This window comes from Lactuca serriola, chromosome 1, assembly GCF_051521515.1.
Source record: "Lactuca serriola cultivar US96UC23 chromosome 1, Lser_US96UC23_V15, whole genome shotgun sequence".
Taxonomy (NCBI): Eukaryota; Viridiplantae; Streptophyta; class Magnoliopsida; order Asterales; family Asteraceae; genus Lactuca; species Lactuca serriola.
In genome coordinates this window covers 154,767,457-154,839,545 of record NC_136408.1, presented here as the reverse complement: position 1 = coordinate 154,839,545, position 72,089 = coordinate 154,767,457, and the positions used below count along the sequence as shown (strand labels likewise).

Genomic DNA, 72,089 nt, shown 5'->3' with positions numbered 1-72,089 from the left:
TTCACACTGCAAGGAGGATAAATCTAACAATCAGAAATCAAAACGCAGCATAATTGGATTTTTTTGAATGACCATTTATCCTTGTACCAAAACTAAAACAAGCACTATACTACAGGGACCAAATTTATTGATATATATTTAAGGAATGAGCATGCCAAGATCTAGTGATCAGATATGCAACTTCTGTCAACATTGCCATCATCTCCAAACATCATTCAGTAAGAATGGAACAAGATGTCAGATTTAGACCTTACTTAAGCGTTACTTGATATAGCATAAATTGGAAAGTTGAGAATTAAAAATTTATTGGCATCAAAACAAATACATAAGAAAACGTTTTATAAACTTACCTTTGAAAGGAGAACAGCAATACATGTGAAGCCTTTTTGTTACAATCAATGAAAACCTGCAGAAATAAAATAAATGGTAATCTACTGATTAATCTGTAGCAGCCGTGTAAAAGAATAATAAAAACACTACTTTATAGTTTATAGTTTATACTCACATGAAACATTCACATGAAAGATATCAAAAGCTTATGAACATTTTGTTATCATCAGAAACATCTTTGCCAAGGAACACAATCCACTTGACATCAGAAAGGGTAAGGTACAGTGGCCTGGAGAAACCCACAAAACCAACCCTTGAAATGCTATGAACACCTAACTGGTACCGATCAGATTCAACTAGACTGACAACAGATCAAGAAAGTGTGAGTCACAGGAGAACAGCATATATAAACTTCGAAACTACAAAAAAAAAGGACAAAACAGCTTCAAAACACATGATTCAGAATGATAACTTACATGGTTTTTCTTACAAAATATTGCGGATCTTTGCTAGTTTTTTGATCTGTGTGCATGATAGAGAATTTTTTTTTTGAAATCAACAAATAAAAGTCTTGGTGATTTGCATGACCCAAAAGACACAGATCGATAACTTTATCAAACCAATGCATGATTTTCAGATATGCATTATCCTCCTAAGCTCTTAATTATTTGTGAATAGTTTGATGTTTGGATCCTGGATGTAGATTCAGTTGATTATGACAGCGGCTGTGGATCCTCAACATCTAATATATATAGTAAGAAAAGTGTGGGCGTCAACCCTAATCCTGATCTCTAGCGATGGTGATTTGCATCAACCTCCGCTAAAATTGTACATATCGTCACATACAGCCCAACCATTAAGAAAAATGACGCTTTTTATTTGTAGTTTTTTTAACAGATCTTAAATATTTGTAAATGGTCATAATACACCTTTGTATACATAACTATTTTTTTAACGGTTCTTATTTGTAAATGGCCACACTATCTTTATTTGTATTTTTTTTCAAAAACATTTGATACATTTTTCTTGCTTGTTTAAGTGAGAATATCTTCAATCATTTGACATTATGATTATTCGAGGTTGACTATACCTTATTCATTGTTTAGCCTTTCAACATGACAGGCTGTCATTAGCACAAACTTATTATAATGTTTGGCTACAAAATTAAAGTTTTCACAAAAAGTTGAAATTATGATTGTGTTAAATGAAATCATAATAATCTTGTATAATGATAATTATATTTATTTATAAATTTAATTTCATGAAGAAACTGATTGTAATAATGTAAATAAGGTAAAATTGTACATATATTTATCGTTTTGCACCCCCTCGAGTTAAACTCTCGATGTCTAAGAAAGCTCAACGAGAAAGATTCAATTTTATGAAAGGTCTGTCCGCAAGTTCACTTGGATGATTTTTCGATTACTCACACCCGATGTTTTGATATGTACACATTGTGCTATATTCATTGCGACATTGCATTTAAAGTATATTTGGATTTCTTTTTTTGTTTCAATGCAGTATGAGTTATAGAACATGTCAACGACAGTTAGAATGAATTTTGATAAGCATGCAAGAAACATAACACATGCACAAACCTCCACTGGACGATTGATTCTCGAGGATCAAGTTTGTGGGTAAATATCCATTGATGGTCGATCATTAATTTCCAGAATGACATAGTGTAGAATATTTATCAAAATATATTTCTAAAATTGGTCTAGGTTTTAACACTAATGTTCGATTTAATAAGCTTACCAAAATTAACTATAGGTAATCTGATAACTGTCTCAAGCAACTCTTACACGGGATTGCTCCAAAGAAACCCTAGACTCCTTGTTTGATACTATATACTCCAACGCTAACGTTCAAGATTCCTCAATAAACAACAAAAGGGAAACAAAACAAGTGGTATTTAGGGTAAAATGACCATTTTTACCATCTTACTTTACTACAATGCTATATTGCTATTTTACACAATTACTTATACTCACATTATGTGCAAAAAAAAAGCAATGCATTTTTCTGCTATCTCATAAACATGGTAATTATGGGTGATTCAGAAAAATAAATAGGACTTCTTAGGGCAGGGTTATTTTAGGTAACTAGATTGTTTTAGTTTCTTATGCACGGTAAATGAATTAGACAAGTAGAAAGACTAAAAGAATATAATGTTGTTATTACTTAGCAATTTCTTATATACTTTAACAACAATGTACATTGAAATATTTGGACATTTATCTAATTATATTTAATTGCACTTTTTTTCCTTTAATTTTAACAATAATGTTTATGTAACACCTCAAATCTTAGACCAATTTTTTTTTTCATTTTAAATTTACCGAAAACAAGTTTCACAAATAAAGTTATCAAACACATAGTTATCCAAAACAACCATTTTCACAAAATATCAGAGTTTTTCAAACTGTCCCAAACCTCTATCCATCCTCCCAACGAGTGTGCACAATCAAACATTCGCCTCCCGCACTTCTCAAAACTACCTGAAACACATAAATCAACAACTGTAACCACGAAGCTTAGTGAGTTCTCCAAGATATGACACACAACACCACATAAATAAATAGCTATGAGTTATCAGCAACCTTGGGGACTATCAACAATACCGGTGGGCAACAACACACCTTATGAGTTATCAGCAACTTTAGGGACTGTCCTCAGTCTCAGTCACATGTAACAACGTAACACAAAATAACAGCAGACCCAACTGATCATCATAAATACAACTATTCAACCAGACAGGTAAGGATAACTGAGGAGACTCACCTTATACTAACGACAATTAAATGTCATAGCCGAACTGCTTGAATTAGACTTCTCATAGTGAACGAAATAATTAACCCTAATTAATATTTAACATCCAAATCTAAGTCAAAAGTCAACGAAATTCGACTACCCAATGCGTATGCTTGGCGTACACTTCATTACACGGGGCGTACAACGCGAACAGTGACCAGACGACAAAGGAACAGGCTGATGGGTTTTATACAAAAGAACATCCTATGTGCTCATGCAAACCCTAAAGCTTGGATCTAGGTTTCTCTATTGTACATGCAATTCATCCGTGGCTACCAAAAATTGGCATCCAAGTGATCTTAGAAGAGTCCATTTTCTCAGTTCCTAACTATGTGTAAGAATCCGACAAATATTTTTAAATTTTTCATAATGCATTCCTAATTTTCCCAGTTGGGCCCAAGTATATCCATTAGGCCTTATCCTAAAGCTCAAACCAAATATTATAGTCCATATGCTTGTTTTTGGATGGCCCATCAGTAGCCCAATCACCAAAGCCCAATAGAAAGGCCAAACTCAAGGCCAAAGCAAAATTAGGGTTTCTCACATGAAATGATGATTATGGTTAAGTAATCTAACTTAACCCATTAGACACTTAATCCATTAAAGTCCATCACTCTATTAGGCCATTCATACAATTTAGTTGGACATAAATCAAAATTCCAATATAATAGTCCAAACGCGTGTCCCGACAATTCCCAAAGTAACATTCCCAGAGTTAGGGTTTTATAAACCCTAATTAGGGTTTCCAATCCAATCACAATCCTACTGAGTCCAAGATTAAGCAACTAGGCCAATTAGGGTTCCACTAGGCCAGACACCACCCACTGCCACCTCGGCGGTGGTGGTTGGCAACAGCCACCATTTGCAATGGTGGTGGTGGTGGTGGTTCCTGCCCAAAAATTGCATATACCACTTCACACATAATACACACACACACACACGTAGCCACTAGAGATGGTGGTTAGTGGTGGAAAAACGATGGCAGCCACCACTTGATGGTGGTGGTGACGGACCTTCATTGATTTTCCGGCCAAAAATGGCTCATACAGCAACAATAACACCGACAACAACATATATTCTAGACATACATCCATCCAGCCACCTTCCATGCGGCTGATGTTGTCGGAAAGTTACGAAAATAGTTGGCAAAGGCCACCGACGGCAGCGGTGAAGCATCTGATGTCGAACACGCACAAAAAGACGGAGGAGAGGAGGGAGACAAGTGGCAGATGGTCTTACCTGAAGCCTCTCGGTAGTTCGCGCCCTTGCTGCAGCGAACACGTCCTTTTGTCGACCATCAGCGGTTTTCCAGGTTGTTTACGATGTCTCCGGCAGCGACGTTGTGGCATTTAGATGGCGATGGATCGGCGGCAGCGGCGTTGTGGCGTGTAGGTGGAGTTTCATTTTATCTGGAAGCATCTAAGTAGTTTACTGAACCGTACCTTTTTTTAAATTAACTAATACAAGAAACTGTTAGTTTGGTTATTACAATCTTTTAGTTTGATGCATAACTCTTGATGTTGTTCCCATTCATATTTTCATTGAGATAAAAAGTGTGCAAGTATAAAACTAATTTTGCTTCATACTTTTTCTTATAATGATGAGTTTAAAGGTGATTATGAAATAAAAAATGATTGTGATATCATCGAGCCATTGAAGGTTTATTATCACCTTTAAAGTTATTTATTATTAATTTTTTTACATAAAAAGTTTTTTTAGTCTACTTTAGGTATGGTTATAGAAGACTAAGTTTATTTTACTTGGAACAATCTAAGAAATTAGAAAGGTCTATGCTTGGTTTTATGATGCTTGTATTAGACGTGGAAAGAGGGTTATAGAGGTGTATAGTATTGATTATACATCTGATTCCCAAACAGGCATATCATATATGCAACGGATTTCCGACGGCTACGACAAATTTTAGCAACGAATTTTTATATTAGATAAAAATCGGAAGGTTCTTTCTTGACCTAACTACAAAAATGCAGATTTTTGGAAAGATACAAAATAGAACTTCTAAAGCAAAATAGAATAGAAATGACTAGTCTTAGAATATAGTTGAACCAAAACACCTATTTTTTTTTTCGAGTCGGTTATTAGTAACCGATCAATGACGAATATACTTTTTTGTAAAAATTATCAAAAGAATAACTCACTAATGGACTATCGATGAAATTTAAGAAAAAATCACTAATAGATCACGTATAGATTTTATGTGATAGGCTAGCGGCGACTTTTGTATATAAAAAAAATATAAATTCATGAAAACATTAACAATAATTACATATTTAACAAAGGAAAAATCTTGAAACATACATCAAATCTATATTTTAAAAACATCAAATATATATCCACCAATTGGGTATTCATTATTCATTCGTTCATTGTTTACTTTACTTCTCAATGCAAAGACAAAAACAAAAACAATCTTGAAAAGTAATTCCACCTTGAGGACCCACCACCTCCATTTCTAACAAAGATGTTCCTTAGAATGTCACAATTCATTAGAAACATCTTTCCCAAGGAAAACAATCCATTTCACATCGGAATATGTGATTCCGATTCCGATCCCTCCGAAATGAGAAGACACCTTCAGATCAACAATCTCATATTAAATCGAGTGAAAACGACGGAAATTTTAGCAAATTTAGATTCAAATTAACACACCTTCAGATACATCTTCTTGTGTTTCCTCAAACACGGTATATGATATTCCCTTCCACACTGCAAGGAGTATAAATCTAACAATCAGAAATGAAAAAGCAGAATAATTGGATTTTTTTGAATGACCATTTTAACCTTGTGCCAAAACTAAAACAAGCACTATACTACAGGGACCAAATTTATTGATATATATTTAAGGAATGAGCATGTCAAGATCTAGTGATCAGATCTGCAGCTTTTGTCAACATTGCCATGATCCCCAAACATCATTCAGTAAGAATGGAACAAGATGTCAGATTTAGATCTTACTTAAGCGTTACTTGATATAGCATAAATTGGAAAGTAGAGAATTAAAAATTTATTGGCATCAAAACAATTACATAAGAAAACGTTTTATAAACTTACCTTTGAAAGGGTAAGCTAATGTACAGTGGCCCCTGGACAAACCCACGAAACCGACTTTTGAAATGCTATGAACACCTAACTGGTACCGATCTGATTCAACTAGACTGACAACAGATCAAGAAAGTGTGAGTCACAGGAGAACAACAGATATAGACTCCGAAACAACAAAAAAAAGGACACAACAGCTTCAAAACACATGATTCAGAATGATAACTTACATGTTTTTTCTTACAAAATATTGCGGGTCTTTGCTAGTTTTTTGATCTGTGTGCATGATAGAGAATTTTTTTTTTTTGAAATCAACACATAAAAGTCTTGGTGATTTGCATGACCCAAAAGACACAGATCGATAACTTTATCAAACCAATGCATGATTTTCAGATATGCATTATCCTCCTAAGCTCTTAATTATTTGTGAATAGTTTGATGTTTGGATCCTGGATGTAGATTCAGTTGATTATGACAGCGGCTGTGGATCCTCAACATCTAATATATATAGTAAGAAAAGTGTGGGCGTCAACCCTAATCCTGATCTCTAGCGATGGTGATTTGCATCAACCTCCCCTAAAATTGTACATATCGTCACATACAGCCCAACCATTAAGAAAAATGACGCTTTTTATTTGTAGTTTTTTTAACAGATCTTAAATATTTGTAAATGGTCATAATACTCCTTTGTATACATAACTATTTTTTTAACGGTTCTTATTTGTAAATGGCCACACTATCTTTATTTGTATTTTTTTTTCAAAAACATTTGATACATTTTTCTTGCTTGTTTAAGTGAGAATATCTTCTATCATTTGACATTGTGATTATTCGAGGTTGACTATACCTTATTCATTGTTTAGCCTTTCAACATGACAGGGTGTCATTAGCACAAACTTATTATAATGTTTGGCTACAAAATTAAAGTTTTCACAAAAAGTTGAAATTATGATTGTGTTAAATGAAATCATAATAATCTTGTATACTGATAATTATATTTATTTAAAAATTTAATTTCATGAAAAACTGATCTTAATAATGTAAATCAGGTAAAATTGTACATATATTTATCGTTTTGCACCTCCTCGAGTTAAACTCTCGATGTCTAAGAAAGCTCAACGAGAAAGATTCAATTTTATGAAAGGTCTGTCCGCAAGTTCACTTGGATGATTTTTCGATTACTCACACCCGATGTTTTGATATGTACACATTGTGCTATATTCATTGCGACATTGCATTTAAAGTATATTTGGATTTCTTTTTTGTTTCAATGCAGTATGAGTTATAGAACATGTCAACGACAGTTAGAATGAATTTTGATAAGCATGCAAGAAACATAACACATGCACAAACCTCCACTGGATGATTGATTCTCGAGGATCAAGTTTGTGGGTAAATATCCATTGATGGTCGATCATTAATTTCCAGAATGACATAGTGTAGAATATTTATCAAAATATATTTCTAAAATTGGTCTAGGTTTTAACACTAATGTTCGATTTAATGAGCTTACCAAAATTAACTATAGGTAATCTGATAACTGTCTCAAGCAACTCTTACACGGGATTGCTCCAAAGAAACCCTAGACTCCTTGTTTGATACTATATACTCCACCGCTAACGTTCAATATTGCTTAATAAACAACAAAAGGGAAACAAAACAAGTGGTATTTAGGGTAAAATGACCATTTTTACCATCTTACTTTACTACAATGCTATATTGCTGTTTTACACAATTACTTATACTCACATTATGTGCAAAAAAAAAAGCAATGCATTTTTCTGCTATCTCATAAACATGGTAATTATGGGTGATTCAGAAAAATAAATAGGACTTCTTAGGGCAGGGGTATTTTAGGTAACTAGATTGTTTTAGTTTCTTATGCACGGTAAATGAATTAGACAAGTAGAAAGACTAAAAGAATACAATGTTGTTATTACTTAGCAATTTCTTATATACTTTAACAACAATGTACATTGAAATATTTGGACATTTATCTAATTATATTTAATTGCACTTTTTTTCCTTTAATTTTAACAATAATGTTTATGTAACACCTAAAATCTTAGACCAATTTTTTTTTTCATTTTAAATTTACCGAAAACAAGTTTCACAAATAAAGTTATCAAACACATAGTTATCCAAAACAACCATTTTCACAAAATATCAGAGTTTTTCAAACTGTCCCAAACCTCTATCCATCCTCCCAACGAGTGTGCACAATCAAACATTCGCCTTCCCGCACTTCTCAAAACTACCTGAAACACATAAATCAACAACTGTAACCACGAAGCTTAGTGAGTTCTCCAAGATATCACACATAACACCACATAAATAAATAGCTATGAGTTATCAGCAACCTTGGGGACTATCAACAATACCGGTGGGCAAGAACACACCTTATGAGTTATCAGCAACTCTAGGGACTGTCCTCAGTCTCAGTCACACGTAACAACGTAACACAAAATAACAGCAGACCCAACTGATCATCATAAATACAACTATTCAACCAGACAGGTAAGGATAACTGAGGAGACTCACCTTATACTAACGACAATTAAATGTCATAGCCGAACTGCTAGAATTAGACTTCTCCTAGTGAACGAAATAATTAACCCTAATTACTATTTAACATCCAAATCTAAGTCAAAAGTCAACGAAATTCGACTACCCAATGCGTATGCTTGGCGTACACTTCGTTACACGGGGCGTACAACGCGAATAGTGACCAGACGACGAAGGAACTGGCTGATGGGTTTTATACAAAAGAACATCCTATGTGCTCATGCAAACCCTAAAGCTTGGATCTAGGTTTCTCTATTGTACATGCAATTCATCCGTGGCTACCAAAAATTGGCATCCAAGTGATCTTAGAAGAGTCCATTTTCTCAGCTCCTAACTATGTGTAAGAATCCGACAAATATTTTCTAAATTTTTCATAATGCATTCCTAATTTTCCCAGTTGGGCCCAAGTATATCCATTAGGCCTTATCCTAAAGCTCAAACCAAATATTATAGTCCATATGCTTGTTTTTGGATGGCCCATCAGTAGCCCAATCACCAAAGCCCAATAGAAAGGCCAAACTCAAGGCCAAAGCAAAATTAGGGTTTCTCACATGAAATGATGATTATGGTTAAGTAATCTAACTTAACCCATTAGACACTTAATCCATTAAAGTCCATCACTCTATTAGGCCATTCATACAATTTAGTTGGACATAATTCAAAATTCCAATATAATAGTCCAAACGCGTGTCCCGACAATTCCCAAAGTAACATTCCCAGAGTTAGGGTTTTATAAACCCTAATTAGGGTTTCCAATCCAATCACAATCCTACTGAGTCCAAGATTAAGCAACTAGGCCAATTAGGGTTCCACTAGGCCAGACACCACCCACTGCCACCTCGGCGGTGGTGGTTGGCAGCAGCCACCATTTGCAATGGTGGTGGTGGTGGTGGTTCCTGCCCAAAAATTGCATATACCACTTCACACATAATACACACACACACACACGTAGCCACTAGAGATGGTGGTTAGTGGTGGAAAAACGGTGGCAGCCACCACCTGATGGTGGTGGTGACGGACCTTCATTGATTTTCCGGCCAAAAATGGCTCATACAGCAACAATAACACCGACAACAACATATATTCTAGACATACATCCATCCAGCCACCTTCCATGCGGCTGATGTTGCCGGAAAGTTACGAAAATAGTTGCCAAAGGCCATCGACGGCAGCGGTGAAGCATCTGATGTCGAACACGCACAAAGGGACGGAGGAGAGGAGGGAGACAAGTGGCAGATGGTCTTACCTGAAGCCTCTCGGTAGTTCGCGCCCTTGCTGCAGCGAACACGTCCTTTTGTCGACCATCAGCGGTTTTCCGGGTTGTTTACGACGTCTCCGGCAGCGACGTTGTGGCATTTAGATGGCGATGGATCGGCGGCAGCGGCGTTGTGGCGTGTAGGTGGAGTTTCATTTTATCTGGACGCATCTAAGTAGTTTACTGAACCATACCTTTTTTTAAATTAACGAATACAAGAAACTGTTAGTTTGGTTATTACAATCTTTTAGTTTGATGCATAACTCTTGATGTTGTTCCCATTCTAATTTTCATTGAGATAAAAAGTGTGCAAGTATAAAACTAATTTTGCTTCATACTTTTTCTTATAATGATGAGTTTAAAGGTGATTATGAAATAAAAAATGATTGTGATATCATCGAGCCTTTGAAGGTTTATTATCACCTTTAAAGTTATTTATTATTAATTTTTTTACATAAAAAGTTTTTTTAATCTACTTTAGGTATGGTTATAGAAGACTAAGTTTATTTTACTTGGAACAATCTAAGAAATTAGAAAGGTCTATGCTTGGTTTTATGATGCTTGTATTAGACGTGGAAAGAAGGTTATAGAGGTGTATAGTATTGATTATACATCTGATTCCCAAATAGGCATATCATATATGCAACGGATTTCCGACGGCTACGACAAATTTTAGCAACGAATTTTTACGTCGGTTATTAGTAACCGATCAATGACGAATATACTTTTTTGTAAAAATTATCAAAAGAATAACTCACTAATGGACTATCGATGAAATTTAAGAAAAAATCACTAATAGATCACATATTGTAACAGCCAGGAATTCCAGGTATTGTTATATTTACGATTTTGGGTGTTTTAAGAGGGGACTCGGCGAGTTGGAGCCTAGACTCGCCGAGTAGGATCGCGGAACTGGTCGCGGGTTCGCGACTGGACTTGACGAGTCCGGATATGGACTCGGCGAGTCTGCGCTGTTTAGCGAAAACCCTAACCGTTCAGGTTTGGGACGTATATAAGGGACCTTATGGCCGTCATTGTTCACCCTAGTCCTCTGAGAGAAACCCTAATTCGATTGTTAGCATCAGGAGCAAGGTTGAAGACCATTGTTGATTTTGGAAGTGTTGCTTTGCAAGGAAGAGGAGCTTGGTTAAGGGAACAACAAGGGAAGCCACGTTCTGAGGATTGGGGACACAGAGAGCACGTTATTCAGGTAATATTTCGAGTTGCATCCTTCTATGTTGATGTGTATATGGATTTAGGGTTTATGGAACCCTTTTGTGGCTAGATTGAGTGTTACCTTAGTCCCCCAAACGATTGGAACCCTGTATTGGGATCTTTAGAAGTCCAGAATGTCCCATGCCTGAGCATTTCGGGAATCAATGGAGGTTTTGGATTGGAATCCTTATGCCTTAAGACAAAATGTAAATTATGAGTCATGGGGTGTATTATGAGCACCGAAATGAGGACCTTACGTGATGAATCAGTCTAGGAAGGCCAGACCTATGAATGGTCGGAGCAGTTCTGACCTTAGAAAGCAGTTTGAGCGGTTGCATGGCATGGACTCGCCGAGTCCGATGAACAGACTCGGCGAGTAGCTTGAAGATTAACTGGGAGTCGTCGAGTTGTTCTTCAGACCCGGCGAGTTGAGTCGGGGTGGCCCGCGATTCGTCCAGGAGGAACTCGTCGAGCCGAGGGGGATACTCGACGTGAGAAAGGGAATCTTAGAGAATCGGTGAGTCAAGGGCGAGTGGACTCAGAGTTATCGAACTCGGCGAGTCTTGGGGTGACTCGGCGAGTTAGATCGCGGGTTGAGTGAAGTTCTGAGTATGAGGACTCGGCAAGTCATAGGGTTGACTCGGCGAGTAGGGTCAGTCAGGGGTTGACTTTGACCTTGTCTTTGACCAGGGATTGACCAGTGGTTCCAAGGGTATTTTGGTAATTGTTATTTATTGTTTGAGTTCAGTGCATTGGTGGCTGTCCAGAGGTGGAGATCGTATCAGTGATCGGAGCAGCTTGAGCTATCTGTTCAGTCGGCAGTTTCGAGGTGAGTTATCCTCACTATATCGCTAGGGTTCATGGCACCAAGGCCGACCCTTTTATCGGATGGAAATCCGGGTAGTTGTCATTACATGATATGGGCCGGAAGGCATTGCTATGTGGACCGGAAGGTCAAGGCCTGGAAAGGCGTATGTATGCATTTAGTATGTTGACTGAGTCGTAGGGTAATGTTATGCTAGTGACCGGCTAGACCGGTATCTTATTTAGAGTAATGCTATGATATGTGATCTGTTGATCGATTGTTGTCTGTGAACTGCTATATGATTATGTGTTATGATTGCTAGATCTGGGGTGTGACCCGATATGTAGGGTCGATCTATGATTTGTTATGTTATGTATGCATTTTATGCTATGGGCCGGAAGGCAATATGTATGGGCCGGAAGGCAATATGTTATGGGTCGGAAGGCAATATGTCATGGGCCGGAAGGCAATATGTTGTGTTGTGGACCGGAAGGTCGGCGTGGGTAGGACCGGAAGGTTTACCCAGCAGGGACGGAAGTCCCCTGAGACACATGGACCGGAAGGTCGTGGCCTGGAAGGGCGTATATGTGGTTGGTATTTTGGGGGTATCTCACTAAGCTTTCGGGCTTACAGTTGTGGTTTTATGTTTCAGGTTCTCAAGAGTCTGTGGCAAGGCAAAGGCGTGATCGTACCGTTCCTCGCGTTGATGTGAACCTGGGAGAATACTCTGTTAAATAATGTATTGAAAACCTTTTTGTAACAACTTTATTAAAATGAGTGGTTTTTGAAAAGTTTTAATTGTTTTGAAATTTTGGACGTTACACATATAGATTTTATGTGATAGGCTAGCGGCGACTTTTGTATATAAAAAAAATATAAATTCATGAAAAAATTAACAATAATTACATATTTAACAAAGGAAAAATCTTGAAACATACATCAAATCTATATTTTAAAAACATCAAATATATATCCACCAATTGGGTATTCATTATTCATTCATTCATTGTTTACTTTACTTCTCAATGCAAAGACAAAAACAAAAACAATCTTGAAAAGTAATTCCACCTTGAGGACCCACCACCTCCATTTCTAACAAAGATGTTCCTTAGAATGTCACCATTCATTAGAAACATCTTTCCCAAGGAAAACAATCCATTTCACATCGGAATATGTGATTCCGATTCCGATCCCTCCGAAATGAGAAGACACCTTCAGATCAACAATCTCATATTAAATCGAGTGAAAACGACGGAAATTTTAGCAAATTTAGATTCAAATTAACACACCTTCAGATACATCTTCTTGTGTTTCCTCAAACACGGTATATGATATTCCCTTCCACACTGCAAGGAGTATAAATCTAACAATCAGAAATGAAAAAGCAGAATAATTGGATTTTTTTGAATGACCATTTTAACCTTGTGCCAAAACTAAAACAAGCACTATACTACAGGGACCAAATTTATTGATATATATTTAAGGAATGAGCATGTCAAGATCTAGTGATCAGATCTGCAACTTTTGTCAACATTGCCATGATCCCCAAACATCATTCAGTAAGAATGGAACAAGATGTCAGATTTAGATCTTACTTAAGCGTTACTTGATATAGCATAAATTGGAAAGTAGAGAATTAAAAATTTATTGGCATCAAAACAATTACATAAGAAAACGTTTTATAAACTTACCTTTGAAAGGGTAAGCTAATGTACAGTGGCCCCTGGACAAACCCACGAAACCGACTTTTGAAATGCTATGAACACCTAACTGGTACCGATCTGATTCAACTAGACTGACAACAGATCAAGAAAGTGTGAGTCACAGGAGAACAACAGATATAGACTCCGAAACAACAAAAAAAAAGGACACAACAGCTTCAAAACACATGATTCAGAATGATAACTTACATGTTTTTTCTTACAAAATATTGCGGGTCTTTGCTAGTTTTTTGATCTGTGTGCATGATAGAGAATTTTTTTTTTTTGAAATCAACACATAAAAGTCTTGGTGATTTGCATGACCCAAAAGACACAGATCGATAACTTTATCAAACCAATGCATGATTTTCAGATATGCATTATCCTCCTAAGCTCTTAATTATTTGTGAATAGTTTGATGTTTGGATCCTGGATCTAGATTCAGTTGATTATGACAGCGGCTGTGGATCCTCAACATCTAATATATATAGTAAGAAAAGTGTGGGCGTCAACCCTAATCCTGATCTCTAGCGATGGTGATTTGCATCAACCTCCCCTAAAATTGTACATATCGTCACATACAGCCCAACCATTAAGAAAAATGACGCTTTTTATTTGTAGTTTTTTTAACAGATCTTAAATATTTGTAAATGGTCATAATACTCCTTTGTATACATAACTATTTTTTTAATGGTTCTTATTTGTAAATGGCCACACTATCTTTATTTGTATTTTTTTTTCAAAAACATTTGATACATTTTTCTTGCTTGTTTAAGTGAGAATATCTTCTATCATTTGACATTGTGATTATTCGAGGTTGACTATACCTTATTCATTGTTTAGCCTTTCAACATGATAGGGTGTCATTAGCACAAACTTATTATAATGTTTGGCTACAAAATTAAAGTTTTCACAAAAAGTTGAAATTATGATTGTGTTAAATGAAATCATAATAATCTTGTATACTGATAATTATATTTATTTAAAAATTTAATTTCATGAAAAACTGATCTTAATAATGTAAATCAGGTAAAATTGTACATATATTTATCGTTATGCACCTCCTCGAGTTAAACTCTCGATGTCTAAAAAAGCTCAACGAGAAAGATTCAATTTTATGAAAGGTCTGTCCGCAAGTTCACTTGGATGATTTTTCGATTACTCACACCCGATGTTTTGATATGTACACATTCTGCTATATTCATTGCGACATTGCATTTAAAGTATATTTGGATTTCTTTTTTGTTTCAATGCAGAATGAGTTATAGAACATGTCAACGACAGTTAGAATGAATTTTGATAAGCATGCAAGAAACATAACACATGCACAAACCTCCACTGGACGATTGATTCTCGAGGATCAAGTTTGTGGGTAAATATCCATTGATGGTCGATCATTAATTTCCAGAATGACATAGTGTAGAATATTTATCAAAATATATTTGTAAAATTGGTCTAGGTTTTAACACTAATGTTCGATTTAATGAGCTTACCAAAATTAACTATAGGTAATGTGATAACTGTCTCAAGCAACTCTTACACGGGATTGCTCCAAAGAAACCCTAGACTCCTTGTTTGATACTATATACTCCACCGCTAACGTTCAAGATTCCTCAATAAACAACAAAAGGGAAACAAAACAAGTGGTATTTAGGGGTAAAATGACCATTTTTACCATCTTACTTTACTACAATGCTATATTGCTATTTTACACAATTACTTATACTCACATTATGTGCAAAAAAAAAAAGCAATGCATTTTTCTGCTATCTCATAAACATGGTAATTATGGGTGATTCAGAAAAATAAATAGGACTTCTTAGGGTAGGGGTATTTTAGGTAACTATATTGTCTTAGTTTCTTATGCACGGTAAATGAATTAGACAAGTAGAAAGACTAAAAGAAAACTATGTTGTTATTACTTAGCAATTTCTTATATACTTTAACAACAATGTACATTGAAATATTTGGACATTTATCTAATTATATTTAATTGCACTTTTTTACCTTTAATTTTAACAATAATGTTTATGTAACACCTCAAATCTTAGACCAATTTTTTTTTCATTTTAAATTTACCGAAAACAAGTTTCACAAATAAAGTTATCAAACACATAGTTATCCAAAACAACCGTTTTCACAAAATATCAGAGTTTTTGAAACTGTCCCAAACCTCTATCCATCCTCCCAGCGAGTGTGCACAATCAGACATTCGCCCTCCCGCACTTCTCAAAACTACCTGAAACACATAAATCAACAACTGTAACCACGAAGCTTAGTGAATTCTCCAAGATATCACACACAACACCACATAAATAAATAGCTATGGGTTATCAGCAACCTTGGGGACTATCAACAATACCAGTGGGCAACAACATACCTTATGAGTTATCAGCAACTCTAGGGATTGTCCTCAGTCTCAGTCACACGTAACAACGTAACACAAAATAACAGCAGACCCAACTGATCATCATAAATACAACTATTCTACCAGACAGGTAAGGATAACTGAGGAGACTCGCCTTATACTATCGACAAGTAAAAATGATTGTGATATCATCGATCCATTGAAGGTTTATTATCACCTTTAAAGTTATTTATTATTAATTTTTTTACATAAAAAGTTTTTTTAATCTACTTTAGGTATGGTTATAGAAGACTAAGTTTATTTTACTTGGAACAATCTAAGAACTTAGAAAGGTCTATGCTTGGTTTTATAATGCTTGTATTAGACGTGGAAAGAAGGTTATAGAGGTGTATAGTATTGATTATACATCTGATTCCCAAAAAGCCATATCATATATGCAACGGATTTCCGACGGCTATGGCAAATTTTAGCAACGAATTTCTAGGTCGGTTATTAGTACCGATCAATGACGAATATACTTTTTTGTAAAAATTACCAAAATAATAACTCACTAACGGACTATCGATGAAATTTAAGAAAAACTCACTAATAGATCACATATAGATTTTATGTGATAGGCTAGCGGCGACTTTTGTATATAAAAAAAAAATGTAAATTCATGAAAAAATTAACAATAATTACATATTTAACAAAGGAAAAATCTTGAAACATACATCAAATCTGTATTTTAAAACCATCAAATATAAATCCACCAATTGGGTATTCATTATTCATTCATTCTTTGTTTACTTTACTTCTCCATGCAAAGACAAAAACTAAAACAATTTTGAAAATTAATTCCACCTTGAGGACCCACCACCTCCATTTCTAACAAAGATGTTCCTTAGAATGTCAACATTCATTAGAAATATCTTTCCCAAGGAAAACAATCCACTTCTCATCGGAATATGTGATTCCGATTCCGATCCCTCCGAAATGAGAAGACACCTTCAGATCAACAATCTCATATTAAATCGAGTGAAAACGATGGAAATTTTAGCAAATTTAGATTCAAATTAACACACCTTCAGATACATCTTCTTGTGTTCCCTCAAACACCGTATATGATATTCCCTTTCACACTGCAAGGAGGATAAATCTAACAATCAGAAATCAAAACGCAGCATAATTGGATTTTTTTGAATGACCATTTATCCTTGTACCAAAACTAAAACAAGCACTATACTACAGGGACCAAATTTATTGATATATATTTATGGAATGAGCATGCCAAGATCTAGTGATCAGATATGCAACTTCTGTCAACATTGCCATCATCTCCAAACATCATTCAGTAAGAATGGAACAAGATGTCAGATTTAGACCTTACTTAAGCGTTACTTGATATAGCATAAATTGGAAAGTTGAGAATTAAAAATTTATTGGCATCAAAACAAATACATAAGAAAACGTTTTATAAACTTACCTTTGAAAGGAGAACAGCAATACATGTGAAGCCTTTTTGTTACAATCAATGAAAACCTGCAGAAATAAAATAAATGGTAATCTACTGATTAATCTGTAGCAGCCGTGTAAAAGAATAATAAAAACACTACTTTATAGTTTATAGTTTATACTCACATGAAACATTCACATGAAAGATATCAAAAGCTTATGAACATTTTGTTATCATCAGAAACATCTTTGCCAAGGAACACAATCCACTTGACATCAGAAAGGGTAAGGTACAGTGGCCTGGAGAAACCCACAAAACCAACCCTTGAAATGCTATGAACACCTAACTGGTACCGATCAGATTCAACTAGACTGACAACAGATCAAGAAAGTGTGAGTCACAGGAGAACAGCATATATAAACTTCGAAACTACAAAAAAAAAGGACAAAACAGCTTCAAAACACATGATTCAGAATGATAACTTACATGGTTTTTCTTACAAAATATTGCGGATCTTTGCTAGTTTTTTGATCTGTGTGCATGATAGAGAATTTTTTTTTTGAAATCAACAAATAAAAGTCTTGGTGATTTGCATGACCCAAAAGACACAGATCGATAACTTTATCAAACCAATGCATGATTTTCAGATATGCATTATCCTCCTAAGCTCTTAATTATTTGTGAATAGTTTGATGTTTGGATCCTGGATCTAGATTCAGTTGATTATGACAGCGGCTGTGGATCCTCAACATCTAATATATATAGTAAGAAAAGTGTGGGCGTCAACCCTAATCCTGATCTCTAGCGATGGTGATTTGCATCAACCTCCCCTAAAATTGTACATATCGTCACATACAGCCCAACCATTAAGAAAAATGACGCTTTTTATTTGTAGTTTTTTTAACAGATCTTAAATATTTGTAAATGGTCATAATACACCTTTGTATACATAACTATTTTTTTAACGGTTCTTATTTGTAAATGGCCACACTATCTTTATTTGTATTTTTTTTCAAAAACATTTGATACATTTTTCTTGCTTGTTTAAGTGAGAATATCTTCAATCATTTGACATTATGATTATTCGAGGTTGACTATACCTTATTCATTGTTTAGCCTTTCAACATGACAGGCTGTCATTAGCACAAACTTATTATAATGTTTGGCTACAAAATTAAAGTTTTCACAAAAAGTTGAAATTATGATTGTGTTAAATGAAATCATAATAATCTTGTATAATGATAATTATATTTATTTATAAATTTAATTTCATGAAGAAACTGATTGTAATAATGTAAATAAGGTAAAATTGTACATATATTTATCGTTTTGCACCCCCTCGAGTTAAACTCTCGATGTCTAAGAAAGCTCAACGAGAAAGATTCAATTTTATGAAAGGTCTGTCCGCAAGTTCACTTGGATGATTTTTCGATTACTCACACCCGATGTTTTGATATGTACACATTGTGCTATATTCATTGCGACATTGCATTTAAAGTATATTTGGATTTCTTTTTTTGTTTCAATGCAGTATGAGTTATAGAACATGTCAACGACAGTTAGAATGAATTTTGATAAGCATGCAAGAAACATAACACATGCACAAACCTCCACTGGACGATTGATTCTCGAGGATCAAGTTTGTGGGTAAATATCCATTGATGGTCGATCATTAATTTCCAGAATGACATAGTGTAGAATATTTATCAAAATATATTTCTAAAATTGGTCTAGGTTTTAACACTAATGTTCGATTTAATGAGCTTACCAAAATTAACTATAGGTAATCTGATAACTGTCTCAAGCAACTCTTACACGGGATTGCTCCAAAGAAACCCTAGACTCCTTGTTTGATACTATATACTCCAACGCTAACGTTCAAGATTCCTCAATAAACAACAAAAGGGAAACAAAACAAGTGGTATTTAGGGTAAAATGACCATTTTTACCATCTTACTTTACTACAATGCTATATTGCTATTTTACACAATTACTTATACTCACATTATGTGCAAAAAAAAAAGCAATGCATTTTTCTGCTATCTCATAAACATGGTAATTATGGGTGATTCAAAAAAATAAATAGGACTTCTTAGGGCAGGGTTATTTTAGGTAACTAGATTGTTTTAGTTTCTTATGCACGGTAAATGAATTAGACAAGTAGAAAGACTAAAAGAATATAATGTTGTTATTACTTAGCAATTTCTTATATACTTTAACAACAATGTACATTGAAATATTTGGACATTTATCTAATTATATTTAATTGCACTTTTTTTCCTTTAATTTTAACAATAATGTTTATGTAACACCTCAAATCTTAGACCAATTTTTTTTTTTCATTTTAAATTTACCGAAAACAAGTTTCACAAATAAAGTTATCAAACACATAGTTATCCAAAACAACCATTTTCACAAAATATCAGAGTTTTTCAAACTGTCCCAAACCTCTATCCATCCTCCCAACGAGTGTGCACAATCAAACATTCGCCTCCCGCACTTCTCAAAACTACCTGAAACACATAAATCAACAACTGTAACCACGAAGCTTAGTGAGTTCTCCAAGATATGACACACAACACCACATAAATAAATAGCTATGAGTTATCAGCAACCTTGGGGACTATCAACAATACCGGTGGGCAACAACACACCTTATGAGTTATCAGCAACTTTAGGGACTGTCCTCAGTCTCAGTCACATGTAACAACGTAACACAAAATAACAGCAGACCCAACTGATCATCATAAATACAACTATTCAACCAGACAGGTAAGGATAACTGAGGAGACTCGCCTTATACTAACGACAATTAAATGTCATAGCCGAACTGCTTGAATTAGACTTCTCATAGTGAACGAAATAATTAACCCTAATTAATATTTAACATCCAAATCTAAGTCAAAAGTCAACGAAATTCGACTACCCAATGCGTATGCTTGGCGTACACTTCATTACACGGGGCGTACAACGCGAACAGTGACCAGACGACAAAGGAACAGGCTGATGGGTTTTATACAAAAGAACATCCTATGTGCTCATGCAAACCCTAAAGCTTGGATCTAGGTTTCTCTATTGTACATGCAATTCATCCGTGGCTACCAAAAATTGGCATCCAAGTGATCTTAGAAGAGTCCATTTTCTCAGTTCCTAACTATGTGTAAGAATCCGACAAATATTTTTAAATTTTTCATAATGCATTCCTAATTTTCCCAGTTGGGCCCAAGTATATCCATTAGGCCTTATCCTAAAGCTCAAACCAAATATTATAGTCCATATGCTTGTTTTTGGATGGCCCATCAGTAGCCCAATCACCAAAGCCCAATAGAAAGGCCAAACTCAAGGCCAAAGCAAAATTAGGGTTTCTCACATGAAATGATGATTATGGTTAAGTAATCTAACTTAACCCATTAGACACTTAATCCATTAAAGTCCATCACTCTATTAGGCCATTCATACAATTTAGTTGGACATAAATCAAAATTCCAATATAATAGTCCAAACGCGTGTCCCGACAATTCCCAAAGTAACATTCCCAGAGTTAGGGTTTTATAAACCCTAATTAGGGTTTCCAATCCAATCACAATCCTACTGAGTCCAAGATTAAGCAACTAGGCCAATTAGGGTTCCACTAGGCCAGACACCACCCACTGCCACCTCGGCGGTGGTGGTTGGCAACAGCCACCATTTGCAATGGTGGTGGTGGTGGTGGTTCCTGCCCAAAAATTGCATATACCACTTCACACATAATACACACACACACACGTAGCCACTAGAGATGGTGGTTAGTGGTGGAAAAACGATGGCAGCCACCACTTGATGGTGGTGGTGACGGACCTTCATTGATTTTCCGGCCAAAAATGGCTCATACAGCAACAATAACACCGACAACAACATATATTCTAGACATACATCCATCCAGCCACCTTCCATGCGGCTGATGTTGTCGGAAAGTTAAGAAAATAGTTGGCAAAGGCCACCGACGGCAGCGGTGAAGCATCTGATGTCGAACACGCACAAAGGGACGGAGGAGAGGAGGGAGACAAGTGGCAGATGGTCTTACCTGAAGCCTCTCGGTAGTTCGCGCCCTTGCTGCAGCGAACACGTCCTTTTGTCGACCATCAGCGGTTTTCCAGGTTGTTTACGATGTCTCCGGCAGCGACGTTGTGGCATTTAGATGGCGATGGATCGGCGGCAGCGGCGTTGTGGCGTGTAGGTGGAGTTTCATTTTATCTGGAAGCATCTAAGTAGTTTACTGAACCGTACCTTTTTTTAAATTAACTAATACAAGAAACTGTTAGTTTGGTTATTACAATCTTTTAGTTTGATGCATAACTCTTGATGTTGTTCCCATTCATATTTTCATTGAGATAAAAAGTGTGCAAGTATAAAACTAATTTTGCTTCATACTTTTTCTTATAATGATGAGTTTAAAGGTGATTATGAAATAAAAAATGATTGTGATATCATCGAGCCATTGAAGGTTTATTATCACCTTTAAAGTTATTTATTATTAATTTTTTTACATAAAAAGTTTTTTTAGTCTACTTTAGGTATGGTTATAGAAGACTAAGTTTATTTTACTTGGAACAATCTAAGAAATTAGAAAGGTCTATGCTTGGTTTTATGATGCTTGTATTAGACGTGGAAAGAGGGTTATAGAGGTGTATAGTATTGATTATACATCTGATTCCCAAACAGGCATATCATATATGCAACGGATTTCCGACGGCTACGACAAATTTTAGCAACGAATTTTTATATTAGATAAAAATCGGAAGGTTCTTTCTTGACCTAACTACAAAAATGCAGATTTTTGGAAAGATACAAAATAGAACTTCTAAAGCAAAATAGAATAGAAATGACTAGTCTTAGAATATAGTTGAACCAAAACACCTATTTTTTTTTTCGAGTCGGTTATTAGTAACCGATCAATGACGAATATACTTTTTTGTAAAAATTATCAAAAGAATAACTCACTAATGGACTATCGATGAAATTTAAGAAAAAATCACTAATAGATCACGTATAGATTTTATGTGATAGGCTAGCGGCGACTTTTGTATATAAAAAAAATATAAATTCATGAAAACATTAACAATAATTACATATTTAACAAAGGAAAAATCTTGAAACATACATCAAATCTATATTTTAAAAACATCAAATATATATCCACCAATTGGGTATTCATTATTCATTCGTTCATTGTTTACTTTACTTCTCAATGCAAAGACAAAAACAAAAACAATCTTGAAAAGTAATTCCACCTTGAGGACCCACCACCTCCATTTCTAACAAAGATGTTCCTTAGAATGTCACAATTCATTAGAAACATCTTTCCCAAGGAAAACAATCCATTTCACATCGGAATATGTGATTCCGATTCCGATCCCTCCGAAATGAGAAGACACCTTCAGATCAACAATCTCATATTAAATCGAGTGAAAACGACGGAAATTTTAGCAAATTTAGATTCAAATTAACACACCTTCAGATACATCTTCTTGTGTTTCCTCAAACACGGTATATGATATTCCCTTCCACACTGCAAGGAGTATAAATCTAACAATCAGAAATGAAAAAGCAGAATAATTGGATTTTTTTGAATGACCATTTTAACCTTGTGCCAAAACTAAAACAAGCACTATACTACAGGGACCAAATTTATTGATATATATTTAAGGAATGAGCATGTCAAGATCTAGTGATCAGATCTGCAGCTTTTGTCAACATTGCCATGATCCCCAAACATCATTCAGTAAGAATGGAACAAGATGTCAGATTTAGATCTTACTTAAGCGTTACTTGATATAGCATAAATTGGAAAGTAGAGAATTAAAAATTTATTGGCATCAAAACAATTACATAAGAAAACGTTTTATAAACTTACCTTTGAAAGGGTAAGCTAATGTACAGTGGCCCCTGGACAAACCCACGAAACCGACTTTTGAAATGCTATGAACACCTAACTGGTACCGATCTGATTCAACTAGACTGACAACAGATCAAGAAAGTGTGAGTCACAGGAGAACAACAGATATAGACTCCGAAACAACAAAAAAAAGGACACAACAGCTTCAAAACACATGATTCAGAATGATAACTTACATGTTTTTTCTTACAAAATATTGCGGGTCTTTGCTAGTTTTTTGATCTGTGTGCATGATAGAGAATTTTTTTTTTTTGAAATCAACACATAAAAGTCTTGGTGATTTGCATGACCCAAAAGACACAGATCGATAACTTTATCAAACCAATGCATGATTTTCAGATATGCATTATCCTCCTAAGCTCTTAATTATTTGTGAATAGTTTGATGTTTGGATCCTGGATGTAGATTCAGTTGATTATGACAGCGGCTGTGGATCCTCAACATCTAATATATATAGTAAGAAAAGTGTGGGCGTCAACCCTAATCCTGATCTCTAGCGATGGTGATTTGCATCAACCTCCCCTAAAATTGTACATATCGTCACATACAGCCCAACCATTAAGAAAAATGACGCTTTTTATTTGTAGTTTTTTTAACAGATCTTAAATATTTGTAAATGGTCATAATACTCCTTTGTATACATAACTATTTTTTTAACGGTTCTTATTTGTAAATGGCCACACTATCTTTATTTGTATTTTTTTTTCAAAAACATTTGATACATTTTTCTTGCTTGTTTAAGTGAGAATATCTTCTATCATTTGACATTGTGATTATTCGAGGTTGACTATACCTTATTCATTGTTTAGCCTTTCAACATGACAGGGTGTCATTAGCACAAACTTATTATAATGTTTGGCTACAAAATTAAAGTTTTCACAAAAAGTTGAAATTATGATTGTGTTAAATGAAATCATAATAATCTTGTATACTGATAATTATATTTATTTAAAAATTTAATTTCATGAAAAACTGATCTTAATAATGTAAATCAGGTAAAATTGTACATATATTTATCGTTTTGCACCTCCTCGAGTTAAACTCTCGATGTCTAAGAAAGCTCAACGAGAAAGATTCAATTTTATGAAAGGTCTGTCCGCAAGTTCACTTGGATGATTTTTCGATTACTCACACCCGATGTTTTGATATGTACACATTGTGCTATATTCATTGCGACATTGCATTTAAAGTATATTTGGATTTCTTTTTTGTTTCAATGCAGTATGAGTTATAGAACATGTCAACGACAGTTAGAATGAATTTTGATAAGCATGCAAGAAACATAACACATGCACAAACCTCCACTGGATGATTGATTCTCGAGGATCAAGTTTGTGGGTAAATATCCATTGATGGTCGATCATTAATTTCCAGAATGACATAGTGTAGAATATTTATCAAAATATATTTCTAAAATTGGTCTAGGTTTTAACACTAATGTTCGATTTAATGAGCTTACCAAAATTAACTATAGGTAATCTGATAACTGTCTCAAGCAACTCTTACACGGGATTGCTCCAAAGAAACCCTAGACTCCTTGTTTGATACTATATACTCCACCGCTAACGTTCAATATTGCTTAATAAACAACAAAAGGGAAACAAAACAAGTGGTATTTAGGGTAAAATGACCATTTTTACCATCTTACTTTACTACAATGCTATATTGCTGTTTTACACAATTACTTATACTCACATTATGTGCAAAAAAAAAAGCAATGCATTTTTCTGCTATCTCATAAACATGGTAATTATGGGTGATTCAGAAAAATAAATAGGACTTCTTAGGGCAGGGGTATTTTAGGTAACTAGATTGTTTTAGTTTGTTATGCACGGTAAATGAATTAGACAAGTAGAAAGACTAAAAGAATACAATGTTGTTATTACTTAGCAATTTCTTATATACTTTAACAACAATGTACATTGAAATATTTGGACATTTATCTAATTATATTTAATTGCACTTTTTTTCCTTTAATTTTAACAATAATGTTTATGTAACACCTAAAATCTTAGACCAATTTTTTTTTTTCATTTTAAATTTACCGAAAACAAGTTTCACAAATAAAGTTATCAAACACATAGTTATCCAAAACAACCATTTTCACAAAATATCAGAGTTTTTCAAACTGTCCCAAACCTCTATCCATCCTCCCAACGAGTGTGCACAATCAAACATTCGCCTTCCCGCACTTCTCAAAACTACCTGAAACACATAAATCAACAACTGTAACCACGAAGCTTAGTGAGTTCTCCAAGATATCACACATAACACCACATAAATAAATAGCTATGAGTTATCAGCAACCTTGGGGACTATCAACAATACCGGTGGGCAAGAACACACCTTATGAGTTATCAGCAACTCTAGGGACTGTCCTCAGTCTCAGTCACACGTAACAACGTAACACAAAATAACAGCAGACCCAACTGATCATCATAAATACAACTATTCAACCAGACAGGTAAGGATAACTGAGGAGACTCACCTTATACTAACGACAATTAAATGTCATAGCCGAACTGCTAGAATTAGACTTCTCCTAGTGAACGAAATAATTAACCCTAATTAATATTTAACATCCAAATCTAAGTCAAAAGTCAACGAAATTCGACTACCCAATGCGTATGCTTGGCGTACACTTCGTTACACGGGGCGTACAACGCGAATAGTGACCAGACGACGAAGGAACTGGCTGATGGGTTTTATACAAAAGAACATCCTATGTGCTCATGCAAACCCTAAAGCTTGGATCTAGGTTTCTCTATTGTACATGCAATTCATCCGTGGCTACCAAAAATTGGCATCCAAGTGATCTTAGAAGAGTCCATTTTCTCAGCTCCTAACTATGTGTAAGAATCCGACAAATATTTTCTAAATTTTTCATAATGCATTCCTAATTTTCCCAGTTGGGCCCAAGTATATCCATTAGGCCTTATCCTAAAGCTCAAACCAAATATTATAGTCCATATGCTTGTTTTTGGATGGCCCATCAGTAGCCCAATCACCAAAGCCCAATAGAAAGGCCAAACTCAAGGCCAAAGCAAAATTAGGGTTTCTCACATGAAATGATGATTATGGTTAAGTAATCTAACTTAACCCATTAGACACTTAATCCATTAAAGTCCATCACTCTATTAGGCCATTCATACAATTTAGTTGGACATAATTCAAAATTCCAATATAATAGTCCAAACGCGTGTCCCGACAATTCCCAAAGTAACATTCCCAGAGTTAGGGTTTTATAAACCCTAATTAGGGTTTCCAATCCAATCACAATCCTACTGAGTCCAAGATTAAGCAACTAGGCCAATTAGGGTTCCACTAGGCCAGACACCACCCACTGCCACCTCGGCGGTGGTGGTTGGCAGCAGCCACCATTTGCAATGGTGGTGGTGGTGGTGGTTCCTGCCTAAAAATTGCATATACCACTTCACACATAATACACACACACACACACGTAGCCACTAGAGATGGTGGTTAGTGGTGGAAAAACGGTGGCAGCCACCACCTGATGGTGGTGGTGACGGACCTTCATTGATTTTCCGGCCAAAAATGGCTCATACAGCAACAATAACACCGACAACAACATATATTCTAGACATACATCCATCCAGCCACCTTCCATGCGGCTGATGTTGCCGGAAAGTTACGAAAATAGTTGCCAAAGGCCATCGACGGCAGCGGTGAAGCATCTGATGTCGAACACGCACAAAGGGACGGAGGAGAGGAGGGAGACAAGTGGCAGATGGTCTTACCTGAAGCCTCTCGGTAGTTCGCGCCCTTGCTGCAGCGAACACGTCCTTTTGTCGACCATCAGCGGTTTTCCGGGTTGTTTACGACGTCTCCGGCAGCGACGTTGTGGCATTTAGATGGCGATGGATCGGCGGCAGCGGCGTTGTGGCGTGTAGGTGGAGTTTCATTTTATCTGGACGCATCTAAGTAGTTTACTGAACCATACCTTTTTTTAAATTAATGAATACAAGAAACTGTTAGTTTGGTTATTACAATCTTTTAGTTTGATGCATAACTCTTGATGTTGTTCCCATTCTAATTTTCATTGAGATAAAAAGTGTGCAAGTATAAAACTAATTTTGCTTCATACTTTTTCTTATAATGATGAGTTTAAAGGTGATTATGAAATAAAAAATGATTGTGATATCATCGAGCCTTTGAAGGTTTATTATCACCTTTAAAGTTATTTATTATTAATTTTTTTACATAAAAAGTTTTTTTAATCTACTTTAGGTATGGTTATAGAAGACTAAGTTTATTTTACTTGGAACAATCTAAGAAATTAGAAAGGTCTATGCTTGGTTTTATGATGCTTGTATTAGACGTGGAAAGAAGGTTATAGAGGTGTATAGTATTGATTATACATCTGATTCCCAAATAGGCATATCATATATGCAACGGATTTCCGACGGCTACGACAAATTTTAGCAACGAATTTTTACGTCGGTTATTAGTAACCGATCAATGACGAATATACTTTTTTGTAAAAATTATCAAAAGAATAACTCACTAATGGACTATCGATGAAATTTAAGAAAAAATCACTAATAGATCACATATTGTAACAGCCAGGAATTCCAGGTATTGTTATATTTACGATTTTGGGTGTTTTAAGAGGGGACTCGGCGAGTTGGAGCCTAGACTCGCCGAGTAGGATCGCGGAACTGGTCGCGGGTTCGCGACTGGACTTGACGAGTCCGGATATGGACTCGGCGAGTCTGCGCTGTTTAGCGAAAACCCTAACCGTTCAGGTTTGGGACGTATATAAGGGACCTTATGGCCGTCATTGTTCACCCTAGTCCTCTGAGAGAAACCCTAATTCGATTGTTAGCATCAGGAGCAAGGTTGAAGACCATTGTTGATTTTGGAAGTGTTGCTTTGCAAGGAAGAGGAGCTTGGTTAAGGGAACAACAAGGGAAGCCACGTTCTGAGGATTGGGGACACAGAGAGCACGTTATTCAGGTAATATTTCGAGTTGCATCCTTCTATGTTGATGTGTATATGGATTTAGGGTTTATGGAACCCTTTTGTGGCTAGATTGAGTGTTACCTTAGTCCCCCAAATGATTGGAACCCTGTATTGGGATCTTTAGAAGTCCAGAATGTCCCATGCCTGAGCATTTCGGGAATCAATGGAGGTTTTGGATTGGAATCCTTATGCCTTAAGACAAAATGTAAATTATGAGTCATGGGGTGTATTATGAGCACCGAAATGAGGACCTTACGTGATGAATCAGTCTAGGAAGGCCAGACCTATGAATGGTCGGAGCAGTTCTGACCTTAGAAAGCAGTTTGAGCGGTTGCATGGCATGGACTCGCCGAGTCCGATGAACAGACTCGGCGAGTAGCTTGAAGATTAACTGGGAGTCGTCGAGTTGTTCTTCAGACCCGGCGAGTTGAGTCGGGGTGGCCCGCGATTCGTCCAGGAGGAACTCGTCGAGCCGAGGGGGATACTCGACGTGAGAAAGGGAATCTTAGAGAATCGGTGAGTCAAGGGCGAGTGGACTCAGAGTTATCGAACTCGGCGAGTCTTGGGGTGACTCGGCGAGTTAGATCGCGGGTTGAGTGAAGTTCTGAGTATGAGGACTCGGCAAGTCATAGGGTTGACTCGGCGAGTAGGGTCAGTCAGGGGTTGACTTTGACCTTGTCTTTGACCAGGGATTGACCAGTGGTTCCAAGGGTATTTTGGTAATTGTTATTTATTGTTTGAGTTCAGTGCATTGGTGGCTGTCCAGAGGTGGAGATCGTATCAGTGATCGGAGCAGCTTGAGCTATCTGTTCAGTCGGCAGTTTCGAGGTGAGTTATCCTCACTATATCGCTAGGGTTCATGGCACCAAGGCCGACCCTTTTATCGGATGGAAATCCGGGTAGTTGTCATTACATGATATGGGCCGGAAGGCATTGCTATGTGGACCGGAAGGTCAAGGCCTGGAAAGGCGTATGTATGCATTTAGTATGTTGACTGAGTCGTAGGGTAATGTTATGCTAGTGACCGGCTAGACCGGTATCTTATTTAGAGTAATGCTATGATATGTGATCTGTTGATCGATTGTTGTCTGTGAACTGCTATATGATTATGTGTTATGATTGCTAGATCTGGGGTGTGACCCGATATGTAGGGTCGATCTATGATTTGTTATGTTATGTATGCATTTTATGCTATGGGCCGGAAGGCAATATGTATGGGCCGGAAGGCAATATGTTATGGGTCGGAAGGCAATATGTCATGGGCCGGAAGGCAATATGTTGTGTTGTGGACCGGAAGGTCGGCGTGGGTAGGACCGGAAGGTTTACCCAGCAGGGACGGAAGTCCCCTGAGACACATGGACCGGAAGGTCGTGGCCTGGAAGGGCGTATATGTGGTTGGTATTTTGGGGGTATCTCACTAAGCTTTCGGGCTTACAGTTGTGGTTTTATGTTTCAGGTTCTCAAGAGTCTGTGGCAAGGCAAAGGCGTGATCGTACCGTTCCTCGCGTTGATGTGAACCTGGGAGAATACTCTGTTAAATAATGTATTGAAAACCTTTTTGTAACAACTTTATTAAAATGAGTGGTTTTTGAAAAGTTTTAATTGTTTTGAAATTTTGGACGTTACACATATAGATTTTATGTGATAGGCTAGCGGCGACTTTTGTATATAAAAAAAATATAAATTCATGAAAAAATTAACAATAATTACATATTTAACAAAGGAAAAATCTTGAAACATACATCAAATCTATATTTTAAAAACATCAAATATATATCCACCAATTGGGTATTCATTATTCATTCATTCATTGTTTACTTTACTTCTCAATGCAAAGACAAAAACAAAAACAATCTTGAAAAGTAATTCCACCTTGAGGACCCACCACCTCCATTTCTAACAAAGATGTTCCTTAGAATGTCACCATTCATTAGAAACATCTTTCCCAAGGAAAACAATCCATTTCACATCGGAATATGTGATTCCGATTCCGATCCCTCCGAAATGAGAAGACACCTTCAGATCAACAATCTCATATTAAATCGAGTGAAAACGACGGAAATTTTAGCAAATTTAGATTCAAATTAACACACCTTCAGATACATCTTCTTGTGTTTCCTCAAACACGGTATATGATATTCCCTTCCACACTGCAAGGAGTATAAATCTAACAATCAGAAATGAAAAAGCAGAATAATTGGATTTTTTTGAATGACCATTTTAACCTTGTGCCAAAACTAAAACAAGCACTATACTACAGGGACCAAATTTATTGATATATATTTAAGGAATGAGCATGTCAAGATCTAGTGATCAGATCTGCAACTTTTGTCAACATTGCCATGATCCCCAAACATCATTCAGTAAGAATGGAACAAGATGTCAGATTTAGATCTTACTTAAGCGTTACTTGATATAGCATAAATTGGAAAGTAGAGAATTAAAAATTTATTGGCATCAAAACAATTACATAAGAAAACGTTTTATAAACTTACCTTTGAAAGGGTAAGCTAATGTACAGTGGCCCCTGGACAAACCCACGAAACCGACTTTTGAAATGCTATGAACACCTAACTGGTACCGATCTGATTCAACTAGACTGACAACAGATCAAGAAAGTGTGAGTCACAGGAGAACAACAGATATAGACTCCGAAACAACAAAAAAAAAGGACACAACAGCTTCAAAACACATGATTCAGAATGATAACTTACATGTTTTTTCTTACAAAATATTGCGGGTCTTTGCTAGTTTTTTGATCTGTGTGCATGATAGAGAATTTTTTTTTTTTGAAATCAACACATAAAAGTCTTGGTGATTTGCATGACCCAAAAGACACAGATCGATAACTTTATCAAACCAATGCATGATTTTCAGATATGCATTATCCTCCTAAGCTCTTAATTATTTGTGAATAGTTTGATGTTTGGATCCTGGATCTAGATTCAGTTGATTATGACAGCGGCTGTGGATCCTCAACATCTAATATATATAGTAAGAAAAGTGTGGGCGTCAACCCTAATCCTGATCTCTAGCGATGGTGATTTGCATCAACCTCCCCTAAAATTGTACATATCGTCACATACAGCCCAACCATTAAGAAAAATGACGCTTTTTATTTGTAGTTTTTTTAACAGATCTTAAATATTTGTAAATGGTCATAATACTCCTTTGTATACATAACTATTTTTTTAATGGTTCTTATTTGTAAATGGCCACACTATCTTTATTTGTATTTTTTTTTCAAAAACATTTGATACATTTTTCTTGCTTGTTTAAGTGAGAATATCTTCTATCATTTGACATTGTGATTATTCGAGGTTGACTATACCTTATTCATTGTTTAGCCTTTCAACATGATAGGGTGTCATTAGCACAAACTTATTATAATGTTTGGCTACAAAATTAAAGTTTTCACAAAAAGTTGAAATTATGATTGTGTTAAATGAAATCATAATAATCTTGTATACTGATAATTATATTTATTTAAAAATTTAATTTCATGAAAAACTGATCTTAATAATGTAAATCAGGTAAAATTGTACATATATTTATCGTTATGCACCTCCTCGAGTTAAACTCTCGATGTCTAAAAAAGCTCAACGAGAAAGATTCAATTTTATGAAAGGTCTGTCCGCAAGTTCACTTGGATGATTTTTCGATTACTCACACCCGATGTTTTGATATGTACACATTCTGCTATATTCATTGCGACATTGCATTTAAAGTATATTTGGATTTCTTTTTTGTTTCAATGCAGAATGAGTTATAGAACATGTCAACGACAGTTAGAATGAATTTTGATAAGCATGCAAGAAACATAACACATGCACAAACCTCCACTGGACGATTGATTCTCGAGGATCAAGTTTGTGGGTAAATATCCATTGATGGTCGATCATTAATTTCCAGAATGACATAGTGTAGAATATTTATCAAAATATATTTGTAAAATTGGTCTAGGTTTTAACACTAATGTTCGATTTAATGAGCTTACCAAAATTAACTATAGGTAATGTGATAACTGTCTCAAGCAACTCTTACACGGGATTGCTCCAAAGAAACCCTAGACTCCTTGTTTGATACTATATACTCCACCGCTAACGTTCAAGATTCCTCAATAAACAACAAAAGGGAAACAAAACAAGTGGTATTTAGGGGTAAAATGACCATTTTTACCATCTTACTTTACTACAATGCTATATTGCTATTTTACACAATTACTTATACTCACATTATGTGCAAAAAAAAAAAAGCAATGCATTTTTCTGCTATCTCATAAACATGGTAATTATGGGTGATTCAGAAAAATAAATAGGACTTCTTAGGGTAGGGGTATTTTAGGTAACTATATTGTCTTAGTTTCTTATGCACGGTAAATGAATTAGACAAGTAGAAAGACTAAAAGAAAACTATGTTGTTATTACTTAGCAATTTCTTATATACTTTAACAACAATGTACATTGAAATATTTGGACATTTATCTAATTATATTTAATTGCACTTTTTTACCTTTAATTTTAACAATAATGTTTATGTAACACCTCAAATCTTAGACCAATTTTTTTTTCATTTTAAATTTACCGAAAACAAGTTTCACAAATAAAGTTATCAAACACATAGTTATCCAAAACAACCGTTTTCACAAAATATCAGAGTTTTTGAAACTGTCCCAAACCTCTATCCATCCTCCCAGCGAGTGTGCACAATCAGACATTCGCCCTCCCGCACTTCTCAAAACTACCTGAAACACATAAATCAACAACTGTAACCACGAAGCTTAGTGAATTCTCCAAGATATCACACACAACACCACATAAATAAATAGCTATGGGTTATCAGCAACCTTGGGGACTATCAACAATACCAGTGGGCAACAACATACCTTATGAGTTATCAGCAACTCTAGGGATTGTCCTCAGTCTCAGTCACACGTAACAACGTAACACAAAATAACAGCAGACCCAACTGATCATCATAAATACAACTATTCTACCAGACAGGTAAGGATAACTGAGGAGACTCGCCTTATACTATCGACAAGTAAAAATGATTGTGATATCATCGATCCATTGAAGGTTTATTATCACCTTTAAAGTTATTTATTATTAATTTTTTTACATAAAAAGTTTTTTTAATCTACTTTAGGTATGGTTATAGAAGACTAAGTTTATTTTACTTGGAACAATCTAAGAACTTAGAAAGGTCTATGCTTGGTTTTATAATGCTTGTATTAGACGTGGAAAGAAGGTTATAGAGGTGTATAGTATTGATTATACATCTGATTCCCAAAAAGCCATATCATATATGCAACGGATTTCCGACGGCTATGGCAAATTTTAGCAACGAATTTCTAGGTCGGTTATTAGTACCGATCAATGACGAATATACTTTTTTGTAAAAATTACCAAAATAATAACTCACTAACGGACTATCGATGAAATTTAAGAAAAACTCACTAATAGATCACATATAGATTTTATGTGATAGGCTAGCGGCGACTTTTGTATATAAAAAAAAAATGTAAATTCATGAAAAAATTAACAATAATTACATATTTAACAAAGGAAAAATCTTGAAACATACATCAAATCTGTATTTTAAAACCATCAAATATAAATCCACCAATTGGGTATTCATTATTCATTCATTCTTTGTTTACTTTACTTCTCCATGCAAAGACAAAAACTAAAACAATTTTGAAAATTAATTCCACCTTGAGGACCCACCACCTCCATTTCTAACAAAGATGTTCCTTAGAATGTCAACATTCATTAGAAATATCTTTCCCAAGGAAAACAATCCACTTCTCATCGGAATATGTGATTCCGATTCCGATCCCTCCGAAATGAGAAGACACCTTCAGATCAACAATCTCATATTAAATCGAGTGAAAACGATGGAAATTTTAGCAAATTTAGATTCAAATTAACACACCTTCAGATACATCTTCTTGTGTTCCCTCAAACACCGTATATGATATTCCCTTTCACACTGCAAGGAGGATAAATCTAACAATCAGAAATCAAAACGCAGCATAATTGGATTTTTTTGAATGACCATTTATCCTTGTACCAAAACTAAAACAAGCACTATACTACAGGGACCAAATTTATTGATATATATTTATGGAATGAGCATGCCAAGATCTAGTGATCAGATATGCAACTTCTGTCAACATTGCCATCATCTCCAAACATCATTCAGTAAGAATGGAACAAGATGTCAGATTTAGACCTTACTTAAGCGTTACTTGATATAGCATAAATTGGAAAGTTGAGAATTAAAAATTTATTGGCATCAAAACAAATACATAAGAAAACGTTTTATAAACTTACCTTTGAAAGGAGAACAGCAATACATGTGAAGCCTTTTTGTTACAATCAATGAAAACCTGCAGAAATAAAATAAATGGTAATCTACTGATTAATCTGTAGCAGCCGTGTAAAAGAATAATAAAAACACTACTTTATAGTTTATAGTTTATACTCACATGAAACATTCACATGAAAGATATCAAAAGCTTATGAACATTTTGTTATCATCAGAAACATCTTTGCCAAGGAACACAATCCACTTGACATCAGAAAGGGTAAGGTACAGTGGCCTGGAGAAACCCACAAAACCAACCCTTGAAATGCTATGAACACCTAACTGGTACCGATCAGATTCAACTAGACTGACAACAGATCAAGAAAGTGTGAGTCACAGGAGAACAGCATATATAAACTTCGAAACTACAAAAAAAAAGGACAAAACAGCTTCAAAACACATGATTCAGAATGATAACTTACATGGTTTTTCTTACAAAATATTGCGGATCTTTGCTAGTTTTTTGATCTGTGTGCATGATAGAGAATTTTTTTTTTGAAATCAACAAATAAAAGTCTTGGTGATTTGCATGACCCAAAAGACACAGATCGATAACTTTATCAAACCAATGCATGATTTTCAGATATGCATTATCCTCCTAAGCTCTTAATTATTTGTGAATAGTTTGATGTTTGGATCCTGGATCTAGATTCAGTTGATTATGACAGCGGCTGTGGATCCTCAACATCTAATATATATAGTAAGAAAAGTGTGGGCGTCAACCCTAATCCTGATCTCTAGCGATGGTGATTTGCATCAACCTCCCCTAAAATTGTACATATCGTCACATACAGCCCAACCATTAAGAAAAATGACGCTTTTTATTTGTAGTTTTTTTAACAGATCTTAAATATTTGTAAATGGTCATAATACACCTTTGTATACATAACTATTTTTTTAACGGTTCTTATTTGTAAATGGCCACACTATCTTTATTTGTATTTTTTTTCAAAAACATTTGATACATTTTTCTTGCTTGTTTAAGTGACAATATCTTCAATCATTTGACATTATGATTATTCGAGGTTGACTATACCTTATTCATTGTTTAGCCTTTCAACATGACAGGCTGTCATTAGCACAAACTTATTATAATGTTTGGCTACAAAATTAAAGTTTTCACAAAAAGTTGAAATTATGATTGTGTTAAATGAAATCATAATAATCTTGTATAATGATAATTATATTTATTTATAAATTTAATTTCATGAAGAAACTGATTGTAATAATGTAAATAAGGTAAAATTGTACATATATTTATCGTTTTGCACCCCCTCGAGTTAAACTCTCGATGTCTAAGAAAGCTCAACGAGAAAGATTCAATTTTATGAAAGGTCTGTCCGCAAGTTCACTTGGATGATTTTTCGATTACTCACACCCGATGTTTTGATATGTACACATTGTGCTATATTCATTGCGACATTGCATTTAAAGTATATTTGGATTTCTTTTTTTGTTTCAATGCAGTATGAGTTATAGAACATGTCAACGACAGTTAGAATGAATTTTGATAAGCATGCAAGAAACATAACACATGCACAAACCTCCACTGGACGATTGATTCTCGAGGATCAAGTTTGTGGGTAAATATCCATTGATGGTCGATCATTAATTTCCAGAATGACATAGTGTAGAATATTTATCAAAATATATTTCTAAAATTGGTCTAGGTTTTAACACTAATGTTCGATTTAATGAGCTTACCAAAATTAACTATAGGTAATCTGATAACTGTCTCAAGCAACTCTTACACGGGATTGCTCCAAAGAAACCCTAGACTCTTTGTTTGATACTATATACTCCAACGCTAACGTTCAAGATTCCTCAATAAACAACAAAAGGGAAACAAAACAAGTGGTATTTAGGGTAAAATGACCATTTTTACCATCTTACTTTACTACAATGCTATATTGCTATTTTACACAATTACTTATACTCACATTATGTGCAAAAAAAAAGCAATGCATTTTTCTGCTATCTCATAAACATGGTAATTATGGGTGATTCAGAAAAATAAATAGGACTTCTTAGGGCAGGGTTATTTTAGGTAACTAGATTGTTTTAGTTTCTTATGCACGGTAAATGAATTAGACAAGTAGAAAGACTAAAAGAATATAATGTTGTTATTACTTAGCAATTTCTTATATACTTTAACAACAATGTACATTGAAATATTTGGACATTTATCTAATTATATTTAATTGCACTTTTTTTCCTTTAATTTTAACAATAATGTTTATGTAACACCTCAAATCTTAGACCAATTTTTTTTTTCATTTTAAATTTACCGAAAACAAGTTTCACAAATAAAGTTATCAAACACATAGTTATCCAAAACAACCATTTTCACAAAATATCAGAGTTTTTCAAACTGTCCCAAACCTCTATCCATCCTCCCAACGAGTGTGCACAATCAAACATTCGCCTCCCGCACTTCTCAAAACTACCTGAAACACATAAATCAACAACTGTAACCACGAAGCTTAGTGAGTTCTCCAAGATATGACACACAACACCACATAAATAAATAGCTATGAGTTATCAGCAACCTTGGGGACTATCAACAATACCGGTGGGCAACAACACACCTTATGAGTTATCAGCAACTTTAGGGACTGTCCTCAGTCTCAGTCACATGTAACAACGTAACACAAAATAACAGCAGACCCAACTGATCATCATAAATACAACTATTCAACCAGACAGGTAAGGATAACTGAGGAGACTCGCCTTATACTAACGACAATTAAATGTCATAGCCGAACTGCTTGAATTAGACTTCTCATAGTGAACGAAATAATTAACCCTAATTAATATTTAACATCCAAATCTAAGTCAAAAGTCAACGAAATTCGACTACCCAATGCGTATGCTTGGCGTACACTTCATTACACGGGGCGTACAACGCGAACAGTGACCAGACGACAAAGGAACAGGCTGATGGGTTTTATACAAAAGAACATCCTATGTGCTCATGCAAACCCTAAAGCTTGGATCTAGGTTTCTCTATTGTACATGCAATTCATCCGTGGCTACCAAAAATTGGCATCCAAATGATCTTAGAAGAGTCCATTTTCTCAGTTCCTAACTATGTGTAAGAATCCGACAAATATTTTTAAATTTTTCATAATGCATTCCTAATTTTCCCAGTTGGGCCCAAGTATATCCATTAGGCCTTATCCTAAAGCTCAAACCAAATATTATAGTCCATATGCTTGTTTTTGGATGGCCCATCAGTAGCCCAATCACCAAAGCCCAATAGAAAGGCCAAACTCAAGGCCAAAGCAAAATTAGGGTTTCTCACATGAAATGATGATTATGGTTAAGTAATCTAACTTAACCCATTAGACACTTAATCCATTAAAGTCCATCACTCTATTAGGCCATTCATACAATTTAGTTGGACATAAATCAAAATTCCAATATAATAGTCCAAACGCGTGTCCCGACAATTCCCAAAGTAACATTCCCAGAGTTAGGGTTTTATAAACCCTAATTAGGGTTTCCAATCCAATCACAATCCTACTGAGTCCAAGATTAAGCAACTAGGCCAATTAGGGTTCCACTAGGCCAGACACCACCCACTGCCACCTCGGCGGTGGTGGTTGGCAACAGCCACCATTTGCAATGGTGGTGGTGGTGGTGGTTCCTGCCCAAAAATTGCATATACCACTTCACACATAATACACACACACACACGTAGCCACTAGAGATGGTGGTTAGTGGTGGAAAAACGATGGCAGCCACCACTTGATGGTGGTGGTGACGGACCTTCATTGATTTTCCGGCCAAAAATGGCTCATACAGCAACAATAACACCGACAACAACATATATTCTAGACATACATCCATCCAGCCACCTTCCATGCGGCTGATGTTGTCGGAAAGTTACGAAAATAGTTGGCAAAGGCCACCGACGGCAGCGGTGAAGCATCTGATGTCGAACACGCACAAAGGGACGAAGGAGAGGAGGGAGACAAGTGGCAGATGGTCTTACCTGAAGCCTCTCGGTAGTTCGCGCCCTTGCTGCAGCGAACACGTCCTTTTGTCGACCATCAGCGGTTTTCCAGGTTGTTTACGATGTCTCCGGCAGCGACGTTGTGGCATTTAGATGGCGATGGATCGGCGGCAGCGGCGTTGTGGCGTGTAGGTGGAGTTTCATTTTATCTGGAAGCATCTAAGTAGTTTACTGAACCGTACCTTTTTTTAAATTAACTAATACAAGAAACTGTTAGTTTGGTTATTACAATCTTTTAGTTTGATGCATAACTCTTGATGTTGTTCCCATTCATATTTTCATTGAGATAAAAAGTGTGCAAGTATAAAACTAATTTTGCTTCATACTTTTTCTTATAATGATGAGTTTAAAGGTGATTATGAAATAAAAAATGATTGTGATATCATCGAGCCATTGAAGGTTTATTATCACCTTTAAAGTTATTTATTATTAATTTTTTTACATAAAAAGTTTTTTTAGTCTACTTTAGGTATGGTTATAGAAGACTAAGTTTATTTTACTTGGAACAATCTAAGAAATTAGAAAGGTCTATGCTTGGTTTTATGATGCTTGTATTAGACGTGGAAAGAGGGTTATAGAGGTGTATAGTATTGATTATACATCTGATTCCCAAACAGGCATATCATATATGCAACGGATTTCCGACGGCTACGACAAATTTTAGCAACGAATTTTTATATTAGATAAAAATCGGAAGGTTCTTTCTTGACCTAACTACAAAAATGCAGATTTTTGGAAAGATACAAAATAGAACTTCTAAAGCAAAATAGAATAGAAATGACTAGTCTTAGAATATAGTTGAACCAAAACACCTATTTTTTTTTTCGAGTCGGTTATTAGTAACCGATCAATGACGAATATACTTTTTTGTAAAAATTATCAAAAGAATAACTCACTAATGGACTATCGATGAAATTTAAGAAAAAATCACTAATAGATCACGTATAGATTTTATGTGATAGGCTAGCGGCGACTTTTGTATATAAAAAAAATATAAATTCATGAAAACATTAACAATAATTACATATTTAACAAAGGAAAAATCTTGAAACATACATCAAATCTATATTTTAAAAACATCAAATATATATCCACCAATTGGGTATTCATTATTCATTCGTTCATTGTTTACTTTACTTCTCAATGCAAAGACAAAAACAAAAACAATCTTGAAAAGTAATTCCACCTTGAGGACCCACCACCTCCATTTCTAACAAAGATGTTCCTTAGAATGTCACAATTCATTAGAAACATCTTTCCCAAGGAAAACAATCCATTTCACATCGGAATATGTGATTCCGATTCCGATCCCTCCGAAATGAGAAGACACCTTCAGATCAACAATCTCATATTAAATCGAGTGAAAACGACGGAAATTTTAGCAAATTTAGATTCAAATTAACACACCTTCAGATACATCTTCTTGTGTTTCCTCAAACACGGTATATGATATTCCCTTCCACACTGCAAGGAGTATAAATCTAACAATCAGAAATGAAAAAGCAGAATAATTGGATTTTTTTGAATGACCATTTTAACCTTGTGCCAAAACTAAAACAAGCACTATACTACAGGGACCAAATTTATTGATATATATTTAAGGAATGAGCATGTCAAGATCTAGTGATCAGATCTGCAGCTTTTGTCAACATTGCCATGATCCCCAAACATCATTCAGTAAGAATGGAACAAGATGTCAGATTTAGATCTTACTTAAGCGTTACTTGATATAGCATAAATTGGAAAGTAGAGAATTAAAAATTTATTGGCATCAAAACAATTACATAAGAAAACGTTTTATAAACTTACCTTTGAAAGGGTAAGCTAATGTACAGTGGCCCCTGGACAAACCCACGAAACCGACTTTTGAAATGCTATGAACACCTAACTGGTACCGATCTGATTCAACTAGACTGACAACAGATCAAGAAAGTGTGAGTCACAGGAGAACAACAGATATAGACTCCGAAACAACAAAAAAAAGGACACAACAGCTTCAAAACACATGATTCAGAATGATAACTTACATGTTTTTTCTTACATTATGTGCAAAAAAAAAAGCAATGCATTTTTCTGCTATCTCATAAACATGGTAATTATGGGTGATTCAGAAAAATAAATAGGACTTCTTAGGGTAGGGGTATTTTAGGTAACTATATTGTCTTAGTTTCTTATGCACGGTAAATGAATTAGACAAGTAGAAAGACTAAAAGAAAACTATGTTGTTATTACTTAGCAATTTCTTATATACTTTAACAACAATGTACATTGAAATATTTGGACATTTATCTAATTATATTTAATTGCACTTTTTTACCTTTAATTTTAACAATAATGTTTATGTAACACCTCAAATCTTAGACCAATTTTTTTTTCATTTTAAATTTACCGAAAACAAGTTTCACAAATAAAGTTATCAAACACATAGTTATCCAAAACAACCGTTTTCACAAAATATCAGAGTTTTTGAAACTGTCCCAAACCTCTATCCATCCTCCCAGCGAGTGTGCACAATCAGACATTCGCCCTCCCGCACTTCTCAAAACTACCTGAAACACATAAATCAACAACTGTAACCACGAAGCTTAGTGAGTTCTCCAAGATATCACACACAACACCACATAAATAAATAGCTATGGGTTATCAGCAACCTTGGGGACTATCAACAATACCAGTGGGCAACAACATACCTTATGAGTTATCAGCAACTCTAGGGATTGTCCTCAGTCTCAGTCACACGTAACAACGTAACACAAAATAACAGCAGACCCAACTGATCATCATAAATACAACTATTCTACCAGACAGGTAAGGATAACTGAGGAGACTCGCCTTATACTATCGACAAGTAAATGTCATAGCCGTACTGCCATAATTAGACTTCTCCTAGCGAACAAAATAATTAAACCTACTTAGTATTTAACATCCAAATCTAAGTCAAAAGTCAACGAAATTCGACTGCCCAATGCGTATGCTTGGCATACACTTCGTTACACGGGGCGTACAATGCGAACAGTGACCAGAAGGCGAAGGAACTGGCTGATGGGTTTTATACAAAGCAACATCCTATGCGCTCATGCAAACCCTAAAGCTTGGATCTAGGTTTCTCTATTTTACATGCAATTCATCCAAGGCTACCAAAAATTGGCATCCAAGTGATCTTAGAAGAGTCCATTTTCTCAGCTCCTAACTATGTGTAAGAATCCGACAAATATTTTCTAAATTTTTCATAATGCATTCCTAATTTTCCAAATTGGGCCCAAGTATATCCATTAGGCCTTATCCTAAAGCTCAATCCAAATATTATAGTCCATATGCTTGTTTTTGGATTGCCCATCAGTAGCCCAATCAGCAAAGCCCAATAGAAAGGCCAAACTCAAGGCAAAGCAAAATTAGGGTTTCTCACATGAAATGACGATTAGGGTTAAGTAATCTAACTTAACCCGTTAAACACTTAATCCATTAAAGTCCATCACTCTATTAGGCCATTCATACAATGTAGTTGGACATAAATCAAAATTCCAGTATAATAGTTCAAACGCGTGTCCCGACAATTCCCAAAGTAGCATTCCCAGAGTTAGGGTTTTATAAACCCTAATTAGGGTTTCCAATCCAATCACAATCCTACTGAGTCCAAGATTAAGCAACTAGGCCAATTAGGGTTCCACAAGGCCAGACACCACCCACTGCCACCTCGGCGGTGGTGGTCGGCAGCAGCCACCATTTGCAATGGTGGTGGTGGTAGTTCCTGCCCAAAAATTGCATATACCACTTCACACAAAATATACACACACACACGTAGCCACTAGAGTTGGTGGTTAGTGGTGGAAAAACGGTGGCAGCCACCACCTCATGGTGGTGGTGACGGACCTTCATTGATTTTCCGGCCAAAAATGGCTCATACAGCAACAATAACACCGAAAACAACATATATTCTAGACATACATCCACCCAGCCACCTTCCATGCGGCTGATGTTGCCGGAAAATTACGAAAATAGTTGCCAAAGGCCACCGACGGCAGCGGTGAAGCATCTGATGTCGAACACGCACAATGGGACGGAGGAGAGGAGGGAGACAAGTGGCAGATGGTCTTACCTGAAGCCTCTCGGTAGGTCGCGCCCTTGCTGCAGTGAACACGTCCTTTTGTCGACCATCAGCGGTTTTCCGGGTTGTTTACGACGTCTCCGGCAGCGACGTTGTGGCATTTAGATGGCGATGGATCGGCGGCAGCGGCGTTGTGGCGTGTAGGTGGAGTTTCATTTTATCTGGACGCATCTAAGTAGTTTACTGAACCGTACCTTTTTTTAGATTAACGAATACAAGAAAATGTTAGTTTGGTTATTACAATCTTTTAGTTTGATGCATAACTCTTGATGTTGTTCCCATTCATATTTTCATTGAGATAAAAAGTGTGCAAGTCTAAAACTAATTTTGCTTCATACTTTTTCTTATAATGATGAGTTTAAAGGTGATTATGAAATAAAAAATGATTGTGATATCATCGATCCATTGAAGGTTTATTATCACCTTTAAAGTTATTTATTATTAATTTTTTTACATAAAAAGTTTTTTTAATCTACTTTAGGTATGGTTATAGAAGACTAAGTTTATTTTACTTGGAACAATCTAAGAACTTAGAAAGGTCTATGCTTGGTTTTATAATGCTTGTATTAGACGTGGAAAGAAGGTTATAGAGGTGTATAGTATTGATTATACATCTGATTCCCAAAAAGCCATATCATATATGCAACGGATTTCCGACGGCTATGGCAAATTTTAGCAACGAATTTCTAGGTCGGTTATTAGTACCGATCAATGACGAATATACTTTTTTGTAAAAATTACCAAAATAATAACTCACTAACGGACTATCGATGAAATTTAAGAAAAACTCACTAATAGATCACATATAGATTTTATGTGATAGGCTAGCGGCGACTTTTGTATATAAAAAAAAATGTAAATTCATGAAAAAATTAACAATAATTACATATTTAACAAAGGAAAAATCTTGAAACATATATCAAATCTGTATTTTAAAACCATCAAATATAAATCCACCAATTGGGTATTCATTATTCATTCATTCTTTGTTTACTTTACTTCTCCATGCAAAGACAAAAACTAAAACAATTTTGAAAATTAATTCCACCTTGAGGACCCACCACCTCCATTTCTAACAAAGATGTTCCTTAGAATGTCAACATTCATTAGAAATATCTTTCCCAAGGAAAACAATCCACTTCTCATCGGAATATGTGATTCCGATTCCGATCCCTCCGAAATGAGAAGACACCTTCAGATCAACAATCTCATATTAAATCGAGTGAAAACGATGGAAATTTTAGCAAATTTAGATTCAAATTAACACACCTTCAGATACATCTTCTTGTGTTCCCTCAAACACCGTATATGATATTCCCTTTCACACTGCAAGGAGGATAAATCTAACAATCAGAAATCAAAACGCAGCATAATTGGATTTTTTTGAATGACCATTTATCCTTGTACCAAAACTAAAACAAGCACTATACTACAGGGACCAAATTTATTGATATATATTTAAGGAATGAGCATGTCAAGATCTAGTGATCAGATATGCAACTTCTGTCAACATTGCCATCATCTCCAAACATCATTCAGTAAGAATGGAACAAGATGTCAGATTTAGACCTTACTTAAGCGTTACTTGATATAGCATAAATTGGAAAGTTGAGAATTAAAAATTTATTGGCATCAAAACAAATACATAAGAAAACGTTTTATAAACTTACCTTTGAAAGGAGAACAGCAATACATGTGAAGCCTTTTTGTTACAATCAATGAAAACCTGCAGAAATAAAATAAATGGTAATCTACTGATTAATCTGTAGCAGCCGTGTAAAAGAATAATAAAAACACTACTTTATAGTTTATAGTTTATACTCACATGAAACATTCACATGAAAGATATCAAAAGCTTATGAACATTTTGTTATCATCAGAAACATCTTTGCCAAGGAACACAATCCACTTGACATCAGAAAGGGTAAGGTACAGTGGCCTGGAGAAACCCACAAAACCAACCCTTGAAATGCTATGAACACCTAACTGGTACCGATCTGATTCAACTAGACTGACAACAGATCAAGAAAGTGTGAGTCACAGGAGAACAGCATATATAAACTTCGAAACTACAAAAAATAAGGACAAAACAGCTTCAAAACACATGATTCAGAATGATAACTTACATGGTTTTTCTTACAAAATATTGCGGATCTTTGCTAGTTTTTTGATCTGTGTGCATGATAGAGAATTTTTTTTTTGAAATCAACAAATAAAAGTCTTGGTGATTTGCATGACCCAAAAGACACAGATCGATAACTTTATCAAACCAATGCATGATTTTCAGATATGCATTATCCTCCTAAGCTCTTAATTATTTGTGAATAGTTTGATGTTTGGATCCTGGATCTAGATTCAGTTGATTATGACAGCGGCTGTGGATCCTCAACATCTAATATATATAGTAAGAAAAGTGTGGGCGTCAACCCTAATCCTGATCTCTAGCGATGGTGATTTGCATCAACCTCCCCTAAAATTGTACATATCGTCACATACAGCCCAACCATTAAGAAAAATGACGCTTTTTATTTGTAGTTTTTTTAACAGATCTTAAATATTTGTAAATGGTCATAATACTCCTTTGTATACATAACTATTTTTTTAACGGTTCTTATTTGTAAATGGCCACACTATCTTTATTTGTATTTTTTTTCAAATACATTTGATACATTTTTCTTGCTTGTTTAAGTGAGAATATCTTCAATCATTTGACATTATGATTATTCGAGGTTGACTATACCTTATTCATTGTTTAGCCTTTCAACATGACAGGCTGTCATTAGCACAAACTTATTATAATGTTTGGCTACAAAATTAAAGTTTTCACAAAAAGTTGAAATTATGATTGTGTTAAATGAAATCATAATAATCTTGTATAATGATAATTATATTTATTTATAAATTTAATTTCATGAAGAAACTGATTGTAATAATGTAAATAAGGTAAAATTGTACATATATTTATCGTTTTGCACCCCCTCGAGTTAAACTCTCGATGTCTAAGAAAGCTCAACGAGAAAGATTCAATTTTATGAAAGGTCTGTCCGCAAGTTCACTTGGATGATTTTTCGATTACTCACACCCGATGTTTTGATATGTACACATTGTGCTATATTCATTGCGACATTGCATTTAAAGTATATTTGGATTTCTTTTTTTGTTTCAATGCAGTATGAGTTATAGAACATGTCAACGACAGTTAGAATGAATTTTGATAAGCATGCAAGAAACATAACACACGCACAAACCTCCACTGGACGATTGATTCTCGAGGATCAAGTTTGTGGGTAAATATCCATTGATGGTCGATCATTAGTTTCCAGAATGACATAGTGTAGAATATTTATCAAAATATATTTCTAAAATTGGTCTAGGTTTTAACACTAATGTTCGATTTAATGAGCTTACCAAAATTAACTATAGGTAATCTGATAACTGTCTCAAGCAACTCTTACACGGGATTGCTCCAAAGAAACCCTAGACTCCTTGTTTGATACTATATACTCCACCGCTAACGTTCAAGATTCCTCAATAAACAACAAAAGGGAAACAAAACAAGTGGTATTTAGGGTAAAATGACCATTTTTACCATCTTACTTTACTACAATGCTATATTGCTATTTTACACAATTACTTATACTCACATTATGTGCAAAAAAAAAGCAATGCATTTTTCTGCTATCTCATAAACATGGTAATTATGGGTGATTCAGAAAAATAAATAGGACTTCTTAGGGCAGGGTTATTTTAGGTAACTAGATTGTTTTAGTTTCTTATGCACGGTAAATGAATTAGACAAGTAGAAAGACTAAAAGAATACAATGTTGTTATTACTTAGCAATTTCTTATATACTTTAACAACAATGTACATTGAAATATTTGGACATTTATCTAATTATATTTAATTGCACTTTTTTTCCTTTAATTTTAACAATAATGTTTATGTAACACCTCAAATCTTAGACCAATTTTTTTTTTCATTTTAAATTTACCGAAAACAAGTTTCACAAATAAAGTTATCAAACACATAGTTATCCAAAACAACCATTTTCACAAAATATCAGAGTTTTTCAAACTGTCCCAAACCTCTATCCATCCTCCCAACGAGTGTGCACAATCAAACATTCGCCTCCCGCACTTCTCAAAACTACCTGAAACACATAAATCAACAACTGTAACCACGAAGCTTAGTGAGTTCTCCAAGATATGACACACAACACCACATAAATAAATAGCTATGAGTTATCAGCAACCTTGGGGACTATCAACAATACCGGTGGGCAACAACACACCTTATGAGTTATCAGCAACTTTAGGGACTGTCCTCAGTCTCAGTCACATGTAACAACGTAACACAAAATAACAGCAGACCCAACTGATCATCATAAATACAACTATTCAACCAGACAGGTAAGGATAACTGAGGAGACTCACCTTATACTAACGACAATTAAATGTCATAGCCGAACTGCTTGAATTAGACTTCTCCTAGTGAACGAAATAATTAACCCTAATTAATATTTAACATCCAAATCTAAGTCAAAAGTCAACGAAATTCGACTACCCAATGCGTATGCTTGGCGTACACTTCGTTACACGGGGCGTACAACGCGAACAGTGACCAGACGACAAAGGAACAGGCTGATGGGTTTTATACAAAAGAACATCCTATGTGCTCATGCAAACCCTAAAGCTTGGATCTAGGTTTCTCTATTGTACATGCAATTCATCCGTGGCTACCAAAAATTGGCATCCAAGTGATCTTAGAAGAGTCCATTTTCTCAGTTCCTAACTATGTGTAAGAATCCGACAAATATTTTTAAATTTTTCATAATGCATTCCTAATTTTCCCAGTTGGGCCCAAGTATATCCATTAGGCCTTATCCTAAAGCTCAAACCAAATATTATAGTCCATATGCTTGTTTTTGGATGGCCCATCAGTAGCCCAATCACCAAAGCCCAATAGAAAGGCCAAACTCAAGGCCAAAGCAAAATTAGGGTTTCTCACATGAAATGATGATTATGGTTAAGTAATCTAACTTAACCCATTAGACACTTAATCCATTAAAGTCCATCACTCTATTAGGCCATTCATACAATTTAGTTGGACATAAATCAAAATTCCAATATAATAGTCCAAACGCGTGTCCCGACAATTCCCAAAGTAACATTCCCAGAGTTAGGGTTTTATAAACCCTAATTAGGGTTTCCAATCCAATCACAATCCTACTGAGTCCAAGATTAAGCAACTAGGCCAATTAGGGTTCCACTAGGCCAGACACCACCCACTGCCACCTCGGCGGTGGTGGTTGGCAACAACCACCATTTGCAATGGTGGTGGTGGTGGTGGTTCCTGCCCAAAAATTGCATATACCACTTCACACATAATACACACACACACGTAGCCACTAGAGATGGTGGTTAGTGGTGGAAAAACGATGGCAGCCACCACTTGATGGTGGTGGTGACGGACCTTCATTGATTTTCCGACCAAAAATGGCTCATACAGCAACAATAACACCGACAAGAACATATATTCTAGACATACATCCATCCAGCCACCTTCCATGCGGCTGATGTTGTCGGAAAGTTACGAAAATAGTTGGCAAAGGCCACCGACGGCAGCGGTGAAGCATTTGATGTCGAACACGCACAAAGGGACGGAGGAGAGGAGGGAGACAAGTGGCAGATGGTCTTACCTGAAGCCTCTCGGTAGTTCGCGCCCTTGCTGCAGCGAACACGTCCTTTTGTCGACCATCAGCGGTTTTCCAGGTTGTTTACGATGTCTGCGGCAGCGACGTTGTGGCATTTAGATTGCGATGGATCGGCGGCAGCGGCGTTGTGGCGTGTAGGTGGAGTTTCATTTTATCTGGAAGCATCTAAGTAGTTTACTGAACCGTACCTTTTTTTAAATTAACTAATACAAGAAACTGTTAGTTTGGTTATTACAATCTTTTAGTTTGATGCATAACTCTTGATGTTGTTCCCATTCATATTTTCATTGAGATAAAAAGTGTGCAAGTATAAAACTAATTTTGCTTCATACTTTTTCTTATAATGATGTGTTTAAAGGTGATTATGAAATAAAAAATGATTGTGATATCATCGAGCCATTGAAGGTTTATTATCACCTTTAAAGTTATTTATTATTAATTTTTTTACATAAAAAGTTTTTTTAGTCTACTTTAGTTATGGTTATAGAAGACTAAGTTTATTTTACTTGGAACAATCTAAGAAATTAGAAAGGTCTATGCTTGGTTTTATGATGCTTGTATTAGACGTGGAAAGAGGGTTATAGAGGTGTATAGTATTGATTATACATCTGATTCCCAAACAGGCATATCATATATGCAACGGATTTCCGACGGCTACGACAAATTTTAGCAACGAATTTTTATATTAGATAAAAATCGGAAGGTTCTTTCTTGACCTAACTACAAAAATGCAGATTTTTGGAAAGATACAAAATAGAACTTCTAAAGCAAAATAGAATAGAAATGACTAGTCTTAGAATATAGTTGAACCAAAACACCTATTTTTTTTTTTCGAGTCGGTTATTAGTGACCGATCAATGACGAATATACTTTTTTGTAAAAATTATCAAAAGAATAACTCACTAACGGACTATCGATGAAATTTAAGAAAAAATCACTAATAGATCACGTATAGATTTTATGTGATAGGCTAGCGGCGACTTTTGTATATAAAAAAAATATAAATTCATGAAAACATTAACAATAATTACATATTTAACAAAGGAAAAATCTTGAAACATACATCAAATCTATATTTTAAAAACATCAAATATATATCCACCAATTGGGTATTCATTATTCATTCGTTCATTGTTTACTTTACTTCTCAATGCAAAGACAAAAACAAAAACAATCTTGAAAAGTAATTCCACCTTGAGGACCCACCACCTCCATTTCTAACAAAGATGTTCCTTAGAATGTCACAATTCATTAGAAACATCTTTCCCAAGGAAAACAATCCATTTCACATCGGAATATGTGATTCCGATTCCGATCCCTCCGAAATGAGAAGACACCTTCAGATCAACAATCTCATATTAAATCGAGTGAAAACGACGGAAATTTTAGCAAATTTAGATTCAAATTAACACACCTTCAGATACATCTTCTTGTGTTTCCTCAAACACGGTATATGATATTCCCTTCCACACTGCAAGGAGTATAAATCTAACAATCAGAAATGAAAAAGCAGAATAATTGGATTTTTTTGAATGACCATTTTAACCTTGTGCCAAAACTAAAACAAGCACTATACTACAGGGACCAAATTTATTGATATATATTTAAGGAATGAGCATGTCAAGATCTAGTGATCAGATCTGCAACTTTTGTCAACATTGCCATGATCCCCAAACATCATTCAGTAAGAATGGAACAAGATGTCAGATTTAGATCTTACTTAAGCGTTACTTGATATAGCATAAATTGGAAAGTAGAGAATTAAAAATTTATTGGCATCAAAACAATTACATAAGAAAACGTTTTATAAACTTACCTTTGAAAGGGTAAGCTAATGTACAGTGGCCCCTGGACAAACCCACGAAACCGACTTTTGAAATGCTATGAACACCTAACTGGTACCGATCTGATTCAACTAGACTGACAACAGATCAAGAAAGTGTGAGTCACAGGAGAACAACAGATATAGACTCCGAAACAACAAAAAAAAAGGACACAACAGCTTCAAAACACATGATTCAGAATGATAACTTACATGTTTTTTCTTACAAAATATTGCGGGTCTTTGCTAGTTTTTTGATCTGTGTGCATGATAGAGAATTTTTTTTTTTTGAAATCAACACATAAAAGTCTTGGTGATTTGCATGACCCAAAAGACACAGATCGATAACTTTATCAAACCAATGCATGATTTTCAGATATGCATTATCCTCCTAAGCTCTTAATTATTTGTGAATAGTTTGATGTTTGGATCCTGGATCTAGATTCAGTTGATTATGACAGCGGCTGTGGATCCTCAACATCTAATATATATAGTAAGAAAAGTGTGGGCGTCAACCCTAATCCTGATCTCTAGCGATGGTGATTTGCATCAACCTCCCCTAAAATTGTACATATCGTCACATACAGCCCAACCATTAAGAAAAATGATGCTTTTTATTTGTAGTTTTTTTAACAGATCTTAAATATTTGTAAATGGTCATAATACTCCTTTGTATACATAACTATTTTTTTAACGGTTCTTATTTGTAAATGGCCACACTATCTTTATTTGTATTTTTTTTTCAAAAACATTTGATACATTTTTCTTGCTTGTTTAAGTGAGAATATCTTCTATCATTTGACATTGTGATTATTCGAGGTTGACTATACCTTATTCATTGTTTAGCCTTTCAACATGACAGGGTGTCATTAGCACAAACTTATTATAATGTTTGGCTACAAAATTAAAGTTTTCACAAAAAGTTGAAATTATGATTGTGTTAAATGAAATCATAATAATCTTGTATACTGATAATTATATTTATTTAAAAATTTAATTTCATGAAAAACTGATCTTAATAATGTAAATCAGGTAAAATTGTACATATATTTATCGTTTTGCACCTCCTCGAGTTAAACTCTCGATGTCTAAGAAAGCTCAACGAGAAAGATTCAATTTTATGAAAGGTCTGTCCGCAAGTTCACTTGGATGATTTTTCGATTACTCACACCCGATGTTTTGATATGTACACATTGTGCTATATTCATTGCGACATTGCATTTAAAGTATATTTGGATTTCTTTTTTGTTTCAATGCAGTATGAGTTATAGAACATGTCAACGACAGTTAGAATGAATTTTGATAAGCATGCAAGAAACATAACACATGCACAAACCTGCACTGGATGATTGATTCTCGAGGATCAAGTTTGTGGGTAAATATCCATTGATGGTCGATCATTAATTTCCAGAATGACATAGTGTAGAATATTTATCAAAATATATTTCTAAAATTGGTCTAGGTTTTAACACTAATGTTCGATTTAATGAGCTTACCAAAATTAACTATAGGTAATCTGATAACTGTCTCAAGCAACTCTTACACGGGATTGCTCCAAAGAAACCCTAGACTCCTTGTTTGATACTATATACTCCACCGCTAACGTTCAATATTCCTCAATAAACAACAAAAGGGAAACAAAACAAGTGGTATTTAGGGTAAAATGACCATTTTTACCATCTTACTTTACTACAATGCTATATTGCTATTTTACACAATTACTTATACTCACATTATGTGCAAAAAAAAAAGCAATGCATTTTTCTGCTATCTCATAAACATGGTAATTATGGGTGATTCAGAAAAATAAATAGGACTTCTTAGGGCAGGGGTATTTTAGGTAACTAGATTGTTTTAGTTTCTTATGCACGGTAAATGAATTAGACAAGTAGAAAGACTAAAAGAATACAATGTTGTTATTACTTAGCAATTTCTTATATACTTTAACAACAATGTACATTGAAATATTTGGACATTTATCTAATTATATTTAATTGCACTTTTTTTCCTTTAATTTTAACAATAATGTTTATGTAACACCTCAAATCTTAGACCAATTTTTTTTTTTCATTTTAAATTTACCGAAAACAAGTTTCACAAATAAAGTTATCAAACACATAGTTATCCAAAACAACCATTTTCACAAAATATCAGAGTTTTTCAAACTGTCCCAAACCTCTATCCATCCTCCCAACGAGTGTGCACAATCAAACATTCGCCTCCCGCACTTCTCAAAACTACCTGAAACACATAAATCAACAACTATAACCACGAAGCTTAGTGAGTTCTCCAAGATATGACACACAACACCACATAAATAAATAGCTATGAGTTATCAGCAACCTTGGGGACTATCAACAATACCGGTGGGCAACAACACACCTTATGAGTTATCAGCAACTTTAGGGACTGTCCTCAGTCTCAGTCACATGTAACAACGTAACACAAAATAACAGCAGACCCAACTGATCATCATAAATACAACTATTCAACCAGACAGGTAAGGATAACTGAGGAGACTCACCTTATACTAACGACAATTAAATGTCATAGCCGAACTGCTAGAATTAGACTTCTCCTAGTGAACGAAATAATTAACCCTAATTAATATTTAACATCCAAATCTAAGTCAAAAGTCAACGAAATTCGACTACCCAATGCGTATGCTTGGCGTACACTTCGTTACACGGGGCGTACAACGCGAATAGTGACCAGACGACGAAGGAACTGGCTGATGGGTTTTATACAAAAGAACATCCTATGTGCTCATGCAAACCCTAAAGCTTGGATCTAGGTTTCTCTATTGTACATGCAATTCATCCGTGGCTACCAAAAATTGGCATCCAAGTGATCTTAGAAGAGTCCATTTTCTCAGCTCCTAACTATGTGTAAGAATCCGACAAATATTTTCTAAATTTTTCATAATGCATTCCTAATTTTCCCAGTTGGGCCCAAGTATATCCATTAGGCCTTATCCTAAAGCTCAAACCAAATATTATAGTCCATATGCTTGTTTTTGGATGGCCCATCAGTAGCCCAATCACCAAAGCCCAATAGAAAGGCCAAACTCAAGGCCAAAGCAAAATTAGGGTTTCTCACATGAAATGATGGTTATGGTTAAGTAATCTAACTTAACCCATTAGACACTTAATCCATTAAAGTCCATCACTCTATTAGGCCATTCATACAATTTAGTTGGACATAATTCAAAATTCCAATATAATAGTCCAAACGCGTGTCCCGACAATTCCCAAAGTAACATTCCCAGAGTTAGGGTTTTATAAACCCTAATTAGGGTTTCCAATCCAATCACAATCCTACTGAGTCCAAGATTAAGCAACTAGGCCAATTAGGGTTCCACTAGGCCAGACACCACCCACTGCCACCTCGGCGGTGGTGGTTGGCAGCAGCCACCATTTGCAATGGTGGTGGTGGTGGTGGTTCCTGCCCAAAAATTGCATATACCACTTCACACATAATACACACACACACACACGTAGCCACTAGAGATGGTGGTTAGTGGTGGAAAAACGGTGGCAGCCACCACCTGATGGTGGTGGTGACGGACCTTCATTGATTTTCCGGCCAAAAATGGCTCATACAGCAACAATAACACCGACAACAACATATATTCTAGACATACATCCATCCAGCCACCTTCCATGCGGCTGATGTTGTCGGAAAGTTACGAAAATAGTTGACAAAGGCCACCGACGGCAGCGGTGAAGCATCTGATGTCGAACACGCACAAAGGGACGGAGGAGAGGAGGGAGACAAGTGGCAGATGGTCTTACCTGAAGCCTCTCGGTAGTTCGCGCCCTTGCTGCAGCGAACACGTCCTTTTGTCGACCATCAGCGGTTTTCCAGGTTGTTTACGATGTCTCCGGCAGCGATGTTGTGGCATTTAGATGGCGATGGATCGGCGGCAACGGCATTGTGGCGTGTAGGTGGAGTTTCATTTTATCTGGAAGCATCTAAGTAGTTTACTGAACCGTACCTTTTTTTAAATTAACTAATACAAGAAACTGTTAGTTTGTTATTACAATCTTTTAGTTTGATGCATAACTCTTGATGTTGTTCCCATTCATATTTTCATTGAGATAAAAAGCGTGCAAGTATAAAACTAATTTTGCTTCATACTTTTTCTTATAATGATGAGTTTAAAGGTGATTATGAAATAAAAAATGATTGTGATATCATCGAGCCATTGAAGGTTTATTATCACCTTTAAAGTTATTTATTATTAATCTTTTTACATAAAAAGTTTTTTTAATCTACTTTAGGTATGGTTATAGAAGACTAAGTTTATTTTACTTGTAACAATCTAAGAAATTAGAAAGGTCTATGCTTGGTTTTATGATGCTTGTATTAGACGTGGAAAGAGGGTTATAGAGGTGTATAGTATTGATTATACATCTGATTCCCAAACAGGCATATCATATATGCAACGGATTTCTGACGGCTACGACAAATTTTAGCAACGAATTTTTATATTAGATAAAAATCGGAAGGTTCTTTCTTGACCTAACTACAAAAATGCAGATTTTTGGAAAGATACAAAATAGAACTTCTAAAGCAAAATAGAATAGAAATGACTAGTCTTAGAATATAGTTGAACCAAAACACCTATTTTTTTTTTTCGAGTCGGTTATTAGTAACCGATCAATGACGAATATACTTTTTTGTAAAAATTATCAAAAGAATAACTCACTAATGGACTATCGATGAAATTTAAGAAAAAATCACTAATAGATCACGTATAGATTTTATGTGATAGGCTAGCGGCGACTTTTGTATATAAAAAAAATATAAATTCATGAAAACATTAACAATAATTACATATTTAACAAAGGAAAAATCTTGAAACATACATCAAATCTATATTTTAAAAACATCAAATATATATCCACCAATTGGGTATTCATTATTCATTCGTTCATTGTTTACTTTACTTCTTAATGCAAAGACAAAAACAAAAACAATCTTGAAAAGTAATTCCACCTTGAGGACCCACCACCTCCATTTCTAACAAAGATGTTCCTTAGAATGTCACAATTCATTAGAAACATCTTTCCCAAGGAAAACAATCCATTTCACATCGGAATATGTGATTCCGATTCCGATCCCTCCGAAATGAGAAGACACCTTCAGATCAACAATCTCATATTAAATCGAGTGAAAACGACGGAAATTTTAGCAAATTTAGATTCAAATTAACACACCTTAAGATACATCTTCTTGTGTTTCCTCAAACACGGTATATGATATTCCCTTCCACACTGCAAGGAGTATAAATCTAACAATCAGAAATGAAAAAGCAGAATAATTGGATTTTTTTGAATGACCATTTTAACCTTGTGCCAAAACTAAAACAAGCACTATACTACAGGGACCAAATTTATTGATATATATTTAAGGAATGAGCATGTCAAGATCTAGTGATCAGATCTGCAACTTTTGTCAACATTGCCATGATCCCCAAACATCATTCAGTAAGAATGGAACAAGATGTCAGATTTAGATCTTACTTAAGCGTTACTTGATATAGCATAAATTGGAAAGTAGAGAATTAAAAATTTATTGGCATCAAAACAATTACATAAGAAAACGTTTTATAAACTTACCTTTGAAAGGGTAAGCTAATGTACAGTGGCCCCTGGACAAACCCACGAAACCGACTTTTGAAATGCTATGAACACCTAACTGGTACCGATCTGATTCAACTAGACTGACAACAGATCAAGAAAGTGTGAGTCACAGGAGAACAACAGATATAGACTCCGAAACAACAAAAAAAAAGGACACAACAGCTTCAAAACACATGATTCAGAATGATAACTTGCATGTTTTTTCTTACAAAATATTGCGGGTCTTTGCTAGTTTTTTGATCTGTGTGCATGATAGAGAATTTTTTTTTTTTGAAATCAACACATAAAAGTCTTGGTGATTTGCATGACCCAAAAGACACAGATCGATAACTTTATCAAACCAATGCATGATTTTCAGATATGCATTATCCTCCTAAGCTCTTAATTATTTGTGAATAGTTTGATGTTTGGATCCTGGATCTAGATTCAGTTGATTATGACAGCGGCTGTGGATCCTCAACATCTAATATATATAGTAAGAAAAGTGTGGGCGTCAACCCTAATCCTGATCTCTAGCGATGGTGATTTGCATCAACCTCCCCTAAAATTGTACATATCGTCACATACAGCCCAACCATTAAGAAAAATGACGCTTTTTATTTGTAGTTTTTTTAACAGATCTTAAATATTTGTAAATTGTCATAATACTCCTTTGTATACATAACTATTTTTTTAACGGTTCTTATTTGTAAATGGCCACACTATCTTTATTTGTATTTTTTTTCAAAAACATTTGATACATTTTTCTTGCTTGTTTAAGTGAGAATATCTTCAATCATTTGACATTGTGATTATTCGAGGTTGACTATACCTTATTCATTGTTTAGCCTTTCAACATGACAGGCTGTCATTAGCACAAACTTATTATAATGTTTGGCTACAAAATTAAAGTTTTCACAAAAAGTTGAAATTATGATTGTGTTAAATGAAATCATAATAATCTTGTATACTGATAATTATATTTATTTAAAAATTTAATTTCATGAAAAACTGATCTTAATAATGTAAATCAGGTAAAATTGTACATATATTTATCGTTTTCCACCTCCTCGAGTTAAACTCTCGATGTCTAAGAAAGCTCAACGAGAAAGATTCAATTTTATGAAAGGTCTGTCCACAAGTTCACTTGGATGATTTTTCGATTACTCACACCCGATGTTTTGATATGTACACACTGTGCTATATTCATTGCGACATTGCATTTAAAGTATATTTGGATTTCTTTTTTGTTTCAATGCAGTATGAGTTATAGAACATGTCAACGACAGTTAGAATGAATTTTGATAAGCATGCAAGAAACATAACACATGCACAAACCTCCACTGGATGATTGATTCTCGAGGATCAAGTTTGTGGGTAAATATCCATTGATGGTCGATCATTAATTTCCAGAATGACATAGTGTAGAATATTTATCAAAATATATTTCTAAAATTGGTCTAGGTTTTAACACTAATGTTCGATTTAATGAGCTTACCAAAATTAACTATAGGTAATCTGATAACTGTCTCAAGCAACTCTTACACGGGATTGCTCCAAAGAAACCCTAGACTCCTTGTTTGATACTATATACTCCACCGCTAACGTTCAATATTCCTCAATAAACAACAAAAGGGAAACAAAACAAGTGGTATTTAGGGTAAAATGACCATTTTTACCATCTTACTTTACCACAATGCTATATTGCTATTTTACACAATTACTTATACTCACATTATGTGCAAAAAAAAAAGCAATGCATTTTTCTGCTATCTCATGAACATGGTAATTATCGGTGATTCAGAAAAATAAATAGGACTTCTTAGGGCAGGGGTATTTTAGGTAACTAGATTGTTTTAGTTTCTTATGCACGGTAAATGAATTAGACAAGTAGAAAGACTAAAAGAAAACAATGTTGTTATTACTTAGCAATTTCTTATATACTTTAACAACAATGTACATTGAAATATTTGGACATTTATCTAATTATATTTAATTGCACTTTTTTTTCCTTTAATTTTAACAATAATGTTTATGTAACACCTCAAATCTTAGACCAATTTTTTTTTTTCATTTTAAATTTACCGAAAACAAGTTTCACAAATAAAGTTATCAAACACATAGTTATCCAAAACAACCATTTTCACAAAATATTAGAGTTTTTCAAACTGTCCCAAACCTCTATCCATCCTCCCAACGAGTGTGCACAATCAAACATTCGCCTTCCCGCACTTCTCAAAACTACCTGAAACACATAAATCAACAACTGTAACCACGAAGCTTAGTGAGTTCTCCAAGATATCACACATAACACCACATAAATAAATAGCTATGAGTTATCAGCAACCTTGGGGGACTATCAACAATACCAGTGGGCAACAACACACCCTATGAGTTATCAGCAACTCGAGGGATTGTCCTTAGTCTCAGTCACACGTAACAACGTAACACAAAATAACAGCAGACCCAACTGGTCATCACAAATACAACTATTGTACCACAGAGGTAAGGATAACTGAGAAGACTCACCTGATACTAATGACAAGTAAATGTCATAGCCGAACTGCCAGAATTAGACTTCTTCTAGTCAACGAAATAATTAACCGTAATTAATATTTAACACCCAAAGCTAAGTCAAAAGTCAACGAAATTCAACTGCCCAGTGTGTATGCTTGGCGGAAACTTCGTTACACGGGGTGTACAATGCGAACAGTGACTAGACGGCTAAGGAACTGGCTGATGGGTTTTATACAAAACAACATCCTATGTGTTCATGCAAACCCTAAAGCTTGGATCTAGGTTTCTCTATTGTACATGCGATTCATCCAAGGCTCAAGAACCCAAATCTAGCATGTGCATTTCGAAATTATCACATAAGAGTAGATCTAGATGTTACCTCTTATAGAATGGCTTGAATCTCTTCAATATTCTTTCTTTGGAGCTTAGAGTCAGAAGTGTCACTCCTCTAAGGCTTACAAACACCACAAGCAAGAGAATAACTTATGAGAAGGAGGAGGAGCACTAAAAACGACCTAGGGTTCTTCCAAGAAAGTCCACAACATTTTTGGGGCCATAGGGGTCTTTATATAGTGAGGCTATTAGGGTTTTCAACTAGGAAACCCTAACTTGACTCCTTAGGCCCTAAGCAGCCCATGGACTCCCTTTAGAACACCCCTTCGATGAATTCCTTATGGGCTTCCCATATAATTCGTCCAACCTATGTTCCAAGGTGATCCATAGCCCAATTACAATTATCTTATAATTACAATTCCAGCCCCCTAAGTTTAATCAATGTCTTTTAGTCACAAAATTAACTATCAATTAATTATTGACTAATACTAATTAAACAATGTGATTTCACCTTTAATATATTATTCATATAATATATTAATAAATCATAATTAATCCTCTTTCTCTATAAATCAACCTATCAAGTTGCTTTGGTGAAGGCAACCCAAAAGGACCATGCACAACCGGGTCAAATATATACCAAATATAGTTACGGGCTTAGACACTATTCCAACAGTCTCTACTTGGATAAATATAGTAACGATAATGTAAGTACAATCCTATTAGCAATCGTAGCTCTCAAAGACGTTGTTGAACTCTGATCTTATTAGTAACTTGTACTTTAGATAAGGGATCATGTATTCCTCCCTTCTAGATATCGTATGAACTGAGATAAGGAATTTAATCACACTCTTCGTTCATGTGTTATTTACCGATTTCCAATTTATGACGACTGACCATTAACTACAATTGAACACATCAACATAGTCCCGGCTTGGCCAAGCGCTTAGGGTGTCATCACTAAATCATCGAGGGGGACCACAAATATCATTTTTATCCCACTTTAGGTAAAAAGAACAGATAAACTTCGACTCAATGATCACTTGTACTCGCTTACCGAATCACATACAACAATCCGTTTTATAACAGCAAGTTACTAGTGTGTTTACATATTATTAATGTGTAACCGACTCATAAGATACAACTCACACATCTCGGTTTCAAGAACATAAGATATTATCGTCTCACCAATCACTCGTGATAAAATCCATGAAGCGATCAAGTGAGTGTGAGTTTAATCCAATACTCTAATCTTATAGCAGCACTCATGAACTCTGTAGCAAACTTGTACTATGACTAAATGCTTTAGTCAATCTACAGACGGATTCCTAACAATCTTCATTCACTCCTACTTCCAAAGAATGAGCGACTGTGGAGTGTTTGAATAATCTTATTATTCGAGAAGTCAAAACATGCAAAGTGAAACACAAGAATAATACTAATCCAATGTGGCCCCAAACTTTTGAGTATAAGTAAAAAAACATTTTATTTAATCACCATATTAATTACTCATTATTTCTTGTTTTGGGTAATCAACTTCTTACTTGAATTATAACAAAAATTGTGCCATGCTCTTAGCATGCACACTATGGTTCCTGTTGGATTAGTGTCTAAGCCTGTAACTATATTTGGTATGTACTTGACCCGGTTGTGCATTGTCCTTTTGGGTTTCCTTCACCAAAGCAACTTGACAAGGTAATTTGATGAGAGATAGGATAATATGATTTATTAATGTATTATAATAATAATATATTAATGGAGAAATCATATGTATTTAGTTAGTATTAGTCATAAATTAATTAGGAATTAATTTGGTAACTAAAAGAGATTAATTAAATAAAGGGGTATAAACTGTCAAATGTATGATAGTTGACTTTTGGGCTGTGAAACCTAATGGACTAAGGGGGAACGGAATTATGATATGGGATCATCATATTTTCGTCCAAGGCCCTATTCCAGAAGGTTCCTTGGGTTGCTTGGTAACTATGCGTTCCATTAGGGTTTAAACTGAAACCCTAGCAGCCTACAGTATAAATAAGACCCCTAGCCTTCAATTTTTGGCCACTTGCTTCCCAAGAGAAACCCTAGGCCGAAATTAAGCATTGTCCCTCCTCTCTCATAGTTGCCTTCTTGCTTGTGGTGATTGTAAGCCATTAGGGGAGTTACAATTGTTACTCTAAGCTCTAAGAAAGAAGATTCAAGCTTCCATTAAAGAGCTAAACATCTAGATCTGATTCTATATGTTAAATTATGAAATATGTATGCTAGTTTAGGGTTTTTAAGTCTTGGATTCATTGCATGTATAATAGAGAAACCTAGATCCAAGCATTACGGTTTGTATGAGCACATAAGATTATTCTTATGCATAAAACCCATCAGTGGTATCAGAGACTTGATTGGTTTCTGTTGTATGTGATGTGATTGTTGTGTTTTTGTTGAAAAACATTTTTCTGGCCTCTGCCCGACTCAACTCGGCGAGTCAGTATCTGGACTCGGCGAGTTGGCCCAACTTGGTGAGTCCAGGACTGACTCGACGAGTTCGGGAGTCAGACGGAGCATATCTCAGGATTTTCTTGCTGTTTTGCTATAGGATAAATTCCAAAACATTTTTTGATAATAAAATCCAAATTTTATTGTATGCAAATGATTATCCTTACCAAAACAAAAGGGAATTTCTAATATTTTGAATAATAGTTTCTTTATATGATAAATATGGATTATTTAAATTATTTGGTAATTATCTTGTGACTAAAATTGTATTAGGTCAAATATAGATAATTATAAAATTAATTGTTTAATTTATATTATTTGTTATTTGATCCCTTGTGTTTTGAAAAGTTCAAAACTTGTCCTCAAGTTTTGAAATTTTAATTTTATGATTAAAAGTTTAATTTTGATTGATTTAAATTTCAAACCCTTAGAATTTTACAACTTTTAAATTCAACCCTATACAATTATATTATTACAAGATTAATTATTATATATCTATATGAATAAGCTAGTCTTATCGCTAGTAGGCCTCATTCACGAAGCCAGTCTATAAGGTGGGTATAAGGTTGTTGCCTATAAAATGGCGCTTAATGGGTGTACACTCACACCCACCGCTTGCTTGATTGGTGGAGGGTCGGTAGCCGAATGGATAGGATAGGGCACTTAATTCTTCATTACAAGTATAAATAAATTACAAAGTAACTATAATGTTTTACAAATTCCCAATCTTAGTTACTTTAGGGTAAAATGTGAAAATGATGCTATTCCATGGAATTACACTTTGCACCCTTGTCAAACGTTAGTGGAGCATGTGTGGTTAACCGACACACTAATTTGGGATTGACATTGGTGGCGAAGGGTGGCTCGATGTTTATCATAGATCAATGGAGGTTGCGTGGCTAACCGGCACATTGATTGGGTGATAGAGACATTGAGTGCACCATGTTGGTTCGCATGGTTATGCATAACTTGTTTGCAATCCTCCGTATCCCAGTTGCAAATTTAAAGTGCATAACGAGATTTAAACATGCCATTGAAAAGTTCAATGAATCTCAAAGATCTAGGAGTTTTCAAATACATTTAAAACTTAATCTTCTTTTTCGTTTTCATGGTGAAAATTAGTAAATCGTCATTCACTTACCTTCAAATTATTTACTTTTAGATTACGGCATCCCCTTTATAAGTTATAAATAATATTGTTGGATTCTAGCCCTAATTTCTCATTTGGGTGTTTAATTGTGGATTCATTCTAATCAAACTTTGTTCCTTTCTATTTTAGATGTCTAACACAAACGCTAACAACAACGCTTATGGGTCATTCTCGCTAATGAACGTATGCCAAAAAGTCACATTTGATGGGTCGTATTTCAACGAGTGGATGAGATACATTCATATGATCACTCATTACAAGGACAAAGAATATGTCCTCGATGAGAAAGTTGAAAAAGATCAATCTAGATGTTGCTACTCCTGAAGAGTTGGCGGCCTTTGAGGCCCACGAGCGTTATGCTACGAAAGTTCATTGCATCATGCTGGCCACCATGAACCTCGAACTCCAAAAGTCCTATGCGGACATGTATCCATATGTGATGCATCAAGATTTTCTGGACATATACCAGCAAAGCGCAAGGCAAGAGAGCTATGAGATCATTACTAACATGATCACCGCTAAGATGGGGAGTGGAGAATCCCTAACCTCGCATTTGCAGAAAATGTAGAGGTATGTTAATCGTCTTCTCAAACTTAATGTTAAGTTTGATGAGGATTTGGCTATCGACATCATCCTCCACTCCTGGCCTTCCTGCTACAACGAGTTCAGAATGACCTACCACATGAACGAGGAGACGGGTTTTCCAAGAAAGGGAACTCATAAGTCAAGAGGACAGTGGGAGGCAAATTGATCTTGAAGAGATTCAACAGGAAAACGATGAAGGAACTTCTAATACTGGCACTCAACCTGAGGATGTTGAACCTGTTGACGAGTCCTTACCTCTTAGACGTTCCAATAGGGCTAGTGTTCCACCCTAGTTGTATGGATTCCATATAACTACTGAAGGGGATACATTTATTAGTGATAGGACACTAGTAAATTTGGACGAACGTAACAGATATAAGGAAGCCATGGCAGGCCCAGAGTATTCTAAGTGGAAAGAGGCAATGGACAGCGAGATTCAGTCCATGTACGACAACCAAGTTTGGAATTTGGTTAATAATGTGCCGGGTCGTAAGACAGTCAGGTGCAAATGGATCTTTAAGAAGAAGACAGACATGGATGGGAATGTGCACACTTATAAAGCGCGATTGGTTGCAAAGGGCTTTACTTAAACTCCTGGAGTTGACTATGATGAGACCTTCTCGCTACTTGCCAAGATAAAGTCTGTTAGGGTGATGCTCGCAATAGCTGCGTTTCATGATTATGAAATATGGAAGATGGACGTGAAAACCGCTTTTCTTAATGGAAAATTGGCTGAGGATGTTTACATGAGCCAGCCAGAAGGTTTTATCAATGCGAAGCATCCAAATAGAGTGTGTAAGCTTGAGAAATCCATTTATGGATTAAACAAAGCGTCTCGCAGATGGAATCTTTGTTTTGACGAGAAGGTCAAAGAGTTTGGCTTTCTGCGAAGCGAAGATGAGTCATGTGTGTATGTCAAGGCCAGTAGGAGTATAGTGAGCTTCCTCATATTTTATGTCGATGACATACTGCTCATAGGAAATGATGTCCCAACCTTGCAGGAGGTCAAGTCCTGGCTTTTGAAGTGTTTCGCTATGAAGGACCTCGAAGAGGCTACGTATATTCTGGGAATAAGGATAGTAAGAAATAGAAGTAAAAGACTAATAGGACCCAGTCAGGATACATACTTGGATAAGGTAGTAAAGTGTTTTAGTATGGAAAATTCAAAGAAAGGGGAGTTGCCAATTCAAAGCAATACCAAGTTGAGTAAGACTTAATGCCCGAGTACAGAGGCAGAAATTGCTGATATGAGCCAAGTACCTAACGCTTCGCAGTTGGCTCTATCATGTATGCCATGACTTGTACTTGCCCTGATGTGGACTTCCCTTTGACCATGGTCAGCAGATATCAAGGGAACCCTGGTAGTTCGCATTGGATTGATTTCAATAATATTCTTAAGTACATATGAAGGACCAAGGAATGGTTTCTAGTCCTTGGTGGGAGTGATGACTTAAGGGTACGAGGGTACAGTGACGCTAGCTTTCAGATAGATAAGGATAATTATCGATCGTAGTCGGGCTGGGATTTTACCCTGAACGGAGGAGCAGTAACTTGGAAAAGTTCCAAGCATGAGACCGTGGCTGATTCAATGTGTGAATCAGAGTACATTGTGGCAAGAGAAGCATCGAAAGAGGCTATATGGCTGAAGAACTTCATTGGAGACCTTGGAGTTGTGCCATTCATCAAGCGGTTTTTAGCCGAAAAAATCTAAACGAGAATCGAAGATCTCGTCAATTGTAGTGAAACGATAAAAAGATAGACGTAAACGGACGTCGGATGAAGTAGTTATGAATTTATAACGGAGTATTCCTATCCCGGCCTACTAAAATAATATAATAAAAATAAATTCAAAATTAGCCGACGGAGTCTAAACAAAAGTTGTAGAGCGTAGTCTTACCTACCCGGGTATATAAAGAACGTCGAAAACGGAGTTCGTATGAGGAAGATATGAAATTTTGAAGTTTATTAAATATTTTCAGTATTTAATTTAAATATAAAATAACTGATATTATCCATGGGGGGACTCAACGAGCTGACCCACATTACACCCAGCGTAATTCGTTGTTCCAGCCCCCTATAAAAGGAAGTCGAGTGCAGCCGAGTTCTTTGCTCATTTCTTCCCTTTCTCTCGCGTTTTTGCATCGTTTTTCGTGCAAGAAATATCCCGAACCCTCGATATCATTCCCGAGACCCGAAGCAAGTCCTGAAGCCCCAAAGATCCTGATAAGTGAAATTCCCGAGCCGAAGCTCTGCTCCCGAGAAGCCAATTTTTGTGAAGATCTTCCAGATCTACAGACGAATACTACTTCTACAAGCCATAGTGTTGTCCGATCATCTTCTAATCAAGTGAGTGTGTGGTCACCTTCTTCTAACACATAAATATTAAGTATTTGCTATGAAATACGTGCTATGTGTATAATATATTGTTGTTTATTTGAGATGATTGTGGAATGGACGAATTATATAAGTTTTAATGAGTTAAACTATATATGTAGTTTGTATCTAAAAATATGTTGGGTAGAACAAGATTAGATGAGGTTGTTGGTAGGTGAATAAAGGTGGGTTGGACCATGAGATAAACAGATAAAGAGATAAACTTGTTCTAGATCCGAGAATATGGATCAGAGGAGGAGGTTAGTTTTAGATCTAAGAGTATGGATGAAATCAAGAGGTTAGTTTTAGATCTGGGAATATGGATTAGGTAATGAGGAAAATTTAAGATCTGAGAGTACGGATTATGTATTTTAGAACTACGTATTCATTCGATAAGTGTAACGCCCATAGATCCGGGCTAGTCAATTTAGAGGCAATAGGGGTCGAAAACGACTTTTCGACAAAATTTTATTTAGAATAAATAATCTTAACCAAGTTGTAGAATATGTTACAAGGTTTATGTACATATAAAGAACGCCAAAATCCGAGTTATAACGAAGAAGTTATGACCCGTCGAAGTTCCGCGACAAAACCGGCACGGCACCGGGAAGCGTAAATAGTGAATTTACGATAAAGCGAGATTTAACCTTAGCGATCTAAACGAAAGTCGTAGAATATGTTAAACTAAGAACATCGATAAAAAGAACGCCCAAATCTGACTTCGTATGAAGAAGTTATGATTTTTTGAAGTTTCGGACTAGCAAGGCACAACCCGAAATTCGAATATTAGATTGAGGGGTTTTTAGCCGACACGACCTAAACGAGAATCGAAGATCTCGTTGAGAGTAGCGTAACGAGAAAAAGATCGGCGAAAACGGATGTCGGATGAAGAAGTTATGAAGATTTAACGGACCAATCGTGTCCCGGCCCGTTAATAATATAAAATTTAAAATCGAGCCAAAATTAGCCAACAAAGTCTAAACGAAAGTTGTAGAGTATGTTCCCACCTTCGTGTGGATATAAAGAACGTCGAAAACGGAGCTGGTATGCGAAATTTATGATTTTTAGAAGTCGGGAGTGGAAATTGCGAAATCTGATGCGAGATGGATGACGTGGCTGCATCTAGGCCGTCGCTTGCTGACCACGACTCGCTTCGGATGAAGAACACGTCACCTTCGCTTACGCCCCGCGTCCGAAGCCAGTACACCCCACGTACCCTCGCCTTATCTCTTCCGACGTTGCGAGCCAGCTGGTGCGAAGCTGGCACTCTTATCCGATGGCTACGCCCCGCGTAGGTCCGAGGTACGCCCAGCGTACCGAGGCCTCGCAGGGCTATAAAAGGAGACCAAGACTTCATCATTTTTCACACCTTTTTCACTTCTCTCTCTAACCTCTTTCTCTCTCTACAACCCCAAACCACCCCTAAACCCTAGTTAAGCCCCGAGGCTCCAAGAGTCCCGAGAAAAAGGAGTTTTTTCGGTTTTGAAACGCTGCTCTAATTAAGTTCCGGTTTTCGATAAAATTCGTTGTTTTATCGAAGGAAATTGTTTTGAGAGTCCGAGTGTTGAATCACCACCTTTCAGGTGAGTCTATAGTCCCTTTCACCTTACACATAGATATGAATTATTTTAATATAAATTACGTGCTGTGTGTGCATATTGTCTGAATACTTGCTGTCTATGCCGGGTGAAAGAATTTTATACATGTTTTAAATGATTTAAACTGTATATTTATTTTATATCTACAAAATGTGTTGGGTAAAACATGGGTAGATCAAATAGTTGTTTTGTGATAACACGATGGGAGACATCAATGTTGTCAGTAATCCAGTCATCTAATGGAGTATAGATGATGACCATGGGCGATACTAGACGGTCCGGTGGAACGCTATTAAGCTCGTAACCTGTAGGTGTTTTTAAACTAGGTGCTCATTAGGTATTTTGAACTGAGTGTGTTCACTACGTATCTTTGAACTGAGTGTGTTCACTAGGTATTTTGAACTAAGTGTGTTCACTAGTTAGTTTTGAACTAAGTGTTTACCAGATATTTTGGACTACGTGTTCACCGGTTGTAATCTATAAGCTTTGGTGACGATGGACTTCGTGCCGATTCCTTAGGATAATCCTTAGGAATGAATGAACGAGAAATAGCTGATTCTTAGGGTACATCCTTAAGAGTAAAGAAGATAATGGGGATGGGTAATTGGGTTTAATTGCTTGATTGTTTAAACATAATAATTATATTATTGTGGGTTGAAAACCCTATGTACTCACCAGGTTTCCCAACCTGACCCACTCAGTTTATTTATATCACAGGTGTTGATATGAAGTCACATTACACTGAGAGATTAAAGAGATGTAGATCACTAGTGTAAATAAATGTAAGTTCTGTTTATGCTTATGTTTCTGTATTGACAATGACATCCCAAATGTTTTAAAATGAATAAAATGCGTTTCTTTGAAAATGTTTTAATAACGTATTTATTTTGTTTTTCTGGGAACAAATTCCGCAACATTTTACTCTGACTTTTACAAAGCATAAACAAAATCGGTCTTTTCTAGCCGTGAAAATGGGGATGTCACAGTTGGTATCAGAGCATTAGTTTAAGCGAAATAGGAATTTGTAGGAAATTTCTAGACTTAAACTTAGAATGCTAAGTGATGATCGTGAGGAGTGTGTCAAATAGATTTAGGTAATACACCTGAATAGACACGAGCACTAGCTTATTTTAGGAATGATGCCTAAATTGCTTTTATGTGCTAAATGATTTGATATGCTATATTTTGATCGGATCTATGGTCTGTTGCCGACCGGATCTGGAAAACGGTATGTGTTTAGTATTCTAAACGTACGAATACGATATTAGAACTAGCATATAAACGTTTTGGAGTGATAAGGATGATTTAAACGTCAATCCTAAGTAAAGGTCTAGATTCACCTTATTCGGTGTATAGATCAAGATGGCAAGGACCCGTAGCGGGAACGTGAATGCAAATGAGAATAGGAACCCACCCCCAATGGTTCAGCAAATACATGTTGTACAAGAAGTTGCACCTGAGCCAGTCACCATGGCTGGAGTTCAAGCCATGATTCGGGCTATGTTAGCTGAACAAAGGGAAGAAATGAGGCAGATGTTGAATAAGGTCGAAGCTACATTGGCCATTGAGCAACCCGGACCGATTCCCGAGCAATCGGAGGAAGGGAACTACAGCCGCCAAGTGAGTCAAGTGGAGACTCAAGGTGAACGAAGGGATGGCCCGGAGAGGAGAAACGACAAGGATCGGCGAATGTACAAGAATTTCTTGGGTGCGAAACCACCATGTCTCTCAGGAAGCCCAAAGCCTGTTGAGATTATGGATTGGATCTCCGAGATGGAGATGGTGTTTGAGAGCTGCGACTGTAGCAAGAAATAGAAGAACGTCTTCGCTGTAAGACAACTGAAAGCAGGAGTCTTGAGCTGGTGGAAGCTATTGGCAGATACGATGCCATGAGGAGAAGCCCTAAGGATGTCATGGGAAGAGTTTTTGGAACAGTTGAAAATGCAGTACTGCTCAGAGATAGATCTGATAGACCTTAACAACGAGTTTCAGAACCTGAAGAAAGGGAAGATGAGTGTTGATGACTACGCCACCGCATTCACCGGGAGGATGAAGCTATTTCCCTACTTGGTTCCTACTGAACTCTCCAAGATTGATAGGTTTGCTAATGGATTACCCACTGACTTTGGCCCAATGGTCAAAATGGCAACTACCTTGAAAACAGCAGTTAGGGCAGCTAAGAATGTAGAGGCCCAGATAAGAGAAAAGGGTCTAGAAAAAGATAAGGCAGGAGAGAAGCGGAAGTTTGAAGGATCTTAAAGGTCCAACAAGGAGAGCAAATTCTCAAAGCCTGGAGGAGGAGGTGAAGCAAGATGGTGTGATAAATGCAAGAAGAAACACTTTGGAAAATGCGGCGAAGAGGTGACATGTTTCAAGTGTGGAAAGTTTGGGCATTACGCCAATGAGTGTACATCCAACAAGAGGTTGTGTTATGAATGTAAAGAAAGGGGGCATCTTTCAAAGAATTGCCCAAAGAAGAATGAAGCAACAAGGCCAAACATGCCACCAAGGCCAAGGGCATTTCACATGATCCTCGACGAAACAGAAAACCACGCGAGGAATCAAGGATGAAGACTTCATATCCGAAGATCAAGTTATGGAGTAGCCATAGTATCGTATGATGTATCCTATTAGAGGCATAGTCTAGGGTGAACTTGAACACCTATGTAATAGTTTCAAGAAATAATAAAAGCTTTGTTTTGTTATTTGATGTGCTAAACAGTTATGTGATTTTCTTGCATGGTGACTTGGAAAACTGCGAGACAATACTTGGGATGACTATGAGTAGGTGTGAAAGGTAGTAGATGCATATACTACCGGAAGCACAGGACTCACGCTTGGATCAGGGAAAGTCACTAGGTTACCAAGAAGCTAGTAATTGATTTGTTTTATTCAAGTATGTCGTTACCATTATTTCATTAATGACTAAGAAGATTGTTGTTATCCCGACCCTAGTGGTCATATCCATTGAGTCCGACTACGATGAGTAGGTTACGTGGTTCAGAGAACCAAGTTTGATGAAGCGTCCGACTTAAACCAAACGATTGGAATCAAAGCGATCAATAGAAATATCGCACTCGTTGTTAAAGAAGTTGATAGCTAGAAATGCCTAATGTTAAAGTGTGATTATATCACATTAGAACATGAAGGAAGGCATAGTCTGTTTTAGGGTTTAACTCTAAGAGACCTAAGTCCAAGTGTTGCAACGTACGATGATAGGTCATTATAATATGACACATCCTTCCATTGTAGTAACGAAAAGAACTTTTCCTAATATCGTATCCACTGAGGATTGACATTGTGGCTCGAAGGTCATAATCTGGAGTCTAACGTGAGATAGAGAGCGGATGCAAGATCGACCACCGCTTGTAGTGAAGGAGTCTAAGAGTTAGATACTCGTTCAAAGAAACATCGAAGTTATGACTTAGGATGAATAGATAACAAATGGATTCATCATGTGAGCCCTGTTTCGTTGATGATTCCGGGACGTAATCATCCTAAGGGGGAGATAATTGTAACGCCCGTAGATCCGAGCTAGTCAATTTAGAGGCAATAGGGGTCGAAAACGACTTTTCGACAAAAGATTATTTAGAATAAATAATCTTAACCAAGTTGTAGAATATGTTACAAGGTTTCCGTACATATAAAATCCGAGTTATAACGAAGAAGTTATGACCCGTCGAAGTTCCGCGACAAAACCGACACGGCATCGGGAAGCGTAAATAGTGAATTTATGATAAAGCGAGATTTAGCCTTAGCGATCTAAACGAAAGTCGTACAATATGTTAAACTAAGAACATCGATAAAAAGAACGCCCAAATCTGACTTCGTATGAAGAAGTTATGATTTTTTGAAGTTTCGGACTAGCAGTGTACAACCCGAAATTCGAATATTAGATTGAGCGGTTTTTAGCCGACACGACCTAAACGAGAATCGAAGATCTCGTTGAGAGTAGCGTAACGAGAAAAAGCTGGGCGAAAATGGATGTCGAATGAAGAAGTTGTGAAGATTTAACGGACCAATCGTGTCTCGGCCCGTTAATAATATAAAATTTAAAATCGAGCCAAAATTAGCCAACAAAGTCTAAACGAAAGTTGTAGAGTATGTTCCCACCTTCGCGTGGATATAAAGAACGTCGAAAACGGAGATCGTATGCAAAAGTTATGATTTTTAGAAGTCGGGAGTGGAAATTGTGAAATCTGATGCGAGATGGATGACGTGGCTGCATCTGGGCCATCGCTTGCTGATCACGGCTCGCTTCGGATGAAGAACACGTCGCCCTCGCTTACGCCCCGCGTCCGAAGCCAGTACGCCCCGCGTACCCTCGCCTTATCTCTTCCGACGTTGCGAGCCAGCTGGTGCGAAGCTGGCACTCTTATCCGATGGCTACGCCCTGCGTAGGTCCGAGGTACGCCCAGCGTACCGAGGCCTCCTAGGGCTATAAAAGGAGGCCAAGACTTCATCATTTTTCACACCTTTTTCACTTCTCTCTCCAACCTCTTTCTCTCTTTACAACCCCAAACCACCCCTAAACCATAGTTAAGCCCCTTAGCACCCTAGGGAAGCCCCGAGCCTCCCGGAGTCCCGAGGAAAAGGAGTTTTTCGGTTTCGAAACGCTGCTCCAATTAAGTTCTGGTTTTCGATAAAATTCGCTGTTTTATAGAAGGAAATTGTTTTGATAGTATCGAAGCGTTGTCCGAGTACTGTATCACCACCTTCCAGGTGAGTGCATAGTCCCTTTCATCTTACACATAGATATGAAGTATTTTAATATAAATTACGTGCTGTGTGTGCATATTGTCTGAATACTTGCTGTCTATGCCGGGTGAAAGATTTTTATACATGTTTTAAATGATTTAAATTGTATATGTATTTTATATCTACAAAATGTGTTGGGTAAAACATGGGTAGATGAAATAGTTG

At 35.9% G+C, this 72,089-nt stretch overlaps 5 protein-coding genes and 1 long non-coding RNA gene across 6 annotated transcripts; all 6 read right to left on the bottom strand.

Moving 5' to 3' along the window:
- Positions 1-5,479: 5,479 nt before the first annotated feature.
- On the bottom strand, positions 5,480-6,648 carry LOC145071567 (uncharacterized). The gene is made up of 4 exons (XM_079018378.1): positions 6,432-6,648; positions 6,214-6,317; positions 5,812-5,868; positions 5,480-5,734 (listed from the first exon to the last, which is right to left on the bottom strand). Exons 1-4 carry the CDS (start codon positions 6,485-6,487, stop codon positions 5,649-5,651), a joined length of 303 nt encoding a protein of 100 aa, XP_078874504.1. The 5' UTR covers positions 6,488-6,648; the 3' UTR covers positions 5,480-5,648.
- A 6,373-nt stretch (positions 6,649-13,021) lies between these two features.
- Positions 13,022-14,179, bottom strand: LOC145071551 (uncharacterized). The gene is made up of 4 exons (XM_079018377.1): positions 13,952-14,179; positions 13,733-13,836; positions 13,331-13,387; positions 13,022-13,253 (listed from the first exon to the last, which is right to left on the bottom strand). The coding sequence occupies exons 1-4, from the start codon at positions 14,005-14,007 to the stop codon at positions 13,168-13,170; spliced, it is 303 nt and encodes a 100-aa protein (XP_078874503.1). The 5' UTR covers positions 14,008-14,179; the 3' UTR covers positions 13,022-13,167.
- An 8,524-nt stretch (positions 14,180-22,703) lies between these two features.
- On the bottom strand, positions 22,704-23,872 carry LOC145071535 (uncharacterized). Its single transcript, XM_079018375.1, has 4 exons — positions 23,656-23,872; positions 23,438-23,541; positions 23,036-23,092; positions 22,704-22,958 (listed from the first exon to the last, which is right to left on the bottom strand). Exons 1-4 carry the CDS (start codon positions 23,709-23,711, stop codon positions 22,873-22,875), a joined length of 303 nt encoding a protein of 100 aa, XP_078874501.1. The 5' UTR covers positions 23,712-23,872; the 3' UTR covers positions 22,704-22,872.
- A 6,374-nt stretch (positions 23,873-30,246) lies between these two features.
- On the bottom strand, positions 30,247-31,404 carry LOC145071519 (uncharacterized). Its single transcript, XM_079018374.1, has 4 exons — positions 31,177-31,404; positions 30,958-31,061; positions 30,556-30,612; positions 30,247-30,478 (listed from the first exon to the last, which is right to left on the bottom strand). Exons 1-4 carry the CDS (start codon positions 31,230-31,232, stop codon positions 30,393-30,395), a joined length of 303 nt encoding a protein of 100 aa, XP_078874500.1. The 5' UTR covers positions 31,233-31,404; the 3' UTR covers positions 30,247-30,392.
- Positions 31,405-39,927: 8,523 nt separating this feature from the next.
- LOC145071508 (uncharacterized) lies at positions 39,928-40,768 on the bottom strand. The gene is made up of 3 exons (XR_013690524.1): positions 40,662-40,768; positions 40,260-40,316; positions 39,928-40,182 (listed from the first exon to the last, which is right to left on the bottom strand). It is a non-coding gene; the product is annotated as an uncharacterized LOC145071508 (long non-coding RNA).
- An 8,985-nt stretch (positions 40,769-49,753) lies between these two features.
- LOC145071497 (uncharacterized) lies at positions 49,754-50,934 on the bottom strand. The gene is made up of 4 exons (XM_079018371.1): positions 50,707-50,934; positions 50,488-50,591; positions 50,086-50,142; positions 49,754-50,008 (listed from the first exon to the last, which is right to left on the bottom strand). The coding sequence occupies exons 1-4, from the start codon at positions 50,760-50,762 to the stop codon at positions 49,923-49,925; spliced, it is 303 nt and encodes a 100-aa protein (XP_078874497.1). The 5' UTR covers positions 50,763-50,934; the 3' UTR covers positions 49,754-49,922.
- Between the last annotated feature and the right edge of the window lie 21,155 nt (positions 50,935-72,089).

Excerpts from the sequence above, each read along its gene's own strand:
- LOC145071567 (XM_079018378.1), bottom strand. The coding sequence starts at position 6,487 with ATGCACACAGATCAAAAAACTAGCAAAGACCCGCAATATTTTGTAAGA. Across the intron at positions 6,318-6,431 it reads TATTTTGTAAGAAAAAACAT|TCTAGTTGAATCAGATCGGT; the intron begins GTAAGTTATCAT and ends ATCTGTTGTCAG. Across the intron at positions 5,869-6,213 it reads ATTAGCTTACCCTTTCAAAG|TGTGGAAGGGAATATCATAT; the intron begins GTAAGTTTATAA and ends TACTCCTTGCAG.
- LOC145071551 (XM_079018377.1), bottom strand. The coding sequence starts at position 14,007 with ATGCACACAGATCAAAAAACTAGCAAAGACCCGCAATATTTTGTAAGA. Across the intron at positions 13,837-13,951 it reads TATTTTGTAAGAAAAAACAT|TCTAGTTGAATCAGATCGGT; the intron begins GTAAGTTATCAT and ends ATCTGTTGTCAG. Across the intron at positions 13,388-13,732 it reads ATTAGCTTACCCTTTCAAAG|TGTGGAAGGGAATATCATAT; the intron begins GTAAGTTTATAA and ends TACTCCTTGCAG.
- LOC145071535 (XM_079018375.1), bottom strand. The coding sequence starts at position 23,711 with ATGCACACAGATCAAAAAACTAGCAAAGACCCGCAATATTTTGTAAGA. Across the intron at positions 23,093-23,437 it reads ATTAGCTTACCCTTTCAAAG|TGTGGAAGGGAATATCATAT; the intron begins GTAAGTTTATAA and ends TACTCCTTGCAG. Across the intron at positions 22,959-23,035 it reads ACAAGAAGATGTATCTGAAG|GTGTCTTCTCATTTCGGAGG; the intron begins GTGTGTTAATTT and ends GTTGATCTGAAG.
- LOC145071519 (XM_079018374.1), bottom strand. The coding sequence starts at position 31,232 with ATGCACACAGATCAAAAAACTAGCAAAGACCCGCAATATTTTGTAAGA. Across the intron at positions 31,062-31,176 it reads TATTTTGTAAGAAAAAACAT|TCTAGTTGAATCAGATCGGT; the intron begins GTAAGTTATCAT and ends ATCTGTTGTCAG. Across the intron at positions 30,479-30,555 it reads ACAAGAAGATGTATCTGAAG|GTGTCTTCTCATTTCGGAGG; the intron begins GTGTGTTAATTT and ends GTTGATCTGAAG.
- LOC145071497 (XM_079018371.1), bottom strand. The coding sequence starts at position 50,762 with ATGCACACAGATCAAAAAACTAGCAAAGACCCGCAATATTTTGTAAGA. Across the intron at positions 50,143-50,487 it reads ATTAGCTTACCCTTTCAAAG|TGTGGAAGGGAATATCATAT; the intron begins GTAAGTTTATAA and ends TACTCCTTGCAG. Across the intron at positions 50,009-50,085 it reads ACAAGAAGATGTATCTGAAG|GTGTCTTCTCATTTCGGAGG; the intron begins GTGTGTTAATTT and ends GTTGATCTGAAG.